Source organism: Furipterus horrens, unplaced genomic scaffold, assembly GCF_987537825.1.
Source record: "Furipterus horrens unplaced genomic scaffold, mFurHor1.1.pri manual_scaffold_7, whole genome shotgun sequence".
NCBI classification, from domain to species: Eukaryota; Metazoa; Chordata; class Mammalia; order Chiroptera; family Furipteridae; genus Furipterus; species Furipterus horrens.
Window position 1 is genome coordinate 63,761,194 of NW_028327177.1, and position 72,089 is coordinate 63,833,282.

Here is a 72,089-nt window from a genome sequence, read left to right on the forward strand (position 1 = left end):
AAGCATTCTTCAAGTTATTAGGTATGTGATAGTTATTTGAATCAGTTTTATTTAACACCACAAAAAGGACTTGGACTTTCAGCCAAGATGGAGGCATAGAAAGACATATTGTGTCTCCCTCTACAACTAAGAAAGAATACAACTACCTCAAAACTAGAAACTACCAGAAGTTCCAGAAAATCAAGCTGTATGGAAGTCCAGCAAACAAAGATATAAAGAAGAAACATTTATCCAGACAGGTAGGAGAGACAGAGAGAATGCAGTGTGGTGGCAGTAGCAGTGGAGGTGGCAGCAGCAGGCCAGCAGAAAGTGCAGCTACACGTTTTAAAAAGTCAGGAGAGACATCTGGGGAGCGTTCCCAGCTCCTCACCAGACCTGCCCGTCCACTGCCCCAGCAGTCCATGGCCCCAGCACTGGGGAAAATCAAGCCTCATTGCTTCTGACTGTGCAGACGAGTGGGGGTTCAGGTGGAGGCAGAAACTGCTGGTCTCAGCAGAGTCTGCTTGTTTGAAGGGACCTCACAGTGCTAGAACATCCACAGATCCACCCACTCTGGGAACGATGGCCTGGGCAGCAGCTAGAGGGGCTCCAGTCTGGTGCAGAAGTGGGAAAGGTGCCTGGAAAAGGGGCGAGTGCTTGGCAGGAGGCATTGTTCCCTCTCAGACCCCTCCCCCAGATAGAGTGCCACAACATGGTGAAACAGGTTGCCCTGTACTGACGAATCGCTAAGGCTCTGCTCCTTACAACATAACAGGAGTGACAGTAGAGGCAAACAAACACAGGGGCCTGTCAAAATGAGGACACAGAAAAGTATGGCCTAAAAGTGGGAATGAATCAAGGTTTCAGTGGGATAACTAAGCTATGAGGAGATAGCCAACTTAACAGATGAGGAGAGAGACTACCTAACAGATTTAGAATTTAAAACACTGGTGATAAAGATGCTCACAGGTTTGACAGATATGCTAGAATATAGCAAATGCATAAGAGAAGAAGTGAAGGCTATGCTAAGTGAAACAAAGGAAAATCCACACAATACCAGCGGTGAAGGGAAGGAAACCTGGTTTCAAACGAATGATTTGGAACATAAGGAAGAAAAAAGCAGTCAACCAAAGCAGAATGAGAAAGAATTGAAAAAAATGAGAAAAACTTCCCAAATTTTGTGAAGGAGATGGAACTACAGGTCCAGGAAGCACGGAGGGTCCAGGGCAAGCTGGACTCAGAGGGGCCCACAACAGGACGCAACATGACTGAGATGCCAAAGTTGAAAGATAAAAAGAGAGTCCTGGTGGCAGCAAGAGAGAGGCAGATAGTTGCATACAGGGGGGTGCCTATAGGACTATCAGCTGATTTCTCAGAGGACACTTTGCAGGCAGGAAACAAATGGCAAGCAGTATTCAATGTGATGTAAAGCATCCTACAACCAGGATTACTCTATCCAGCAAAGCTATCATTTGGAATGGAAGGGCAGATGAAGTGCTTCCCAGAGAAGGTGAAGCTAAAGGAGTTCATCATCTCCAAGCCATTATTATATGAAATGTCAAAGGGTTTTACTTAAGAAAAAGAAGATCAAAGCTACGAACGCTAAAATGATAACAAACTCACAACTATCAACAACTGAATCTAAAAAATAAAAACAAAATCCAACTAAGCAAACCAGAATAGGAACAAAATCATAGGTATGGGAATCATTTGGAGGGTTATCAGCTGGGAGTAGGGAAGGGGGAAATGGGGAAATGGTGCAGGGACTAAGAAGCATAATCAATTGGTACAAAATAGACAAGGGAAAGTTAGGAATAGTATAGGAAAGGGTGAAGCCAAAGAACTTATATGCATGACCCACGGACATGAACTAAGGGGGCTGGGATTGCTGGAGGGAAGGGAGGTATTGGGCAGAGGGGAGCAAAGGGGAAAAAACTGGAACTAGTGTAACAACATAATCAATAAAATATACTTTAAAAAAGTAATAAAAAAGGACTTGTTCACCAATTATTTTCCTCTTTTCTTCCTAATCCAGCTTTCCCTCTTCTTTATCTTCCTCTCTTCATCAGCATTGAATCCTCTTTATCCCTTTTTTCAACCCAGAGAATAATTTGTGTCATTCCAGACCATTCAAAAAGTGTACGTTATGAAGTAAATAGAAACAGTTCATTTTTAAATATATAAATGGAATCGCTATGGCATTTGTTTATAAACATTATAAAGTTTTTATCCCTCACTACATCAAAAAAGCCCTCTTAGGATTTAGGGTTCAATGCAAAAATGTTTTGGTGATTCATTTAACATCTTTACTAAAAGGTTTTTATTCATGATAGCGAATACAAGGAATATATTTGTGCCTGGAAATTAAAATTAAATAATATTCAATCATATTTTAAATTGTCTTATTAATATTAGACAATTAATCTTAAAGCTCATTTTTAAGATAAAATGTACTTTTATACTTTACAATTATAAAATCAACAAAATGTGTTTAGATGCAGAGACGATGTTAACTGATCACTTTTTATATGCCCCATGTACTTACATGTATTTTTTCATTAACCCCGAATATCAATACTTCTAACATCTTCATTTATAAATGAAAAAGTTGTGACCTAGAGAGATAAATAACTTGCCAAAGGAACAAAGCTTAAGGTGAACAAGTTTACTGCCCAAGACTGGAGGTGGAATTTGAATTTGAAATCTTATTCCAATTTTCAGTGAAACTTTCATCATACCTTCATATCTAAAGAAAAAAATATGGCCTATACTGACATTGATACCATTTTAGAGGAATGTTTCCTTGTTTTCTCATGCTGGGATGGGAGGGAAAACAAAGACTAAATGAATAATACCAACTACATGTGTGTGTGAACATGTGTGTTATGAACATAAAAATACAACTACAAAAACACACAATGCCCAATGTGTGCAAATAGTACTATTTGTGCAAATAGTAAATACATGAGAGGTCTCCACTATAATCACCACTTTCCTTTTGTTATGAATCAGCTGAGGATATTTAAAACTTACTGTATTTTAATAGAGCCACCATCTCATTCCTTCCCAGTCTCATCTCATCGCATCTCATCTCATCTATTCCCAGTCCTTCACTGTTCATATATTTTAGACTCCAAATGCTTTACTGCATTGATCACTTTTTTTCAGCATAATAACTCTTTTGTTGAATGTTGTATTTTAAATCTGAAAGGAGCTGTTTACTATTATCAGTAAAAAATTCAAATATAAAATGTCCAATCAACCAATAATTTCTCACCTGACTAATATGATTCATATACACCAATTGGTAAGAAAAATTAAAATCCTAGACTGTTTTATTCTTAAAAAGTGATCATAGTATATATTTCTCTATAATGTGCATGTGTAACACTGTTCTGTGGCATGGTCCAGGAGTGCTCCATTGATGCTGCCGAACAATGACATATGTATGTGACATCCTGCTACATAGTAAGGAGTTAGACATTCAAAAAGACTCTTTGTTCCCAATAGACAAACATAATACAAATTTTTATTAATTATTTTTGAGTATTTCTCACTTTTATTATTTCTCTAGTGGCACTTAATGTGCATTTACCAAACTGCAACATAAACATCAAAGTAGACTACTTCACTTTACCTTTTATTTAGTTATATACTGAACAACCAATATCTGAGCTCTTAGTATGGGCAAACTTCCCGAGCCAGTAAAGCACAGAGATTCAAAGCATGGAGTTGAAAGTGCACACACCAAGATTTTAGCAAATTATTTAATCTCTTTGAGCCTTCATTTTTATATGTATGAAATTAGAATAATTATAATATTGAACTTACAAGGTATATGGTAGAAAACAACTATTTTACTATCTGACAATAAGAATTTGTTTATTGTTAACATGAAGATAGTGATGATGATGATGATGATGATGATGATGAAATTATTAACTAGTGTCCTTATTAGGCCTCCAAGAATGGGTGACTAAGCCACAAGACCATGTCTGTGAACATTAGCTTTCTAAAGTTATACTGCTTTGCCTTCTCTTTCCATCTCCCATTTCCGTTTAAAGACTCCCAAGACAATGCAAATCGTGTCTATGAAGCTACCTGAACTACTTTTCTGAAATGAACTTAAACTGTGTTGTCAGCATTTGTATCATGCACACATTTCTGCAGTGAAATGTATCATACTGTATTGCAAATTTTCTCTTTATATCAGATTGTAACTTTTTTTTAAAATATTTTTTTCTTTTATTTTTTGGTTTTTCAATTACATTTGTCCCATTTTTCCCCCATTGCTCCCCCCCACCCAACCCACCCCTTCTCCCGCAATCATATCCCTCCCCGTTGTCCATGTCCATGAGTCATTTATACACGTTCCTTGACTAGACCCTTCCCTTACTTATCCCCCTTCTCTCCCTCCCCCATCATTGACTACTATTCTCTTTGTCCTATTTAGTTTGTTTGTTTGTGTTGTTCTTTAGTTTCCTGTATTAGGTGATATCATATGGTATTTTCCTTCCTTTGCCTGGCTTATTTCACTAAGCATAATTCTCTCTAGTTCCAACCATGTTGTCGCAAATGGCAGGAGTTCCTTCTTTCTCTATGCTACATAGTATTCCATTGTGTAAGTGTACCACTGTTTTTTGATCCACCCATCTACAGATGGGCACTTAGGCTGTTTCCAGTACTTAGCTATTGTAAACAGGGCTGCTATGAACATAGGGGTGCATATGTTCTTTTGAATTAGTGTTTTAGGATTTTTTTGGTATAATTGTAGCAGTGGGATCGCTGGTTCAAAAGACAGTTCCATTTTCAGTTTTTTGAGGTAATTCCACACTGTTTTCCATAGTGGCTACACTAGTCTGCATTCCCACCAACAGTGCAGTAGGGTTCCCATTTCTCCACATCCTCACCAGCACTTGCTGTTTGTTGATTTGTTGATGATGGCCATTGTGACTGGTGTAAAATGGTATCTCATTGTGGTTTTTATTTGCATCTCTCTGTTGGCCAGTAATGTTGAGCATTTTTTCATGTGTCTATGGACCTTCTGTATGTCCTCTTCGGAGAAATGTTTGTTCAGGTCCTTTGCCCATTTTTTTAATTGGGTTGCTTGTTTTCTTGATGTTGAGTTATACAGGCTCTTTATATATTTTGGAGATCAGTCCCCTGTCTGTGATATCATTGGCAAATATGTTTTCCCATATGGTTGGTTTCCTTTTCATCTTGCTGATGTATTTTTTGCTAAGCAGAAACTCTTTAGTTTGGTGTAGTCCCATTTGTTTATTTTTTCCTTTATTTCTCTTGCCTTAGGAGATGTATCCATGAAGATATTGTTACGTGGGATATCTGAAATTTCCCTGCCTATGTTTTCCTCTAGGACTTTTACGGTGTCACGGTTTACATTTAAGCCTTTGATCCACCTTGAGTTTATTCTTGTGTGTGGTGTAAGTTGGTGGTCTAGTTTCATTTTTTTGCACGTCCCTGTCCAGTTCTCTCAGCACCATTTGTTAAAGAGGCTCTTCTAACTCCATTTTATGTTCCTTCCTCCTTTATCAAATATTAGTTGACCATAGAGGCCTGGGTTTATTTCTGGGCTCTCTATTCTGTTCCACTGATCTATATGTCTGTTCTTATGCCAGTACCAGACTGTTTTGATCACAGTGGCTTTGTAGTATTGTTTGATGTCTGGTATTGTGATTCCTCCAGCTGTGTTCTTCTGTCTCAAGATTGCTTTTGCTATTTTGGGTCTTTTTTGGTTCCATATGTATTTATGGAGTATTTGTTCTAGGTCAGTGAAATATGTCATTGGTATTTTAATAGGGATTACATTGAATCTGTAAATTGCTTTGGGTAGTATGGCCATTTTGATGATGTTGATTCTTCCCATCCAAGAACATGGTATTTGCTTTCATTTATTTGTATCTTCATTGATTTCTTTCTTCAATGCTGCGTAATTTTCAGTGTACAGGTCTTTTATCTCTTTGGTTAAGTTTATTCCTAGGTACTTTATTTTTCTTGTTGCTATAGTAAATGGTATTTTCTTTTTTGTCTCTGTCTCCGATATCTTATTGTTGGTGTACAGAAATGCCTTAGATTTCTGTATATTTATTTTGTACCCTGCTGTTTTGCCAAATTCACTTATTATATCGAGTAGTCTTTTAGTGGAGTTTATAGGGTTTTCTATGTATACTATCAGGTCATCTGTATATAATGAGAGTTTTATTTCTTCTTTCACAATTTGGATGCCTTTTATTTTTTTTTCTTGTCTGATTGCTGTGGCTAGGACTTCCAACACTATGTTGAATAGGAGTGGAGAGAGTGGACAACCTTGTCTACTTCCTGATTTCAGGGGGAATGCTTTCAGTTTTAGTTTATTGAGTATGATGTTGGATTCAGACTTCTCAATATAGCCTTAATTATGTTAAGGTATGCTCCCTCTATTCCCATTTTGCTGAGTGTTTTCATCATAAATGGGTTTTGTACTTTATCAAGTGCTTTATCTGCATCTATAGATATGATCGTGTGATTTTTGTCTTTCATTTTGTTTAAGTGATGTATTACATTTACTGATTTGTGAATGTTAAACCACCCTTGCATCCCTGGGATGAATCCCATTTGATTGTGGTGTATGATCTTTTTGATGTATTGCTGGATCCTGTTTGCCAATATTTTATTGAGGATTTTAACATCTATGTTCATCAGTGATATTGGCCTGTAGTTTTCTTTCTTTGTTGTGTCTTGACCTGGTCTTGGGATTAGGGTAAAACTGGCTTCATAGAAATAGTTTGGGATTTTTCCCTGTTCTTGGATTTTTTGGAATAGTTTGAGGAGGGTAGGAGTTAGTTCTTCCCTAAATATTTTGTAAAATTCACCTGTGAAGCCATCCCGTCCAGAGCTTTTGTGTGCAGGGAGATTTTTGATTACCATTTCAATTTCTTTCTTTGTTATTGGTCTGCTGAGACTTTCTACTTCTTCTTGATTCAGTTTTGGAAGGTTAATTGTTTCTAGAATTTTGTCCATTTCTTCTAGGTTGTCAAATTTCTTGCCATACAGTTGTTTGTAGTAATTTCTTATAATCCTTTGTATTTCTGTGGTATCAGTCATGCTTTCTCCTCTTTCATTTCTGATTTTTTTTATTTTGGTCTTCTCTCTTTTTTTCTTGATGAGCCTGGCTAGAGGCTTGTCGATTTCGTTTATTTTTTCAAAGAACCAGCCCCTAGTTTTGTTGATCTTTTGAATTGTTTGTTTTGTCTCTATGTCATTTAATTCTGCTCTGATATTTATGATTTCTTTTCTTCTTCTTGTCCTAAGCTTTGTTTTTTTTTTTTTTTTTTTATAGTTCTTGTAGCTTTAGGATTAGATTTTTTATTTGAGCTTCTTCTATCCTTTTCAGATATGCCTGTATTGCTATGACCTTCCCTCTTAGGACTGCTTTTGCTGTGTCCCATAGGTTTTGGGCTGTTGTGTGTTCATTGTCATTAGTTTCTAGAAATTTCTTCATTTGTTCTTTGATGTCATTGTTAACCCATTCATTATTTAATAGCATGTTATTCATTCTCCATGAGTTTGGGTTTCTTTGATTTTTTTCTATGAGGTTGATGTTTAGTTTCAAGGCATGTGGTATGAAAAGATGCTTGATATAATTTCAATTTTCTTGAATTTGTTGAGGCTTGTTTTGTGTCCTATTATGTGGTCTATCTTTGAAAATGTCCCATGTGCCTTTGAAAAGAATGTATATTTTGCTTCTTTGAGGTGAAATATTCTATATATATCAGTTAATTCCATGTGGTTTAGTGTGCTGTTCGATACCTGCATATCCTTGGTGTTTCTTTGCTTCGATGATCTGTCTGTTGTTGATAATGGTTGTTGAAGTCCCCTACCATGAGTGTATTGTTGTTAATATCCTTCTTGTGGTCTTTTAGTATTTTCTTTATGAAGTTGGGTGCTCCTACGTTGGGTGCATATATGTTTATCAATGTCATATCTTCTTGATGGATTGTTCCTTTAAGTATTATGAAATGTCCTTCTTTGTCTCTTTTTATTGCCCTTGCTTTGAAATCCATTTTTTCTGATATGAGGACTGCTACCCAGCTTTTTTTTTCAGGTCCGTTTGCTTGGAATATTTTTTTTATATTCCTTTACTTTCAGTCTGTGTAAATCTTTTATTTTGAGGTGTGTTTCTTGTAGAAAGAAAATATGTGGGTCCTGTTTTCTTATCCATTTTGTTACCCTATGTTTTTTAATTGGAGCATTTAATCCATTTACATTTCAGGTTACTATTGACATGTATTTATTCATTTCCTTTTGTACCTCTGTTCCTCTACTCTTTTTTTTTCTTTTTCTCTTCCACTTTTTTAGAACACACCCTTTAGCATCTCTTGCAATGCTGGTTTTGTGGAGATGTATTCTTTTAGTCTTCCTTTGTCTGAGAAACTTTATTTCACCTTCTATTTTGAATGAGAGCCTTGCTGGGTAGAGTATTCTTGGTTGTAGGCCTTCGTTTTTCATTGCTTGAAGTAATTTTGACCATTCCCTTCTGGCTTGTAGTGTTTCTGTTGATAAATCAGTCGATAGCTATATCGGAGCTCCCTTGTATGTTATTTTCTGTTTTTCTCTTGCTGCTTTTAGGATTCTCTCTTTGTCTTGGAATGTTGCCATTTTAACTATGATATGCCTTGGAGTGTGTTTTTTGGGATTCCTCTTTATTTGAACTTTCTGTGCTCCCTGGACTTGCATTACTTTTTCTTTCTTCAGGTTGGGAAAATTTTCTGTCACTATTTTTCCTATCGGTTTCTCTATTCCTTATTCTTCTGATACCTCTTTAATTTCAGTGACTCTGATATTGTTCTTCATTATGCTATCCTGTAATTCCCTTACCTCTTCTTCATACTTTTGCAATCTTTTTTCATTTTGCTGTATCGTCTGAGAATTTTTTTCTACATTATCTTCTAACTCACTAATCCGATCCTCTGCTTCGTTTAGTCTGCTTTTGACTGATTCTACTGTGTTTTTCAGTTCAGAGATTGCATTCTTCATTTCTTCCTGGTTCTTGTTGATAGTTTCTATGTCTCTTTTTATGCTGCTGTAGTTCTCTGCAAGTTCCTTGTAATTTTCTTGGAGCTGTTGGTAACTTCCTTGGAGGTTGTCATAGTTGTTTTTAAGGTTGTCAAGTATATTGAGCTTCTTCACCACCACTGTTTTGAATTCCGTGTCTGACATTTGGGCTATGTCTATTCCATCTACCTCTCTTTCTGGGGATTCCTCTTTTTTTTTTTTTTTCATTTAGAGGTTGTTTCTGCGTCTTACCATGTTGGATTCTTCTTGTTTATGTTTGTTTTTTGGGTTTGTCTGCTTTGATTTCCCACCTTTGTGGTATGAGATTCTTTATAGGAGATCTGGGGGTTTCAGTGGTGCAGTCTCTTTGATCTCCTGAGCCTGATGTTCTTGGGGTACCCTTTACGTTGTTTGTTTATGCTTTCTAGTTATATTTCAGACGCTCTTTGTTAGGATCTTCCTTCTGGCTAGTTGATTGAGAGTCACTCTATCCACTTTGTCTTGAGTTCTTTTGTGGAGATGTCAGTTCAGCCTTTGTGTGTCGTCTTGTTTTTCTGTGTCCACAGCTGATCTAATGATGCGGGTCAGATGTTCCTGTTCCTTGCAGCAGTGGTCTACCCACACACGGCGCGTTTCTTTGGTGCCTGTTGGAGCTAGCTGAGGTGCCCTTGCACGCACGCCTATGAGCAAGTAAAGCAGCCCAAGATCTTGCCTCAGGCCTGCCACTTGGCGCTCCAGGAGTTGGTCTCTTGCCTCTTAGGGTGCGGCCCCAGACTCTTGGGTACAGTGGAAGTGAGTGATTAGCGCCTATTGAACATGGGCCAAGGTGCTCTTGCTTTCACGTGCGGAGCACCCACGAGGCCTTCTGAGAACTAGCCGCAGTCCTGCCACGCTGCGCTCTGGGAGTTGGTCTCTCACTTCTTAGGGCAGGGTCCCGGACACGTGCTCAGTAGAAATATGTGTCTGTGAGTCGCTGCTGCCCACTGTTCCTGCGCCGCAGCCGCCCACTGTTCCCACAGCCTCCTGGGTGGGCACAAGCAGAGCCTGAGCAAGTGCTGTGTGCTCTGGCCTGGCGCCCACTGGAGCTGGCCAGGGGCAACTGTGCACAGCCTTCTGTGTGTCCAGTGGGCCCTCTCTGTGCCCGTTGGGGCACTCATCTTATGTCTGTTGGGGTGTGTCCGAGGGGCACCTGGATGTGCAGCCCTGCGCACCTGGGCCAGTAAATGAGGGCACTTCCCTATGCGTGCCCGCGTGACCCAAGGAGAGGGTTGGGGAGTGGGCGAGCGCACTTCTGTGCCTGAGCTCCTCAAGAATGTTCTATCACCCCCAAACGTTTCCCCCCTCTGCGCAGTTCACAAGAGAAAAATACAAAGAAAAATTTATGTTTTCACTTGCACAGCAGCACGCTGTTTCCCATCTTCCAGCGCCAATGCCATCTGGTCATGTCCCATCTCTGCCAGCAGGCAGAGATCCGCTTTCCTCCTGACTCCCCTCTGGGGAAGCCTGTAGTTGCCAAAAAGCCTTTGTGTCCTTCCAGCCGCAGCTCAGGCAGCCACCCCCATCAGGAATCCTGTTTCATCCCTTTTTCTTCCACTATCCTCACTAAACAGGTCGTTCCCAGATGGCTTTTCTTTAATCCAGCAGTGCCAAGGCTTGACTCCTGCCGGTGTCCAGCTGATCACTGAGATGTTCTCTCTGCAATTAGTCCAAACTACAGCCGGGTCTCAGGAGCCTGAGAGTGCAGCCTCCCCTCACTCCTCCACCATCTTCCTCTCCCAGATTGTAACTCTTGAGGAAAGAAACTGGATTTTATACCCTCAACCTAAAAGAGTTCCACTTAAATAGTAAGGGCTCAGTAGTTGTTGTTGTTGCTTAATGAAGTCATAAATAAAAGAAGGAATAATTATTATTAGATACTCTTTTGCTCCCTAAAAACCAAGTTATAAATGCTTAGGTAAGCACATTGAAGTTATTTTTTTGCTAGTATGTTAAAAAAAAAAACAAAACTCTTAAAGATAGGCCAGCCTCACTGATATGTACACAGTCTTAAAATTGGAGTTTCTCATAACTTGTATAATTTCATAGGACGCAAGTGAAGATTGACCAAAAGCTGGCTTTCCTTTACTTATATTCATGTAAACTTAAACTAATTTAATAAAAGCCACATCTTCCTTCTCAGTTAACTTATAAACATTAAAGGTTTTATTATTAAATAATGGTGAGGTTAGCTTTCATTCATATTCTGTATCTCATATTTAAAAAGAATATCAAATTTTTAATTTCTCTTTGACTACCATTTTCTTTCCAATGTTAAAGTGTGGTCCCTAGCATAATCCCAAGCTTTGAAACTAAGAGAAAAGGGTTAAATACCCAGTAATTTCAACCTCTTTTAGTCAGTCTCAACATTTCTTAAAAAAAAAAAAAGCCCATTGACCATAACACCTTCATTTTCAGTCTTCTTTTCCCCCACTAAAAAAAACTCCATGCTAACAGTTCCAGAACAATCCACGAGGGGGCAACCATGCCTCACATATACAATTAAGGGAAACAGCAGTAATAAACTGTTATACTGAAGAAAAAAATGCAAGAGGAGTCAATAATGTGATATGGCCCATATTAGAACAAAAAGAAAATAGTGCCACATAACTCTTTGAAGATAAGACGTTTGTTTAATTTTTGCTTTTTATTCCTATTTCAATGCCAAGGAATTACATGTGAAAGATAGACAAGTGTAACAGTCAGACAAATATCCCTTTAGAGATAAGCATTGCACTTAAAAACATACTTAAGGTCTGATATACTTATTATTCTACCAACTTTAAAAAAAATTTAAATAGTTTTTTAAAATGCATTTCTGAAAGGCTTTATCAAAAATGCCTACCTCTTGGCAGAGTGGCGGAGACTTGCTGGTGGGGAGACAGAGAAATATGGCATGGCACAGGTTGTCCTGGAGCTGATGGACTGGCAGCAGAAGCATGATGTGCGCGAACTCCTGAGCCATGTGGCATACCCCCGGGACTAGGCAGACCCCAACTTCCAGCTCTGCCTGAACTTTGCCTGGTCCAACTTCAGAATTCATCATTTTATGGATGTCAACAACCACAAAGTAGGGAATACAGGGCCAAGATGGAGGCCTAGACTGACATGTTCCATCTCCCTCCACAGCTAAGAAGGACTACAACTACTGCAAAACCAGAAATAACCAAAAGTTCCAGAAAATAAAGCTACATGGAAGTCCAATGTATGAAGTTATGAAGTGGTGCTCATCCGGACAGGTAGAAGGGGCAAAGCCAGGGCAGAGAGATCAAACTGTGCTGGCAGCGACAGCTGTGGCAATGGCGGTGGGACTGCAGTAAGCACAGACACCCGTATTTAAGGGGAAGTGCCTGGGAGCACCCCTAGCTGCAGACCAATCCCATCAGCTTGCAATCCCAATGCCGGGAAAGGCAGACCCCCATTGCCTCAGACTGTGAGGCCCAGAGGGCATGGGGATGGAGGAGGAGGAGGAGGAGGCTCCCTGTCTCTCAGCGGAGAGGGAATAGCAGGAATCCATCTTGAACCCCCGCCCCCAAACAAAGTGCCACAGTGTGGTGAGAAGGGTCGACTGGTAGTGACAAGGGCACAGTGCTCTGTCCCCTATAACATAGGAGGTGTGACAGCCCCGCCCAAGAAGGAAAGGTAAACAAAAACTCATGATGGCAGCAATCATGACTGAAATATCAATCACGCAGCTAACCAAAAAGCAAATACATGAATTAACCAATGAACAAATAGAAAATCTTTCTGAGGCTCAGTTCAGAGCTATAGTCATGAGGCAACTTACAGAATTGAAAAAAGATATTGAACAAGATGGGGAAGGAATGAAGGCTAGTCCTGCTTAAATGAATGAAAACCCATACGAGTACAGAATTGAAAAAAGATATTGAACAAGATGGGGAAGGAATGAAGGCTAGTCCTGCTTAAATGAATGAAAACCCATACGAGACAAGTGCTGAGGGTAGGAAAACCAGGGATCAAATCAACAAATCAGAACATAGGGAAGGAACAAACAGTCAATCAGTGCAGAAAGAGGAAACAAAAAGTGAGGAATATGAGAAGCTCTGAAATCTCTGGGACAACTATAAGTGAGCGAACATCCGAATTATAGGATTGCCAGAGAGTGAAGAAAAATAACTAGAAATTGAAAAATTATGTGAAAAAATAATGAAGCAGAACTTCCCTAAGTTGGGGGAGGAAATGGACTTACAGGTCCAGGATGCACAGAGAGTTCCATATAATGTGGACCAAGGGAGAACCACACCAAGACACATTATAAGCAAAATGTCAATAATTAAAGATAAAGAGAGAATCTTAAAAGCAGAAAGAGAGAAAAAGAATTATGTCGAAAGGGGTCCCACTTAGACTATCAGCTGATTTCTCAAAGGAAACTCTGCAGGCAAGAAAGGACTGGAAAGAAATATTCAAAGTAATAAAAAGCAAAAAGTTCAGCCACCATACAGCAAAGCTGTCATTCAGAATAGAAGGGCAGATAAAGTGTTTCCAGGGCAAAGTAAAACTGAAGGAGTTCATTAGATCCAAACCACTGTTATATGAGATGTTAAAGGGACTTGTTTAGAAGAAGGAGGAACAAAACTATGAACATTAAAATGAAAACTGTATCACAACAACCAACAACAGAAGCTAGGGAATAGAAACAAAGGCAAACTAAGTAGGCAATGAGAGTAGAAAAAGAATTATAGGTATGGGGGACATATTGGGGGAGATTAGCAGGGAGGGGAAAGGGGGAAAAAGGAGGGATATGATGCAGGAAATAAGAAGCATAGTAGGGTGGAGTGGAGTAGACAGGAAGACGTTGCGAAGAGCTATATGCACAACCAATGGGCATGGACTAAGGGTGGGGGACACTGCTGGGTCGGGGCATCATTGGGTGGAGGGGAGCAGAGGAAAAAGGAATTGGGACAACTGTAAGAGCATAATCAATAAAACATATTTAAAAAAATGCCTACCTCATCTCAGATGCTATCATTGACTTAAGAGTCAAAATTACATGTAGGAATTCAGCTGAAGGAAACATGGAGAATATCTGTGTAGAAGAGGGACTATGGGGATTCTAGTGTGCGTGCTCTTAACATACCATTGTGAGTCAGAATTTTCTCATAAATGGATACAACACATAGTTAAAAACAAGTATAATGTTTAAGGTCTAATTCCTCAGTTCCCTGCTTACCCTTATTAAAATCCATGGTCCATCATGAAAATATCTCTTCTGTATAAATTCTCCTTTTCTGTTCCCATATCCAATTCTAATTAATGTCCCATTGCTTTGCCCTCTTTGCTGGAGTAAAACTACTCAAAAGGTAACTCTACATAATGTTTTCACTTTATTTTCTCCCATTTCTCTCCACTGCACAGAAACAATTCTTTTCAAGGTTTTTAGTTATCTCTATGGTGTCAAATCCTACTCTAAATTATCAGTTTTCATCTTAATTTATTGGAAGCATAGAACTAATAATCATTCCCTTTTCCTTCTAACACCTTTTTACTTGGCTTCTGACACAGTTCCTTTCATCTCCCTATTTACTTCTTCATGTACCCTCTGCCAGATCCTCTAGACACTGGAGTGATCCATGGCTCAGTCCTCCGACATCATCTATTGTCTGCCTACATTTACTTCCAAAGTGATTTCACCTGATCTAAAGACCATACATACCATGGTGATTCACAAATTTCATCTAGAGCTATGGCATCTCTCTCTCCTGAATTTCAGAATGGCACATCAGTCGTCTGCTTCACAGCTCTGCTAAGATCAGACAGATATTACAAGCTTAGCATGTCCAAAAACAAACCCATAATGACCTAAAGCTCTCTTTTGACCAATGCCTAAATGTCCCTAAATGATTTACATCCCTCGACCTTTCTAATCTCATCTTCTAATAATTTTCCCCTTTGATCACTTCACTACAAACAAACCTTCCAGTCGCTGTAACACATAAAGTATAAATAAGCCCACCTATATAGAATATGCCAAACCTCTTTCTCAATGTATTCATATGGCTTTCACATTTCTGCTCATACATCCCTTGACCACCCTATATAATTGCCCTCAGCCTGCATTGTGTCACTGCTCCTTCACTGCCCTTTCCACCAAATGGCATACTATAGTTCATATTATGGTCATCTCCTTCCACTGGAACATAAGAGTTATGAGGAAGAGATTTAAATGTTCACTCCTATATCTTCAGTGCCTAGAATACTTCACAAATATATGCTGAATTAATGAATATCAACCACAGTTCATTGAAATTTACTTTTTAATAAAATGTAAATGTCCTTTGTTTTATTACCATAAGTTATATTTGAGGAACTGAATATCCTATTTCATTAAAAAATGAAGAATTATAAAGGTACAATATTTATAAATACTATTTAATAATATATTTATTACAATAAGAAAGTTTTCATTCAAATATATTTTCTGCAGAAAATATTAGTTTCATCAGACTCTTTAAAAGACTTGAGGTTAAAAAATACATAAATCACATTGCCTAAGTAGATTGTTTTACTTCATGACTCCATAATGATGATTAAAAAGTTTATCTGAGAATCACCTACACCACATTATTGAATGTATCATATGCTTGTACTAAGCATTTCAGTTAAGTGAAAATACATTTCACAATGAATAGAGTTCCAATTATAGAATAGTATCTATATTACATTAATATGATATTATATACCAACTCCTTATCAAGCAAGATGAATTTTCAGCAATGCCTGCAGAAAGTTTTTATTCTTTTGTAGTTACTTCCCCTTCTTTCATTGTCCTATTCTGCTATATCTGCTGATACTATTCAATACCTAATACCAATCTTTATATGAGTGAGTGTTTTCTTGTATCAGTGCTTTCATATTAATGCAGAAAAGACTTAGTCTATCTATAATTATTTGAATGCAACTCTATTTCTACTATCACAGCTTTGCTATTCCTGAATTACATTTGTATATATTTACATGATATATTTTCTGACCTCAGTGAAAGAGTAGATATTTTTCATAAAATTGTAAGATTTCTTTAGAGCATAATGAATCAGCCCAAGCCCACCAGCCACCACACACAGACACACACACACCTGCAGACATGTGCTATTATTATAGAAACTCTTATTCTTTCATATAAGTCAAAATTATATAAAACAATATTGACTGTTGTATACTAAGTGCTCAACTCTTTTCTAGTGAAACAAGTTCTCAATTTTAAGAAGACCTACATGGAGTAATGAAAACAGGGAACCTGGCAGTGTGGGTAACAGATGCTGGAGCCAGATCACCTTGTCAACTCCTCTTCATAATAAGTCTGAGAAGCTAATCTCTGCTGAATTATTAATGACCACTAATGAGATACTCAATATTTGGTTACCCCTCATGATAGTGCATTTGCATTTAAATGAGTTTCTTCAGGAATGGACTCCTTAACCCAGAGTGGTTCTAATGCAGCGACAGCTTCAGGCACACAGGGCCTCTGGCTCTGGCTTCACATGGCCCCTTGCTGAGACTCATGAAATCATTAGGCCATTTGATCCTTAATTCCAGAATATCAAAAGGAAGCATTATAGACCTCGGAGTCATGGTACAAAGATTAGTTCTTTTAAAGGATTGTGCAGTGAAAAGTTATAGAGTAAAAAAATAAATATTTTTTTCACCTCATGCTAGCATCTATTGATTTTATTATCTGGTTTATTGGTATATGCCAAGTCCCAAGAAGAGAGATTCAAACCCTCTGTGTTGACATAATGAGGCCGGAGAAAATGTAGAAAATCCTGAGACACTGCAGCTATTAGCACCCTGATTTCCAAGAATAACCTTGTGACACCTGATAATAATTAGCATTGTGGTTTACTCCCTTGATTTCCACAATCAAGGAGATAGTGGAAAATCACATGTGTAGAAGCTTAAATAAAAACCCTGTAAAGTCTGTAGCCATTCAATAGAAGAAAGCCATTTCCTCGCCAGAGATTAAAATATCTGTGTGGTCAGTCCAATTCTTTGTTCATGACCCCCAAGAGCCTGGACCCCATCTCCAAATTGCCAGTGGCTTGGCAAGGCATCCAGGTCTTCTGTGGAAATGCTGGAGTGGTAAGACAACACCTCCTACCCTCCCCAGTGGTTGGAGGAGACTTTCATTCTCTATGTATCCTTTACACCTTGGAACACCACAACTCCTTGAAGAGAGTTTGACAGTTTTTGTACTGGCATGCATCGAGCTGTTAAGAGCCAAAAGGGCACCCGCTGCTTAAAAGACCCGCAGGTGAGGATTTCCTGGTCATGGATCGAGGTTAGAGACTAGCTCCCCACCAGGCACAAGGCAATGTCCATGCAATAAGGCACACTGTAAAACATAACATAGTCCATTCCCCAATGCTTTCTATTCAGGACTATTGTAACTCTGAAAGAATTGCTGGGTGTACCTCCCTTCTTTGCTATGTATTCTTCTACCATCAGCCTCATTCACAAGCCAACCACATTCTTTCTCAGACTTGCTTCATCCTCTGAATTTTGGGTCTATTTTCCCCCCTTTCCATTGTGTCTTCTCTGCCAACTACATTTGCTTAAAGTAAGTCAAGGTTTGTGAGCCCTTTAAAATCCTTTTGGAGGTCTTCCCAGCCCACATTAGATTTCTAAAATAGATAAATTTGAAAACTCCTACCTTCTCTGCACTCATGAGTTGCAGAGGTGAGCTGATCAGTTTTCCCTTTGGTACTTTAACAGGAGTTTTTATTTGGGACTTGGAAAATGTTGCAAATGACTGATATGGTCTCCTCCCTACAACTCCTTGCAGGAGTTTAACTTACCCAGATTCTTTGTGAGACAGGCCATGTCCAATTTAACCAAACCCTTCAAATTAGATACCAGGAAAGAGGGTACAATTAGTCTATGGCAATTCAAGTTTCTTTTCTGCTTGCCAGCATACTCAAGCCTTTTTATCACCAGAGACATCTGGTAGCTTAGAACAATAGGATAACAGGGGACACTCTGTAACCCACTAGAGAACTCCTTAGTCAAACAAAGGGGGACCCCTCTATGGAGTCAGGGAGTTCCACTCTCATCCACAGGTGTACCATGGACAAGATGGATAATACACCCTCTATCTCCTCAGGATCCCTATTGGGATGCATTCTCAGAAATTGGGAAAAATTTGACTCTGAAAATCTCAAGGAAAAAGCTAATTTTCCTTTGTAATATGGCTTGGCTTTGGTATAAACTAGGAGATGAGGAAGTTTGGCCTGAAAATAGGAGCAAAGATCACACCACCATACTCTAATTAGACCTGTTTAGTAAAAGATTAGGCAAATGGTCAGAAGTTCCCTATGTTCAAGTCTTCATGGCATTGTACCACAGTCCAACCCTTTGTTCTGGGCCAAGGGAGCCAGCCCCTGTAGAGGTCAACAATGACATTCTAGATGACCTTCTAAGTTCTGAAGCCTTTACCCCCACCTTATTTGATATGTCCTGGAGAGACCTTTATATAATCCTGACCCCTGGTTGCTCCCCAGATGAAAAGCAATGAATTTGGGAAGAGGCCTAAAAACATGCAGACCAATTACATGCTCAAAACCCTGATGATATAGGACCTGCAGCTCAGGCAGTCCCAGGCCAGGACCCCAAATACAATGGAAGTGAACAGAAATAAAAACACTATGATATAGTGCTTATTGACTGGAATGAAAAAGTGTATCAAAAAGCCAGTGAACTATGATAAAATCAGAGCTGTAACATGGGGAGAAAAAGAGAACCAAGCTTTATTCCGCAACTGACTGGCAGAGGCATTATGGAAGTATACTAATCTATACCGATCCTCTCCAGAGGGCCAAAAATTAATACAACACTTTATCAGCCAGTCAGCCCCTGATATTTGTAGAAAGCTTCAGAAATTACAAATGGACCCACAAACTCATATGGCCCAGCTGCATTCTTAGTCTTTAACAATCATAACTTGGAAGAAAAGAAAGAGCAGAACTAGAGTGAAAAAAAACAATGATGAAAAGTAGGCCAAACTAATAGTGCTAGCTGTCAGCAGCAATGTTGGCAATGTCCAGCCACCTCAAGGTAACCCAGGAAAGCTACAAAATTCCAAAGGCAAAAGGTCAAATACACTAGTCCCTCTCTATATCATGGTTCACTTATCATGGCCTCACTGTATCACGGGATTTTTTAAAATATCAGATTTAGTTATGTATCACAGATTTTTTGCTATATCGCAGAATTTTGCGGTACTGTATATGTATGTTTTTAAGTTACGTAGGTTTAAGTGTGTAGAATAAATGTAAGGTTCCTACTTCATGGGGGGGGGGTCTAGAATGTAATAACCCACTATAAGTGAGGGAATACTGTATGCTTTAAGTGCAAATACCCTGGACACTGGGTATAGACCACCTCCAGGGCCATGACTCATGTGCAAAGGTACAAACCCTGATCCCTGGCACTGAAGGGTATACTGCCCCCATTCTCAGAGTGAAAAAAGGTCATCACCCAAGGAAATAGCAGCAGGAAGTAGATACAAAAAATTGACCATCCTCCCTCAGCAAGCCCCAAAATGAATTTTTTAGAATTATGTCTCTCAGGGGCAAGTTGAGGCAGGAGATAGAATACAGAATCCTGAGACACTACAGTTATCATCAGTTGGCATCCTGATTTCTAAGAATCACCTGTGACACCTGATGATAATTAACATTGTGGTTTCTTCCCCATGTGGGCAATCAAGGAGGACTGTGGGATATCACATGTGTAGAAATTTAAGTAAAAACCCTACAAAAGCCAGTATCCACTCAATAGAAGAGAACCATTCCCTAGCCAGAGATGGCCTGCTCCCATGTCTTGGGAAGTGTACTTTCCTTAATAAATTACCACTTGCTTTGTTTTAAAATATCTGTGTAGTCACTCTAATTCTTTGTCTATGACCACCAAGAGCTGGACCCCATCTCAATCTTCAGCAATAAGCCATTTCTCATTTCTCTATATTTTTCTTTTTAGTTGCCCTATGCCTTTTGTCATGATATGATATCTGATGCAGACACTATATGAAGTCTGTCCAGAAGGTATTCAGCCATGTAATATTAAAAATACAGACATTTATTGAAGAAGATACAAGATACAAGAAACATTGTATATAAGACAATGTCACCTCTGTCCTCTTTGAAGTAGACACCTTGAGACCTCACATCTTCTCCTAGTGATCCTTCCACTGTTCAAAACACTCTGAAAAATCCTTTGTTGGAATTGCCATCAGCTGCCCTGTCATATTTTCCTGAATCTCACTGATGGTCTGAAATATCTCCCATTTCAAAGATGATTTTAGTTTTGGAAAAAGCCAGAAGTCATAGGGCAAAAAATCTGGGCTGGAGGGGCACTGAGTCACATGGAAGATTTTGATGTTTTGCAAAAAATCTCTGCATAAGATGTCATACAACATCAGGTGTGTTGTCATGATGAAACTACCAATCACCAGTTGTTCATAGCTGCAGCTGTTTTTTGTCATATTGCATCTCTCAGCTGATGAAGAACATTGAGATACGACTCCTTATTCTTGGCCTGGAGGAGCATACTCATGAGGGACAACACATTTCCAATAACAAACACAGTTAACACGGCCTTTATCTTGCTGTGACTTTGCAACACTTTCTCCAGGCAGAGAGAACTAGGACACTTCCAATGGAATGACAGAGCCCCAAAGCATAGTCATAGAGCCATGATTCATCTCTGATTATGACCTTCTTGAGGAAATTTGGTTCATTGGTTGCAGTTTGAATCAAGTCATTAGCAACTGAAGCACATTGTTTCTTCTGCTTTGGTAGCAGAAGCCATGAAGTGAATTTTGCATGACACATTTCATGCCAAGATCCTGTATCACAGACTTGGACACAGTAGTTTTTGAAGTCCCCAGATCAACTTCTAGTTCTTGCACTGTCAGTCACCAATCTTTGTTTATTGCAGCTCATACATGTTCAACATCTCAGGTGTTCCACTTGTTGTAGGCCTTTCACAATGTGGATCACTTTCAACAGATTCTCAATCAACTTTGAAGCATTTGTGCCACATTTTTATTTGTGCTACACTCATAGCATCATCCCCCAAAGCCTTCTGAATCATCTGAATAGTTTCTGCAGAGGAATGTTCAAGCTTAACACAAAATTTGATGCAGATTCATTGCTCTACTCACTGTCATTTTTCCTTACATTTTATTGATTATGCTATTGTAGTTGTACTGCTTTCTCCCCCTTAGCCCCATCCACCCAGCAGCCCAACTCCCTCAGGCAACTCCCCCACCATTGTTCATGCCCATAGGTCATGATATAAGTACTTTGGCTAGTCTATTTCTCATTCTGTACTTTACATCCCCATGGCTATTCTGTAACTACCTATTTGTAATTCTTAATCCCCTCACCTCTTCCTCCACAATCCCCTGACATCTGGCAACCATCAAAGTGCTCTCCATATCTGTGATTCTGTCTCTGTCTTCTTGTTTGCTTAGTTTTTGCTTTAGATTCAATTGTTGATAGATGTGTATTTTTGTCATTTTATTATCCATAATTTTTATCTTATTTTTCTTAAATTAGTCCCTTTAACATTTTCTATAATAATGGCTTGGTAATAATGGACTCCTTTAGTATTTTTTTTTTGTTTGTCTGTTTGTTTGTTTTGTCTGGGATGCTCTTTATCTGCCTTTTGATTCTAAATGATAGCTTTGCTATGTAAAGTAATCTTGGCTGTAGGTCCCTGCTTTTCATGATTTTGAATATTTCTTGTCAATCCCTTCTACCCTCTACAGTTTCTTTTGAGAAATCAGCTGACAGTCTTATGGTAACTCCCCTGTAGCTAACTAACTGCTTAACTCTTGCTGCTTTTAAGATTCCCTCTTTATCTTTAAACTTTGGCATTTTAATTTTGATGTGTCATGGAGTGGGCCTCTTTGTAGCCATCTTGTTTGTGACTCTCCGTGCTTCCTGGACTTGCAGGTCTATTTTCTTCATTAAATTAGGGAAGATATCTTTCATTGCTTTTTCAAATCAATTTTCATTTCTTGCACTTTCTCTTCTCTTTCTGGCACCACTATGATAGAAATGTTGAACCTCTTGAAGTTGTCCCAAAGGCTGCTAAAACTATCCTCATTTTTATGGATTCTTTCTTCTTGTTGTCCTGATGGGTTGTTTTTTGCTTCCTTGTGTTTCAAATCATTGATTTGATTATAAGCTTCATTCACTCTATGCTGTTTCTCTGTAAATCATTCTTTATTTTATTTAGTGTATCCTTTGTTTCAGACTGGATCTTTTTCACGCTGCTCCTCACTAAGTTCCTTGAACATCCTCATAAGAAGTGTTTTGAACTCTGCATCTGATAGACTGCTTATCTCCATTTTATTTAGTTCTTTTTCTGGAGTTTTGTTCTGTTCTTTCATTTGGGCCATATTCTTCGTCTTTTCATTTTGGCAGCCTGCCTGTGTTTGTCTCTATGTATTAGGTAGAGCTGCTATGACTCTTTGTCTTGGTAGCATGGCCTAATGTAGTAGGTGTCCTGTGGGGTCCAGTGGCACAACCTCCCCTATCACCCAGGCTGAATACTCCAAGTGCAACTTTAATATGGGCTGAGTACACCATCCTGTAGTTGAGCCTTGGTTGCTTTTTGTATATCAATGGGAGAGATTTACCCAGGCCAGTCATCTACAAGGATTGGCTGTGACCGTTTACCACCAACATCCACCCTCAGTGGAGGATCAGTTGTGCAGGGGCAGGGTGGTAGTGCTCCAACACGGTCTGTAGCTATCAACTGAGTGTGCTGGCTCTAGGGTTTCTCAGGTGGTGGAGAACAAAGTCAGCCACTTCCTGTGTTTTTACCTAGGCCACCCTACCTGAGCTATAAAACAATCTGAGATGGCTGTTACTTGTGCTAGGCTTAGATTCCCATGTGAAGCCAAGCTATGAATCTAAGTGGGCTGCTGCTTGTGACAGGCCCAGGGATCACTGAGGCCAATGCTGCTGCTTGTTTGGTAGGATTTAGGAAGTTTTTAAGCATGAGCCAAGGCCAGCCACTCATATGGAAAGCAGCTTGCATGGGCCCATAAGTTGGGTGGTTTGGATTCTCTGAGGTTCTCCAGGGTGGGTCAGATAGAGTTAGCCAGGTTGATGGAGTCTCAGATATGGCACCAGCTTACCGGCTGCTTGGCTTTGTGGAGGGAGGTTTAGAAAATGAACAGTGGCCTCTGCTCACCTTGATGCCAGATGCTTCAGTTTCTCCAACAATGCCACTGGTACCTTTCAAGCTGCTACTTCAATGCTGGAGCTCAGAGGAAGTGAGTCTGAGTAGGTGATTCCATGTGTGGATTCTTTAAGAGGAACTGCTTGGGGTTCCATCAGTTTCTTCTATTGACTCAATCCCTGCTCCACCCATTTCTTTTATTGGCTAAGCCCACTGGTTTTTGCAGTCAGAAGTTGTGGGGACTTATCTTCTTGTCACTGGAACCCTGGGAGAGGGACCTGGTGTGTGGGGTAGGACTTCTCACTCCTAAGATATCCCTCCCAAGTTTTGATCCACAAACATGGCTGTGGGACCAGCCCATTCTGCATCTGCACCTCTCTTACCAATCTGAATGGATGTAGTTTCTTTAATGCTGTAGTTGCCATACTTCAATTACACTTGATTTCTGATGGTTCTCAGTGATGGTTGTTCTATATTTTAGTTGTAATTTTGATGTGGTTGTGCAAAGAGGCAAGCATGTCTGCCTACACCACCATCTTAATTGGAAGTCATGAACTATCTCACTCAGTCAGCCAAACAATACACATGCTCACCTAATGGTGTCTACCACCCCTACTGTGTACAGTGAAGTCATCATTGTTCATGCATGCACATTCCAGTCTACTCTTCTTGGCTGCCAGAATACATTGATGTCACACAAATCATTTTCATTATATTAACAATGGCTGAGGTTTTTTCAGGGCAGATTTTATATTTTCTCAGAGATACTAAGATGTTAATTCCCACCATTTAACTTCCCTCATTTTGTCTTTTTCTTAGCACCATCACCAACTCTCTTCCATGAGCAAAAAGCCCCTGGCATGAATAGTTTGATAAATGGAGAAGCCTAAGTTACTGTGAGAAACTGTCTATACCTCCAGTAAGTCTGGATTCACAGAATGAAAACTGCACCAGGAGAGATATTAAGATATATCTTGGACTGTCCCAAGTCATCACACTTAATCCTGACTGCCTTGGACTAATTGAAGAAAAATCTAAAACATCTACTTTCACTCTTCAAGATAAGTATTTTTAAAGCCATTGTCCTTATTTAACTAATGAGACAAATTTAGTCTGGGAATGGAAGGATTCCAATCCCAATATATTCAACTGAAAAGCACTGAACTCAGAGTCATTTCAGTTCTCTGGATCCTTTTACTTTCTCATCCTGCCTTCCCTTAATTTTATATGAACTTTTTCCTCCAACACCTGATCCCTAGAAAATCATTCAGCTAAATTATAAATTGTTAACCATAAGGTTTAGATTGTTCTCTCTTCAAAGGTACTTAGAACTTTAAAAGGAAATGAAAGCCTGCCCAGGTGAACAAGAATAATACTTATAAGGCATGAGCACCCCCTAATGTCAGTAGAGCAATTTCACATCATCTCTTTTTTTTATTTTTTTATTTTTTTAATGTGTTTTATTGATTATAAAACATCACATCATCTCTTTATAATCTCACAATGGTTGGGATCTCAACCTTTCTATTATGTGTCCCTTTGAAATCTGGGGTAGTCTATGTAACTTTTCTTAAAATAGCACTTTTAAATTTATAAGATATAATGTAAAGAATTTCAAAGAAAACTAATTACCAATTTAAAATGCAGTTTTTACAATATTTTATAAACCAGATTTGTGACATAGAAAAGTATGGAATGAAATGAATAAAGGAATATTTAAACTAATTAAATAACAAGATGTAACAGTGGCTCTACTAACTACTATACTTAAAAATCACAAGTTTGAGGGACTGGGCTAACAATTTTGATACTGCTATACACATGCACTAGAATCAAACAATTAAGTAAATGAATGATTTATGGTGGGAGCCACATTTTCTCACTATTGGAGAAGGAATTTACAGATAAGCAAGGGGAGGAAGCTAAAATGACCCATGTATTAATGGCTTAGATTTGGAGAAATCAGTATGCACTCATTTAACTCAATATAAACAGTTACATATCAAAACATTTATAGATGTGTGTACATGTATGGGTTAGTATATAGTATTCCCTCACTTATCGTGGGTATTATGTTCTAGACACCCACCCCCCATGATAGGTGAAAATCCTCAAAGTAGGAACATTACATTTATTTTAGTATTTATGTATATTTTAAGGCTTTATAAACCCTTCCCAAACACTTATAAACCATTCCCAGTCCCTTATTAACCTTTCCCACTCCCTTATTAACCTTTTTCGTCGGCAGCCGTCTGTCTCGAGAGACGATGGTGTAGCTTCTTAAGAGTCTATCTGCACCGCCGAGAATGGCTGTGCAGTCCAACTCAGGAGTGACACGGTATCTGTCTCCTCCCGTGTTAAATCGACATCTTGCGATGACGCTGGAGTGTCCTCTCCAGTAAAGCTGAAGCTACAGAGCCTGGGCAGGGTGATATGGAGGGTCTGCTGTTGCCCATGCCCGTCCGTCTCGAGAGACGATGGTGTAGCTTCTTAAGAGTCTATCTGCACCGCCGAGAGTGGCTGTGCAGTCCGACTCGGGAGTGACACGGTATCTGTCTCCTCCCGTGTTGAATCGACATCTTGCGATGACGCTGGAGTGTCCTCTCCAGTGAAGCTGAAGCTACAGAGCCTGGGCAGGGTGATATGGAGGGTCTGCTGTTGCCCATGCAACCTTTTTCACACTTTTATAAACACTACTTATGTTCCTAAACATATTTTACCCTCTTAAACCTATGTAACTTTAACAACATATGTATACAGTACCTCAAAATCCCACGATACAGTGAAAAATCCACGATAAATAATTAAATATAATATTTTTAAAAGTCCCGTGATAGAGCGAGGCTGTGATAAGTGAACCGCGATATAGAGAGGGACTACTGTGCATGTATATTTCTTTTGTTCTCAGTTAAGAGAGCCTAAACAAATGATACCCCATTAGCAATCAGTACACCTAGAACCCAGATCTCAGTTTCCATTCAGATTTTTCAATAAAAGGAGTCAGGGCTTCTTGAAAAAATGACTGATTTTAGGGCCGGGGCAGAAAAGAATACAAGATAAACCTAGAGTGTCAAAGGGAAGTATGGCAAAGGACCATAGGAGCCAACAGAAACAGCTCCCAATGGCTGATGCTGGAATGATTAGAACAATAAAACAAAATAGTGTTGGATTAAAATCCAAAGCATAAAATAAATATCCATGAATCTATACTAATATAAGTAAATAATTAAATTAATTACTGTGAGTAGTACCAGAGTTTACAATAATGGGGAATGTTACCAAATACTTGGCCAGTACCCCTCAAAACTGTCAAGGTTTTCAAAAACAAGAAAAGTCAGAGAAACTGTCACAGCCAGGAGTAACCTAAAAGGCATGACAAATGTGATGGGGTGTCTTAGATGGGAGCCTGGAACAGAATTAAGAACATTATGTAAAATGCAAGAAAATCTGAATAAAGCACAAACTTTAGTTAACATCAATGTATTATTAACAATACTAGTTCACTAGTTGTAACAAAGATACCATACTAATGTAAGATGTTAATAACAGAGGAAAGTGGGAATGGGATATATGGAAATTCTGTACTATCTCAATTTTTCTGTATTAAATTCTAAAACCATTCTAAAAATATAGTTGATTTAATAAAATAAAAAAAGTAACAATGGTTTTATTTGGACATCAGAGTAATGGTATTTGGAGGTATGTATAATCACAGCAATAGAAAATAATCTGTGACTTACATTAGTGACAAAGTCACAAATCTCACATATTTCTTAGATATAAATTAGGAACGCCCTGAGCAATGTTGATATTAATCTCCTAATTTTATGAAAGCAGGGCTCAGACAGATGAATGAGGTTGTTTTAGCTTTCAAAAAACATACATTTTAGGGCCAAGAATTCTTATTGAGTTTTGTTGGAACTCTTTTGGCTACACTATCTCCCAATTTGGGGATTGTTAGCACTTCATTGGGCAAAGATGCTTCCCTGGGCCTGTGCAGTGAGTCCCTGTTCAGGGCGCTGGTCAATCCATGTTGTAAATCTGAACCTGGTGACTTCCAATTTCAAAAGCAAAGGAAGTTGAATGTGAGACCCACTCACACAGAACCCTAGGATCAAGAACCCTCTCTACCCACACTGGCTCACTGTGAGGACAGCAAATCCTTGGCCTTGCCCCCACCCCTCTGGTCAGAAGAGGGAGGTGGGGATTAGGGAGAGCCGGGGCTGAGTGGGGTTGGGGGTGTGGGGACAGAACAGAGCCAAGGCCTGTTAATAGGTGATGACTATTTAAAGAGAGAAGAAGGGGGCTTATATGCTTGTATGCTCATCTTGTTCCCAAGGCCAATTCTAGTAAATCCTTTGGGAAAGAAAGAGATTAAGCCATCTGTTAATGCGGATTTTGCTTTTTGGTTTCCAAATGTTACAGCTGTTAGCAGAGTAGCCAGCTCAAGTGGTTGGGGTCGGGGGAGGAAATGGAGGTAGATCAGAGGGAGCACCTGTTCTCTAAGTGCCCCACTAAACAGCAACAAATTCTGGGGCGACCCCTCTCTATTTCATGGAGTGCTTCTTCTGGTCAGTCCTGCTTGTCCATGGCTTTGGGAGTTTCGCATCCACGATGTAAGAGAGAGGGCACGAGGTCTCAACTCTGACGATTGAGAACGCTTTGGCCGTGCATGTAGTAGGAGAGTGGTGAGTGCCACCAGGGGCTTAGAAAAATGGATGACCAATTTAAAACATTCCAGGGCATTTGAATGTTTAGTTTAAAAGACCGTCCCAGTCTAGAATTCAGCGAAATGAGCAAACAATACTGTTAAGGAATATGAACGGGGTGGGAAACCCACAGGAGGAATGGATCTCTCCATGCAGCCCGAGTGACAGGGGCGCGCTCAGAGGAAAGGCGCTTTGCAGAAAAGTCATTCAGACTCCTCTCTCTCTCGGGACAGAATCCAGCGACGCTTCCTCCGTAAGAGCATTAATAGAAAACAAACCTGAAACCCGGAGGGGTAGCAGTCGTGGGCCTTAGTTCCCAGGCTCCCTTCCCTGCGACCAGGAGAGGTCCCTCTCCCCCCGCGGCTGGCGCGAATGTGGCGATCCCGCGCGGGGCAGGGATGACTTCATGCGGTGGGACTGGGCAGAGGAGCAGCTGCTGCAGCCGGTAGGTGGGGTGAGGGCCACGGTGACCGAGTACACGCCGGAGGAGGCTCTGCGGCCAGGCTGCGGGCTCCGGAGACGTGCGCGGACTGGATCCAGAGAAGGTAAGCAGCCCGACTATTATTAGCCTTGGCCAAGCGTCGCGGTAGTTTCCGCTCGGCTAATAATGGGGTTTGTGATACAGAGCAGGCAGCTGTCTCTGCGGCACTCTTCATGGAAAAAGGAGCAACAACGGGAATTGCTATGTTAATCAGTCCAGTGCCTGAGATTGGAGAAGCCTTGGCACTACTGCTGGGCAAAGAGAGCCACCAGCCTCTGAGTGCTCAAAGATAATTGCCGGTGACGGTGTCAGACTCCTTAGACAGGGAAGGGGGTTCCAGATGTACAATAATTGGAGTTGTACTTTCACCTTTCTACCTTCAGCCTTCACTTGGGTCTTTTCCGGCTTGGGAGCAGCAGGTGCTTGTCAGCCAGTGTGGGAAAACAATCAGAACTCTTTCTCTTCTTATACCTCCCTCTAGCCTCTCCCTCCTAGGTATCAGAATGAGTCTGTAAAGATTTCAATGTGGAGCACCCACTTCAATTTGAAACCCATAGGCAGTCTCACATTAGTGGAGAAACTTCTCTCATCTGCGGTTCAGCTTGGTCGAGTAGCATTTGTCTCTCTTCTTCCTTCATTTACCATCTTCTCTGTCAGTCATTCCATTGATTTGGGAGGGGGTGGATATTGTACCCATTCACAGGTCAACCCTTGTCAGGTCTTATCCACCACCTCTATTCCATGCCTGATTTTGTCCAGAAAGGACAGTGCCCTACCCTAGTTTGAGTGTTCTCCCTTTATACTGTTACCTGTGCTCCTCCCCCAAATACATGTCATCAGAATGTCTGCTTTTAGCCCAGTACCAACATGATTTGCAGTAACTCCCTTCAGTGTGGTCATGGAACTACCAGAAAGGTTTCAAGAACAGCAGAATCTGTGTGTGTGTCGGTGTGTGTGTGGGGGGGGGGGTGTAAAAGGAGGCCATATTTACATGCTGGCCCCCTGTGCACAGGCATAAGTGGGAATAGAAATGTGAATGTTATCGTTATTCTTGAAGCCTTCTTTTGTCCAGCTCGGTTGTGAGACATCTAGCTGGGTGGTGTTTGGGCAAGTACTCCCCTCCCCAAAACAAGCAATGTGTTTGTCCTAGGATTCCCCAGTAACCTCAAAAGAGTTTCTAGAGAGTCTTCTCCACAGGCACTTAGAAAGTCATTGGAGCTGGCCAGCCTAAGGCCCAGGTTATTTGAGCCTCAAGTTAACCTCCCATTGAGGGATGCTGGCCACTTGTCCTAGGATTTCCCCACAAAGCCCTGCTGCTGAGCCCAAGTGCCTATTCTGGTTGCCACCTAGGAATGCACGTTTAAATAATATGCTGTGAAATGTTTAAGATGGCTGTGATGGGGATTCAAATGTGCCACTTCACCAACAGAATGGTTGCAACGAACCAGATTGTGGGGTGTCTGTGTGCCAATATTCTATTTAAAAGATCTGTTATCTCTAAATTTGAAGTTAGGGAGACATACTGACTCAACAGCCATGTAACTTCATTTTAGCAAATTAAAACAGGAGATCAGTGAAAAAGAGGAGCAGGATTTATAGCTACAAATTTACCTTTGCTTATCTTTCTTTTTAAATGTTACATTTAGACAAAGATACTAATTCTAAAAAGTCATGTTAATTCTATTATATATTATTATTGTTTTCTAAATACACATTCTCTTTTTATAAAATACACTTTGGAAATATTTGAGTTGGTTTCTTTGTCTCTACCTTCAGTTTATGAGGCAGAGGGAGTGGAGGGCGTGAGGAAATCCCATGCCAAGCGGTCCCTCCAGAGCTGTTCTCTGAGATCTTGAACATCTCAGGACCCATTTTATTTTGAGCTGGTTGTTGTTGTTATGCGTTGAATGTGATTTGGATTTGACATATAAAATTTTCAGGATTCTAGAATTTTTATTTAGGCACATACATCAACTAGAAAGGGAACAAAGAACAAGAAAAGCAAAACCCTTTATTCTATCACCTTTCTTTCCTAATCTTAAAATATTTAACTATATAAATAATTATTCCAAATATTAAGTGGTAAAAAATATTAATAAAATAATTCATTTTGAATAAATTATACCAACGTATATGAAATACAGATTAGTGCTATTGATCTTAAATACAACAAATTTCTGTAATTTTAAGAGGCATACTTCTGGTGAAGAATAGTGCATGAGAATATTTTAATGATGATTAGAAAATGAAAGTGTCTATTATTTTGTTTCCAAAGAAACTGAGACCTTAAGCAAAAAATGGGTCAGGATTAGTGGACTGGTGCTTCCTAAGCTGGCATTGTCCCTGGTGATTTTACAGGTGAGATGAATCCACTAAGTTATGGAATGGAGAAGTTATGTATTGGAGAAGCCTTTTCAGGAAGAAAGAAAATAAGTTAGAAAATTTAATTTTTTAGTTCAGTGTAACTAAAAAAGATAATTAAATTTAAAGAATTACTGAATTTGGACTTTGTTCTATTTAAACAATTTCTGAGGAAAGTTTCTAAATTCAGAGCCCTAAAAAGAAACCTATGAATGATTTCATGACTAAAACCAATTTGTAACTTTATTTCCTTTTATTTAATCATCTCTGACTCCAAAAAACTCTGACTCCAAAAAACCTCCGCTGCCTTGCGGCATACCTCTTCAGGGGAAAGGCTAAGGGAGTAAACCCCGACAGAAAATCCGGAGCCGGAGTCCCTAAGGCGGTTTGACGTTATAGTCAACACCGGCAACTCCTGCGGCGCACCTGAAGCCAAGCTGTATTGACTCCGTCTTTCCCTTGGATCCTTCAGCTGCGAAGAGAGGGGGGGTCTGCTGCATGGGCAACAGCAGACCCTCCATATTACCCTGCCCAGGCTCTGTAGCTTCAGCGTCATCGCAAGATGTCGATTCAACACGGGAGGAGACAGATACTACCATGTCACTCCCGAGTCGGACTGCACAGCCATTCTCGGCGGTGCAGATAGACTCTTAAGAAGCTACACCATCGTCTCTCGAGACGGACGGCTGCCGACGACGAATCATCTCCCAGGGAAAAGAGAAATTTATTGCCTGCTGTTCAAAAATGGAGAAAATGAAAATAAGATGCTGTGCGCTATTCGATACTAAAGTGTAAAAGGGTCTCAGTTCATTTAGTACCTAATGTTGCTTTCATAATGAGGTAAAATATTCAGCCTGGTGACAGTCAATGTTATCAGTAACTTGGTACAGATTTTGGAGTCAAAGTTCCCTGTCATAACAAAGCCATTCTCTGGTGCTGCATGACCATCATAAGCTAAAATCAAATGGTCTTATCTTGAGATTTTGAAAAATGGGGAAGAAAATAAAAGTAGGAATATTAAGGATGAAGAAGAAATGCCATTTCTATTCAACCAATACCTCTACTGAAAATGGGTAGAAAAAGTACAATTTTGAAAGCTGTCAAGTAACCTCTTTATTTCCAGATTTCTGTAACACTTCATGCTGTTAACTCTGCCCACATTTTTAAGTTCTCTTTTATGTTACTTTTTAAATACTTGTGTTTAAAGGTTGCTAATGTCATATGTATCAGGCACTGTGATACCTCTTTATCTAGTCTCTCACCAATCCCTTATAGGTCTCCCAAGACCAGTCTAAAACAAGTGGTCATTTTATTTCCAATTTGTGCCCCATGAGGTCTTCCTGTAGTCTTAGTTTGTTTCTCTCACTCACCCTGCTGCAGGTTGAAGCCTTACTCATATCATATACCACTTCTTCCCTGAAGTTTTCCCCATATCCACCTTCCTTGTTTTCTCCATTATTTAAATTCCTATGGCACTTTCTGTCTTTATCTATCCTTTTGTGTGAACATGCTTATCTCTTCTGAAATAACCTTGGAGATCAGGATTGACAACTTTCTATTGCCTACAACATATAGTACAGTGCCTAGCTATATATATGCATAGTAGCTACCTAGCAATTTGATTTTAGTAAAGAAGTTGATTATCATTTTTCATAGCTACCTACTTTGTCCAGTGGTCAAGCTAGGCTCTGAATATATGTGCAAGTCCCAGTTTCACTGTTTAAATTCCTTATATAATAAAATAAGAAAATACATTCACATAGTTACATTCAAAAAAAATTATTGTAAGCTTGCATGCTTTAAATGAAAATTGGCTCATGCATATTAAAAAGCATGGCAAGCTTAACAACAACACCAAAAATCTTTAAAGAAGATATCGTCCTGCCTTCAATATGCTTACATTCTGTTGAAATAGAGTAAGCAGGGAAGGCACCATATATATGAGTCCTCCTCTAGTTCAGTGCACTCTGTGAGGGACTTTCATCTATGCTATCTGATTTCTTCCTTCCACTGTATAATCACTTTACATGGAGGAGAATGAGATTTAGAGTTGTCACCTAAATGCTAGAGATTCTGTCCGCATCACACATTGCTCTTTGAAGTATAACAGTGTACAGGAAAATATTATGAAAACATAAGGTCAGAGTCAGCTTAGATATTTAAAATTATTTTGTGATTAATGTTTCTAACCATTTGGGTCTTAACACCCCTTTGCTAACTCAGAATGGGCTCTGCTTCCACTCCCCCAGCACTTACACGAACACACATACATATAATTCTTCGTACATTGCAGGTGTGTGAGGAACCAATAAAGTCCTCTTTAGCAAATGGTCTGAGCACATCTACTCCATGTTTACTTTGATAACCCCTATGTCTTTTGTTAGCCTAGACATTTCTGGTACAGGAAATGAGACTTTCATTCTATTGTCCTTCCTACATTAGGACCAAAAGGAAAGTTCTTCACTGACACTGACTCAAAGGCAGCTAAGATACCAGGAAGCAAGTGCCAATGTTCTCACTGGGGAACAGTGAGTCAATGCACTTCAATTCATGGAAAAGGAATCTCAGAAAGAGCTCTGACTGTTACACATTCCAAGTGATTTATTTAGGGTTTTCCTACCAAAACCATTTTTACAGAAGAGAAACAGTTCTCAGACATAAAGTGACTACACTGCCAAATATGCCAAAGAACATTGCCAGCAGCTGAGTGGTGTATTCTACTTGGAAATAGATTCAGTTTTCTTAGGATGGACATATGTCTGCCTCATAGTTGCTGTTTCTTTCTGGTATTGCTTTCTGTAGTAATATATTTGCTTTTGCCAAGTTAAGGGAATAATGACAAGTTAGGTGCATCCCTCCTAGGTTCTAAAACAATTGCCAGCAAAAAAACAAAACAAAACAACAACAAAAGAACCCTGAATATTCTGAGCTCATCCTTGAGGACACCAGTGCTAGTTAGCATTATTCCTGCTGATGCTGGTATTCAGAGAGACGTGACAAAAACAGCATTGATCTAGAAAAAGCAGAGATGAAGAAATGGAGACAGGAAACTCAAGAGGACAATTTAAGCTGTTGCTATCTTTGTTTCCCAAACTATGAAATAACTGTATAGAGAAGTTCTTAAAATGAGTGCAGTTTTATGGAAACTTCATCATATGCATAATATGAGGCATATTTGTAGATTTTAATAGTAGATTTTTTTTTTCAATTTTTTCATTGTGGTATAATATATGAAGTCTGTCCGGAAAAAGTCCAACTATTGTTAATATAACAAGAATGGTTTGTGCAACATTGATGTAACCTGGCAGCCAAGGAGAATGGACTGGAATGCACATGTGTGAACAATGATGACTTCACTATACTATTCAGTGGGGATGGTAGACGCCATTGAGTGACCATGTGTACTGTGTGGCCACCACATTTAAAATGACTAAGCAAGTAGAGCAACAAAGCTGCATCAGATTTTGTGTTAAGTTTGAACATTCTTCAGTGGGAACTATTCCAATAATAAAGAAGCCTGCACCCATGGGCAACTGGTAATTGGAAGCTTCATCACAACAACATGCTCGCTTATGCATCATGTTTTGTGCAGAGTTTTTTGGCCAAACATCAAATCATTCAGGTGACTCAGCCCTACTACAGCCCAGATTTGACACCCTGCAACATCTGGCTTTTCCCAAAACTAAAATCACCTCTGAAAGGGAAGAGATTTTAAACCATTGATGAGAATCAGGAAAATATGATGGAACAGTTGATGGCAATTAAAAGAATTGTGTGTGGTCACAATGTGCCTACTTTGAAGGGTACTGAGGTGTCATTGTTCTATGTACAATATTTCTTGTATATTGTATCTTCTTCAACAAATGTTTCTATTTGTCCTACTATGTGGCTGGATACTTTCTGGACAGACCTTGTACATAACATAAAATCATGCTATTTCTAAGTGTATACTCCACTTGTATTCAGTGTTCTATTTATGAAGTTGAGCAACCACCACCACTATCAATTTTCAGAACTTTCTCATCAACCCAAACAAAAAATCTTATCCAGTAAGTAGTAGCCCTTCATTCCTCCTTCTCCCCAGCCTCTAATAAATTTTATTCTACTTTCTACATCCATGAATTTGCCAATTCTAGGTGCCTCATGTAAGTGGAATCATACAGTAGTCTTCATTTTATGTCTGGACTCCTTCATTTAGCATAATCTCCTCAAGGTTCATCAATGTTGTAGCAAGTAACAGAATTTCATTCCTTTTAAGGCTGAATGATATTTAATTGTATTTGTATTATAGTAATTTATAGTTGCAAAATACTTTCAGTACATTGCCTTTCTATTATATTAATGATATCTAACATATCGTCGTCGTCGGCAGCCGTCCGTCTCGAGAGACGATGGTGTAGCTTCTTAAGAGTCTATCTGCACCGCCGAGAATGGCTGTGCAGTCCAACTCGGGAGTGACACGGTATCTGTCTCCTCCCGTGTTGAATCGACATCTTGCGATGACGCTGGAGTGTCCTCTCCAGAGAAGCTGAAGCTACAGAGCCTGGGAAGGGTGATATAGACGGTCTGCTGTTGCCCATGCAGCAGACCCCCCCTCTCTTCGCAGCTGAAGGGTCCAAGGGAAAGACGGAGTCAATACAGCTTGGCTTCAGGTGCGCCGCAGGAGTTGCCGGTGTTGACTACAACGTCAAACCGCCTTAGGGACTCCGGCTCCGGATTTTCTGTCGGGGTTTACTCGCTTAGCCTTTCCCCTGAAGAGGTATGCCGCAAGGCAGTGGAGGTTTCTTGGAGTCAGAGTTTTCCTTCTCTGATGTGCCCTGACTGGAAGATCGAACCAGCGACACCTAGCTCGCAGGCCGACGCTCAATCCACTGAGCCAAACCAGCCAGGGCCAGATATCTAACATATAACATTACCATATTACATTTTTAAATGCCTAATAATGTGCACTATGAGTGTGCCATAATTTTATTCAACTAAAACTCATTGATTAGCATTTACTAAGTTCCAAATTGTTTTATGATTTCAAGCTATGTGGTAATGGACATAGAGATACATGTCTTTATATGTACATGCTTTTTGATTTGATCAAAAAATTCTTGGAGTGATGTAGAATGGTATTGTTGGGTCAGAGATTATGCATATTTGTAATTTGAATATGTACATTGACTATAAAAATCATACATTTTTTCAACAGAGAGTATTCCTGTATTTTCTATAACCATTTCTAACTCTCTTAAAAATAATCATGTGTAATATAAGAGATTCTACTTGACATGTTTTGAGCAAGGAAACAGTCTCAATATTCTCACTTTTTTCATTTTTCATTTCAAGTCTCTCAGTCATCCATTGCATCACTTCACGGTGCATTGCAGATATCAGTAGATTTATAGCAGCAACAAGGGAAACTAGAAGCATCTATAGCTAGTTTTGATTTGTTTTGTTTTTAAGCTCCTGCAGTGAGTCATTTGTATCTAGCCTAATCTGAAATTTTTTAGTTCAAATTTATATACCTGCATTACGGTAAATCTTTTATTTTGCTGAGTTTTTTCCTTAGTTTCTCTTCAGTATATTCTTTTTAATTTATCCTGAAACAGAATAAATGAAGCCCAGTGACAGAAATGCCATATATAGGCTAAGCTATAGAATATTGCAATGTCTGAAGTATAAACAGAATTGGCAAGACTTTTAACTATCTAGCTCAGAGGAGACTGTTTATTTGCATTGTCCCACAGAAGAGAAACAAGGAGCTTGCTGGGGATTGCATCATGTTTTACACAAATTAGAAATTAACATGCTAAAGGAGTAAGCTCCCTAAAGCTGAAGGGTAATAAGAACATAAACACACCCCAGACACTCACAACAGCAGTTTAAATATGCCTTTTTCCCCCCTCTTATTATTTGTCTTTATTGCTGCTGATCAAACCCTCATTTAAAAAGCAAGCATAAAACCAATAAGCATTCTGATTTTTGCCTAAATAAGGAACAAGAAGCCCACATAAACAGTACACTGCAGTGGCTTTGAGCCTGATGGTAGAAATGTTGCTGTTTTTGTCATTTCAAAGTAGTAACAAAACAACCTGCCCCATGTTTTCTGTTGTACACTCAGAATCTGACTGAGTCAACATGGGGTCAGTAATGTCTCTCATGTCATTTCTTACACTCATTTCCATGATCTTTCATGCTTAGGTTCTTGGATCATTAAAATATAGTGAAAAACAATCAGGATGTTAATATCCTCTCTCCATTTACAAACATCATCTTGCCAGGCCTTGCAGAAATCATGTTGAATCTGAATTGTAGGTTGAATCCCATTAGGTGATAGCGTCACTGACAATAATCAGTCAGACTTACCAAATCTAAATTCAGATTTATGGACCATCAAGTGTTAAAGATTGTAAAGGATTTTAATATTTGAAATCGTGAAAAATTGAGAAAAGTGAAATTATATGTATGGGTTTTTAATTATAAGGTATACTCTCAGGAGAATAATGCATTTTTAGAAGGATTCATTCTGAAGAGGTGGGATTAACACTTTTTAAAAGAGTGACTATTCTCAAAAATAAATTGTGACAAATCAGATGTTCATCCAAGTTCATCTTTCATCTTGAGAAAGTGAGTTGTTCTTGGGGAAATTGCTGTCATCTAATGTGTGCTTTCCTGCAGTGGAAGAAGCTGAAATGAAATGAGGCTGACATTCTTAACTATTGTGACCCACCCATCTTTATTAGAATTACCTAATGATCAGCACAGAAGCTCCATTGATAAAAGTTAGTTGAAACACAGCATGATCTTATAGAAGAGAAATTTAAATTGCATTTCCTACCTCATCTCCATATTAGATAACATACAGGATGGCAAAGAAACGTACTTGGGATGTTTTATAAAAGCTGAGATTTCTAAGGAGCTTATTGGTATCATATACTGTGGTAAGCACTCAATAAATGTAAACTGTTATTTTAAAACAGCAATATATCAAGAGCATAAATATTTCTACACCATGAGTTTTGTACTTGCCTTTTTTATAGGAATTTACAAAATATTTGTTTAACCAAAAAATGAATCAATACCATTTAGTATTGAAAGCTGCTCTCCAATACAAAATAACTAGTATTCTACTTACACAAGTTCATTGTGATTATTTTCATAGGTGTGGTGGGAACTAATTATGAATGGGGCTACCCTTTCTCCTGTTTCCTGCCAAACCATACTCTCTTCCTGCTGAGGTTTTTGTAAAGAGGGAATTAGAGGAGATGAGTATTAAAGTTGGAGATATAGCTAGTAAGCAGTTCAAGCTATTCAACCAAGCACAGTCCATATGTTTCCTCCTTTCAACTGCAATGGATTTGGACTTTTAGATCATTCAAAATCAAGATACTGATTTTAATAATAAAATATTAATCAGTGGTTATCTTATCTCCATGTCTTTTTCAACCTCACTGTAAAGAATACAATCGTATTTTATGGCCAAGTAGTATTCCATTGAGTAAATGTACCATCGTTGTTTTATACACTCATCTTTCACCCTTGGTGACGCATGGGTAGACCTGCAGAATACTATGTAAAGTGAAAAAAGCCAGTCAGAGAAAGACAAGTACTGTATGATTTCACTCATATGTGTTATCTAATGAACAAACTGAACTAATAAGCAAAATAGAGACAGACTCATAGCTAGAGAGCAAGATGTCAGCTCTGGTGGCGATTGGGGGTAGATGGCAGAATTGAGCAAAAAAGAAAAAGAACTCATGGACACAGACTGCAGGAGGATGGGAGTGTGTGTGGAGGTGGAAGAGGGTATAAGGGTGATAAATGGTAATGAAAACAATAAAATAAAAAATAATATTTAAAAAAATGCAATCATAGAGAAAGAAAATTCCCAGTTGATTGAAAAATTTTTCTACATGCCTGCAGTTTTGAGATAGTAGACCTGTAACATTACCATAGGGCTTCATGAAGTCACTATTTCACCACAGATATTAAATAGGACACTTAAATGATCTCACACTAAATAGTACATTGAGTAACGGGGGGAAGGTTGGCGTCTTGGTCATCATTTAGGGAAAAAAATCACTACCTTGTTCAGAAAAAATACTTAAATGTTTACATTTCTATTTAATAAAATGTAAAATGGCATAAAATGGTAGTATCGTGTTATGAAAGCAAAGTAATTGGATTTATCTCAAAATGTCTCACTATAAAATCACTGCTTCTTTATTCAGTTTGATAATTCTTTTCTTAGAGCTCTCAAAGAGCTTTTGATCATTTTTATGATCAGTTAAAAAGCTCTAACCATTAAGTTCAAACTATGCTGATCACAAAACCTCACCTTCCCTTTCTCCCTTTAATTTTATCTACTTTTAGATGTTTTAGCTACAAGTTATATCCAAATCATGTCTTTCAGGAAGTGAATTTGGGCTTTACATTCCACCTGGTGTGACTCCCACCTGTACAACTTTCTAGTTCTGTGACTTAGAAAATGTTGCTCAACTTCTATGAGTTCTTTCTTGCTATTTAAAACAGAAGAATCACGGTGTTGTTGTGAAGATTAAAAATAACTGTCGTGCCAACGAATGCAGATTTCCTATTGCCCAGCAATTGGATGAAACATGCGAGGCAAGGTTGGAATCTCTGATGGTTACTTTATTGCCGATATTATTACGGCATTCACGCGTGCACCTCTATTGTTCACTCGCTTGGCGCTCAGAGCCCGCTGCTGCTAGGCACCCACTGGTGCTCGGTGTCGCTTCTCCATTAGCTCCCTACCCCTGCTGTCCAAACACAAACACAAACACTCCTGTGGGAGTTCCTGCCCTTTTATATTATACATAGACAAAGCCGGCCACTGGCCAAAATATGACATCAACGCTTATATAACTGCGAATGCATTGCGCAAGCGAATCTATTGTTATCTCTGGCAGCCCACGCCTGGGCATCTGGGGTGAGAAAGCCTGACTAGATTCCATGGTCCTCACAATAACATAAGAGAGAACTTGGAATATGTCCGGATCATAGTAAGTGTTAATGAATGTTTTCAATTTTTATCATTTTAGTTGTCACAGGCAATTTACAACCAGATTTCATAACCAAAATGTTTGTGAACATGATTTCCTAGATCTCTCCATGTTAGTAGAACTAAACCTTGAAATGACTCTGAACCTCTCATGGGAAGATATCTCCATGCAAGTAATGGCAGTGAGAGAAGTTGAGGCCACCACAATGCAGAGTTGTCAGGCTCTGATCTAGCACTAGCTGTGGGAATGAGACTTAACTTCTATTTTTAACTCTGCAAGTAGTTAATTGGATGACCTGGGAAAAGTCAATAGGCTATTAATTCTGCATCTTATTTTCTTTCTGATTTGTATCATATATCTAATCACTCTTTTCAATCATTATCAGAAATGATATTAAGGTTGTTGAATAAGGGTGTTGATTTCAGAAACAAGTGTCAAATAAAATGGGAATCTCCCTGATTTAAAAGAAACAGTTGACTATCTATCTATCTATCTATTTATCTAAAGTTCCTGGAGAAGCAGCATTTGTTTATAAAGAGTTGTTAATAATGACTTCCTTAACAAAAAACTGAATATCCTGCTAATTATTTGCCTTATAGCCAAATATATTTTTGAATGTGTAATTATTTAAGAACTTTCTTACTGTTAATATTATTAAGTTGTCCAACAGGAAAATTAACCCCTAACTCCAATGTACATTATATACAAAGTTCTCTTTGGTATATGATACCTTTATATTTTACTGAAGCTCAAAGATTTTATAGAGAACATGTAAACATTATTTAGGGCCTTGTTCATTACCAGGTGTTATTGAATCGATTTGATCAGTTGCAACACCTTTAGAATGAAATTAAAGAAAAAAAGAGCCTTAATTAATGTAAAAACTTTAGTACCAGCACTGCCTTGTCAGTATACAACATACTTTAACATGATGACAATTTTTGTTGGTCTTGTAAAGCACATAATTTTACTTTTTTACTTATATAGATTTTTATTATTGATATGGACTGTTTTGGCTTAAGGAAATGGGTATAAAAACTGCCTTTGTCTAAGCCATAGTTGTTCAAAATTGAAATTTTGTGATTAACAACTTCAGCTAAATTTCAAAAATTTATTTCAATTGGTATAGTCTGTTCATGTGTACCAAACTTTATTCTTTCAAGTAAACAGTATAAATCAATAGTAGAGTAAATTTGTCCTAAATTTCCAAGCCAATATTGTTAACTACTGTTTTAATACTGAATTCATTAGCTATTTACTAAGTCTTGAGGCATAGATTTGAGGCATAGTCTGACTCTAAGATGAAATATAGGAAACAATGAAAATACTTGTTTTAAATATACATATACATACATGTATACATCTATATTATAAATACATTTAAATATTTTGTATGTATTATATATTATTTTTAACAAGTTATCTGTGTGACTATATATGCATATATGCATGTATGTATATATGTCTACTTCATGGACATTTTCTTTCAGTTTTAAATATTTGATTATTCTATCATTGAAATTTCAATTAAGCAGACAAGTTCTTGGACAAGTATTTTAAAAATCCTTGTTTTCAAAATCAGGTTTTGCAAAGAAAACATATTTTTCACAGCCTGGTTATTTTTCAATAATTAAAAATACATTAAAAATTTTGGAGTGATTCTTTTTTTTATTAATTGTATTTTATTCATCATGCTATTACAGTTGTTCTAATGTTTCCCCTTTGCTCTCCTCCACCCCCAGCCCCTCAGGCAATCCCCCCACCATTGTTCATATCCATGGGTCCTGCATATAAGTTCTTTGGCTTCTCCATTTCCTATGCTGTACTTTACATCTCCGTGACTATTCTGTAACTACTTATCTATACTTCTTTTTTTAAGTATATGTTATTGATTATGTTTTTACAGTAGTCCCAATTTGTTTCCCTTTGCTCCCCTCTGCCCAGTAACCCCATTCCCTCCAGCAATCTCACCCCCCTTAGTTCATGTCCATGGGTCATGCATATAAATTATTTGGCTTCACCCTTTCCTATTTTATTCTTAACTCCCCGCTGTCTATTTTGTACCAACCAATTATGCTTCTTAATCCCTGCACCATTTTCCCATTTCTCTCCTTTCCCCCTCCCAGATGATAACCCTCCAAACGATCCCCATACCTATGATTCTGTTCCTATTCTGGTTTGCTTAGTTGGATTTTGTTTTTATTTTTTTAGATTCAGTTATTTATAGTTGTGTGATTCTTTAATATATAAATATGAATATGTATTTACCTATTTCAGATTGCTACATGTTATGTATGAAATATATATGTATATATACACACATACATACATACTTGATCTTACTGAGTTATATCTATATAAAATTCTGTGAGACAAGTGGTATAGTTCCCTTTCATCTTGGAGCATGCTCCTGATTAGATGATTATATTTTATCCATTAGAGTCCTGGCCTTCCATCAGCTTTTCTGCTTTGAGGAATACATTTTACAATACATAAGAAATATCCTTCTATATTTGTAATTCATGCAATAATTTTCTAGTGTATCATGAAATCCTAACTTGAACTGTTCTTATTTGAATAGAGTATTTCATAATAGTTGTGTCCCTTAGTGAATCATCACATCTATTCCTTAGCTGTTTCTCACTGTTCTTTTTTGTTTTGTTTTTATGACTTAATCTTTACTGTATTTTTTCAACTACCCTTTAGTCTCTTATACCTTTTCCCCCTACTGTTTATGTCCATGAGTCCTTTTTCCTTTTTGTTCAATACCTTCACCCTTTCACCTCCCACCAACCCACTAGCTGTCATCCTGCTCTCCATCTATTGAGCCTATCCCCATTTTCCTTGTTAGTTCAGTTTCTTCATTAGACTCCACATATGAGTAAAATAATATGGTAGTTGTCTTTCTTTAACTGGCTTATTTCACTTAGCATAATGTTCTCTAGGTCCATTCATACTGTTGCAAAGGGTAAAAAAAATTTTTTTTTGTAAGGCCAAGTAGTATTCCATTGTGTAAATGGCCCATAGTTGTTTTATCCACTCATCTACTGATGGACACTTAGGCTACTTCCATATCTTGGGGATTATAAATAATGCTGCAATGGACATAGAGGTGCTTCTGTTCTTTTGAATTTGTGTTTTGGGTTCCTACAGATACATTCACAGAAGTGGATCACTGGGTCAAGAGGCAGATTCATTTTTAATTATCTGAGGTACAGTAGTCCCTCTCTATATCATGGTTCATCTATCATTGCCTCACTGTTTCGCGGGATTTAAAAAAATATTATATTTAATTATTTATCACGGATTTTTTGCTATATCGCAGGATTTTGTGGTACTGTACACGTATGTTGTTAAAGTTACATAGTTTAAGAGTGTAGAATATGTTTAAGAACATAACTAGTGTTTATAAAAGTGTGTAAAAGGTTAATTAGGGAATGGGAAAGGTTAATAAGGGACTGGGACTGGTTTATAAGTGTGTAGGAAGGGTTTATAAAGCCTTAAAATATATATAAGTACTAAAATAAATGTAAGGTTCCAAATTCGTGGATTTTCACCTATTGCAGGGGATGGGGGGGCATCTAGAACATAATACCCGCGATAAGTGAGGGAATACTGTATCTCCATACTGCTTTCCATAGTGACTGAACCAGTCTGAACTCCCCCTAACAGGGAAGAGGATTCCTCTTTCTCCGCATTCTTGCCAGCATGTGTTATTTGTTGATCTTTTGATGGTAGCCATTCTGGCAGGTGTGAGATGGTATCTCACTGTGGTTTTAATGTGCATTCCTCTGATGATTAGTGATATTGAGCATCATTTCATATGTCTAATGGCCATCTGAATGTCTTCTTTGGAGAACTGTCTATTCCTGCCCTTTGCCCATTTTTTAATTGAGTTGTTTGCTTTTCTGGTGTTGAGATTTGTAAATTTTTGCATAAATTTTGGATATTAACCATTTATAAAATGTATCAGCCAATATGTTCTCCCATTCTGTGGGTTGTCTTTTATTTTGTTGATGATTTCCTTTGCTGTGCAAAAACTTTTTAGTTGGATGTAGTCTTATTTGTTTATTTAGTTATTGTTTGTTTTCTTTGCCTGGGGAGATATACCCTATAAAACATTGCTACGATCAATGTCCAAGATTTTGCTGCCTATGTTTTCTTCTACAATTTTTATGATTTCATGTCTAACATTTAAGTATTTGATTCATTTTGAATTTACTTTTGTGTGTGGAGTAAGAATGTGGTCTAGTTTCATTTTCCTGCAGGTATCTGTGCAATTTTCCCTAAACCATTTATTGAATAAACTACCTTGAGCCATTGTATGTACTTGCTTCCTCTGTTGAATATTAATTGCCTATAAAGGTGTGGGTTTATTTTTAGGCTCTCTATTCTGTTCCATTGATCTGTGTGTCTGTTTTTCTGCCAGTACCATGCTGCTTTGATTACTATGGCCTTGTAATTTGATATTAGGTAGCATGATTCCTCCAAACTTGTTCTACTTTTCAGGATTGCTGTTGCTATGCAGATATTTTGTGGTTGCATATAAATTTTGGAAATATTTATTCTAGTTCTGTAAAATAGGTAATTGGAATCTTGACAGGAAATGTGTTGTATATATAGATTGCTTTGGGTGGTATGGATGTTTTAATGATCTTAATTCTTCCTATCCATGAACACAGTATGTGCTTTCACTTATTTGTATATTCTTCAAATTCTTTCTTCAGTGTCTTATAGTTTTCCATGTAAAGGGTTTTTACATCCTTGGGTAGGTTTATTCCTAAGTATTTTATTCTTTTTGAAGCTATTGTGAATGGGATTTTTTCTTAATATCTATTTCTGTTAGTTTGTTAATGACATATAAAAATGCAACTGGGACTTCTGGCCAAGATGGAGGCTTAGACTGACATGCTCTGTCTTCCTCCACAACTAAGTAGGAATACAACTATCTCAAAACCAAAGATAACCAGAAATTCCAGAAAATAAAACTACATGGAAACCCAATGTATGAAGTTATAAACCAGCGGTGCTTGTCTGGACAGGTAGGAGGGGCAAAATCGGAATCGGGATGGAAAGGTTGGGCTGTGCTGTCCGCAGTAGCAGCGGGGATAGTGGCAGGACTGCGAGAAATGCAAGGGGAGCAATCCCCGCTGCAGTTGAGACCAGGCAGCTCACAATTCCAATGCTGGGGAAGGCAGACCCCCCATTGCCTTGGACAGTGAGGCCATGGGGAAGGAGCCTCCGGGTCTCTCAGTGGAAAGTAACAGCAGGAATTCATCTTGGAACCCCGCCCCCACACAAAGTGCCACAGAGTGGTGAAAAAGGTCACCGGTTGCCAGGTAATGACGAGTGCATGGGGCACTGCCCCCTACAGCCTGCCCAGGAAACAAAGGTAAACAGAAAACTGACAGGATGAAACAGACCATGATTGAAATCCTGGTGATGCAGCTCACCAGGCAGCAGATGGGGGACCTAACTGATGAGCAAATAAGAAATCTTTCTGAGGCTCAGTTCAGACCTATAGTCATAAGGTGGCTTACAGAATTAGCAAAAGGTTTGGAACAAGATGGGGAAGGAATAAAAGCTAGTCACACTGAAACGAACAAAAACACATACGAGACAAGTGGTGAGGAAAAGAAAACCAGAGATCAAGTTAACAAATCGGAACAAAGGGAAGGAACCAGTGTAGAAAGAGGGAAAAAAAGGGAGGAACATGAGAAGAGGCTCAGAAACCTGTGGGACAGCTATAAACAAATGAACATTTGAATTATAAGATTGCCAGAGGTGAAGAAGGAGAACTAGAAACTGAAAAATTATGTGAAAAAATAATGAAGCAGAGCTTCCCTAACTTGGGGAAGGAAATAGACTTACAGGTCCAGGAAGCAAGAGAGTTCCAGAAAAACTGGACCCAGGGAGAACCACTCTAAGACATATTATAATCAAATTGTCAAAAATTAAAGATAAAGAGAGAATCTTAAAAGCATCAAGAGAGAAGAGAAGAATCATGTATAAAGGGGTCCCAATTAGACTATCAGCTGATATCTCAAAGGAGACCCTGCAGGCAAGAAGGGACTGGCAAGAAATACTCAAAGTAATGAAAAGCAGAAACCTACAGCCACAAATACTCTATCCAGCAAAACTGTCATTCAGAATAGAAAGTCAGAGAAAGTGCTTCCAGGACAGAGTAAAACTGAAGGAGTTCATTAGATCCAAACCGCTATTATATGAGATATTAAAGGGACTGGTTTAGAAGAAGGAGGATCAAAATTATGAACATTAAAATGAAAACTGCATCACAACAACCAACAACAGAAGCTAGGGAATAGAAACAAAGGCAAACTAAGTAGGCAATGAGAGTGGAAAAAGAATTATAGGTATGGGGAACATATTGGGGGGAAGTCAGCAGGGAGGGGGAAGGGGGAAAGAGAGGGAGATGGTACAGGAATTAAGAAGCATAGTTGGAGGGAATGGAGTAGACAGGAAGATGTTGAGAAGAACTATATGCACAACCAATGGATGTGGACTACAGGAGGGGGGCAACTGGAGGGAGGGGTGTCACGGGGTGAAGGGGAGCAGAGGGAAAAGAAATTGGGACAACTGTAACAGTATAATCAATAAAACATGTTTAAAAAATAAAAAGTAAAAATGCAACTGATTTCTGGATATTGATTTTGTATCCTGATACTTTGATGAATTCAGTTATCAGTTCTAGTAGTTTCTTGGTAGAATCTTTAGGGTTTTCTACGTACAATATCATGCTCTCTGCAAATAATGAGAGTTTTACTTCTTTTCAATTTGGATGCCATTTATTTTTTCTTCTTTTCTGATCACTGTGACTAGGACTTCCAGTCCTATGCTGAATAAGAGAGGTGAAAGCATACACCCCTATCTTGTTCCAGATCTTAAGAATACTTGTGTTTTTACCCATTGAGTATGATGCTGGCGGTGGGTTTGTCATTTATGGCCTTTATTATGTATAGGTATATTACCTCTAAGTCAACTTTGCTGAGAGTTTTTTTTTATCATAAATGGGTTCTGGATTTTATCAAATGCTTTTTCTAAATCATTGATATGATCATGGGGTTCTTATCTTTCATTTTGTTTATGTGGTGAATCACATTTATTGATTTGCAAGTGTTGTACCAACCTTGCATTCCCAGAATAAATCCCAGTTGATTATGATGGTGTATGATCTTTTTATGCATTGCTGTATTTGGTTTGCTAATATTTTTTTGACATTTTAGCATCTGTGTTCACCAGGGATATTTTTTTTCTTAGTAGTGTCTTTATCTGGTTTTGGAATTAGGATATTGCTAGCCTCATAAAATGAGTTTGGGAGCCTTACCACCTCTTGAATTTTATGAAATAGTTTCTGAAGGAGAGTTGTTAGTTCTTTTTGGAAGTTTGTTAAAGTTTACCTGTGAAGCCATGGGTCTAGAACTTCTGTTCATTGGGAGTTTTTTTATTACCTCTTCAATTTCACTAGGTGTAATATGTTTACTTAGGTTCTCTGATTTTTCCTGATTTAGTTTTGGAAGATCACATGTTTCTAGGAATTTATCCATTTCATCCAAGTTGTCCAGTTTGTTGGCATATAGTTGTTTATAATATTTTCTTACAATCCTTGGTATTTTTTTGGTGTCAGTTGTTATTTCTCCTCTTTCATTTATGATTTTATTTATTTGGGTCTTTCTTTTTTTTCTTGTTGAGTGTAGTTAAAGGTTTGTCAATCCTGTTTATCTTTTCAAAGAACCAGCTCTAGAATTCATTGATCTTTTGTATCAATTTTTAAAACTCTATTTCATGTATTTTTGGTCTGATCCTTATTATGTCTTTCCTTCTGCTCACTTTGGGCTTAGTTCATTGTTCTTTTTCAAGTTCCTTTAAGTGTAAAGTTAGATTGTTTATTTGAGCTCTTTCTTTTCTTTTTTTTCTCTTTCTTTCTTTCTTTCTTTCTTTCTTTCTTTCTTTCTTTCTTTCTTTCTTTCTTTCTTTCTCTCTTTTTTGAGAGAGAGAGAGGTTTATACTGCCTATCCTCTTAGAATTGCTTTCCAAGTGTCCCACATATTTTGGATTGTGTCCTGATTTTCATTTGTTTCAAGGTATCTTTTGATTTCTTCCTTGATTTCATTGTTGAGCCATTTAATGTAATAACATGTTATTTTGCTTCCATGTATTTGCATGTTTTTCAGTGTTCTTCTTGTCATTGATTTCTAGTTTCATAACATTTTGATCAGAAAAGATGTGCGATATGATTTCAGTCTTCTGAAATTTATTGAGACTTGTTTCACGCCCTAACATGTATTCTATCCTAGAAAACATTCCATGTGCATTTGAACAGTGTGTATATTCTGCTGCTTTGGGGTGAAATGCACTAAAGATGTCAATTAAAACCATTTGATCTAGTCTGTTGTTTAAGGCTGCTGTCTCCTTGTTGATTTTCTGTCTGGAAGATCTATCTTTTGAAGTCAATGGGTATTACAATCACCATTATGACTGTGTTTCTGTCACTCTCTTCCTTTATGTCCATTAAAATTTGCTTCACATATTTAGGTGCTCCTATGTTGTGTGCATAAGTGTTTACTAGTGTTATATCCTCCTGTTGGATAGTTCCCTTTATTGTTATGTAATGTCCTTCTTTATCTCTTACTATAGCATTGGTTTTAAAGTCTATTTTTTCAGATATAAATACAGCAACCCCAACGTTTTTTCCCTTTCTATTTGCATGAAATGTCTTTTTTTTTTCATCCCTTTACTTTTAGTCTGTGTGTATCTTTTGATCTGAGTTAGGTCTCTTGGAGGCAGTACATATATGGCTCTTGTTTTCTTATCCATTCCACTACCCTATGTCTTTTGGTTGGAACATTTAAGCCATTTACATTTAAAGTGATTATTGATAGACACATAATGCCATTTTATTGTTAGACTATTTTCCTGTTTTATTTAGTCTTTTTTTGTTTTTTGTTTTTGGTTCTTCTTCAAGCAAGCCCTTTAGTATTTGTTGTACTATTGGTTTGGCATTAACAAACTACTTTAGAGTGAGCAGCTGGACACTGGCAGGAGTCGAGCCTTGGCACTGCTGGATTAGAGAAAAACTATCTGGGAACAACCAGTTTAGTGAGGATAGCGGAGGAAAAAGGTATGAGACAGGATTCCTGACTGGGGTGGCTGCCCGAGCTGCGGCTGAAGTACACAAAGGCTTTTTGGACACAACAGGCTTCCCCAGAGAGGAGTCGGGAAGAGAGTGGATCTCTGCTCACTGGCAGAGACAGGACTCAACCAGGTGGCATTGGTGCTGAAGGACAGGAGACAGCGTACTACTGTGCAAGTGAGAATGTAATTTTCTTTTATATTTTTCTCTTGTGGACTGCGGAGAGGGGTGGAAAGTTTGAGGGTGGTAGGATATTCTTTAGGAGCGCAGGCACAGAGGCGGGCTCGTCCACTTTCCAACCCTCTCCTTGGGTCACTAGAGTGCGCATAGGGAAGTGCCCTCATTCACTGGCCCAGGTGCGCAGGGCCAAGAGTCCATATATGCACCCAACATAGGAGCACCCAAATACATAAAGGATATACTAGAAAACCACTAGAAGGATATTAACAACAACATACTCATGGTAAGGGACTTCAACACACCATTATCAACAATAGACAGATCATCGAAGCAAAGAAACACCAAGGATATACAGGCATTGAACAACACACTAAACCACATGGACTTAACTGATATATATAGAACTTTTCATCCCAAAGAAGCAAAATATACATTCTTTTCAAATGCACATGGGACATTTTCAAAGATAGAGAACATAGTAGGACACAAAACAAGCCTCAACAAATTCAAGAAAATTGAAATCATATCAAGCATCTTTTCAGACCACAAAATCAACCTCAGAGAAAAAAATCAAACACACCCAAACTCATGGAGAATGAATGAATAATATGCTATTAAATAATGAATGGGTTAACAATGACATCAAAGAACAAATCAAAAAATTTCTGGAAACTAATGATAATGAACATACAACAGCCCCAAACCTATGGGACACAGCAAAAGCAGTCCTAAGAGGGAAGTTCATAGTCGTCGTCGTTGTCGTCGGCAGCCGTCCGTCTCGAGAGACGATGGCGTAGCTTCTTGAGAGTCTATCTGCACCACCGAGAATGGCTGTGCAGTCCGACTCGGGAGTGACAATCCCTGCCACACTTGTTACAGGTGAAGGCAGATGGCCATTGTTGCTGCTGTTGATGCTGCTTCCGCCTCGATCTTTTCTGGACCGCCTCCTCGTTGCGCGCAGCCTCTGCAGGTGACGTACCTTGCCTGACCGCAAGCCTCCAGGCTAGGCGGTCGTCTGCTTGAACTTCCCATGTGTTGAGATTGATGGAGCATTGTGTCATGTCCTTTTTGCAGATGTCTTTGAACCGCAATTCTGGGCGCCCTGTCATCCTCTGGCCTTCTGCTAGCTCGCCGTAGAGGAGGTCTTTGGGAATACGGCCTGCATCCATTCTTTTGACATGGCCGAGCCACCTGAGGCATCTCTCGCTGAGAACTGCATGCAAACTGCTCATATTGGCTCGCTTCAGCACCTCGGTGTTGGGGACCTTATCCTGCCAGGCGACATGCAGGACGCGTCGCAGGCACCTCATGTGGAAGCTGTTGAGTTTCCTTTCGTGCCTTGCGTAGGTGGTCCACGTCTCGCTGCCATAGAGGAGAGTGCTGAGTACGCAGGCTTCGTAGATGCGCAGTCTGGTTTTCTCAGTGAGGCTGGAATTGTTCCACGCTCGCCGGTTCAGTCTGGCCATAACTGTGGCTGCCCTGGCGATTCTCCGGTTGACCTCCAAGTCGACTGACAGAGAGCTCGAGATGGTGGACCCGAGGTAAGTGAAGTCGTTGACAACCTCCAGGGTGTACCCGTCGATGGTGATGCATGGGGGAGTCCCTGTGCCTTGAGCCATAACATTCGTCTTCGTCAGGCTGATGGCTAGTCCGAACTCCTTGCATGCGTGGGAAAGGCAAGTGACTAGCTGCTGGAGTCCCTCTTCGGAGTGTGATTTCAAAGCTGCGTCGTCGGCGAAGAGCATCTCACGGATGAGCACCTCTTTGACTTTGTTCTTGGCTCGTAGACGGGCCAGGTTGTAGAGCTTGCCATCGGATCTGGTGTGAATGAAGACACCCTCGCTGCAGTCCTTAAAGGCGTATTGGAGGAGCATGGAGAAGAAGATTCCGAACAGCGTAGGCGCGAGGACGCAGCCCTGCTTTACTCCGCTGCTGACTGGGAAGGCCTCAGAGGTTGCGCCGTTGTAGGACACCGTGCTGTGCATGTTGTCGTGAAAGGATGTGACCACAGCAAGCAGATGTGGTGGACAGCCAATCTTCCGTAGCAAGCTGAAGAGACCGCTTCGACTGACCAGATCAAACGCCTTCGTGAGGTCGATAAAGGCGAGGTAGAGTGGTTTATGCTGCTCGTGACACTTCTCCTGCAGCTGGCGTAGGGAGAAGATCATGTCCACTGTTGAACGGCCAGCTCTGAAGCCACACTGGGACTCTGGGTAGACGCGGGAAGCAAGGGTCTGCAGGCGGGCAAGAGCGACCCGGGCGAATACTTTGCCGACGACGCTGAGGAGAGAGATGCCCCGGTAGTTGTTGCAGTCGCTGCGATCTCCTTTGTTCTTGTACATGGTGATAATGTTGGCGTCTCTCATATCCTGGGGGATGTAACCCTCCTTCCAGCAGAGACAGAGTAGATGGTGGAGCGGCTGTAGCAGGACTGGTTTCCCGCTCTTTAGGATTTCTGGAGGGATTCCGTCGCTTCCTGGTGCTTTCCCGCGAGCGAGGCAGTCGATGGCTTTGCTGAGCTCTGCCGCAGTAGGTGGGGTGTCTAGCTCCTCCATGACTGGTAGGTCTGGGATGGCGTTAAGAGCAGTGTCTGTTACGGTGTTCTTCGTTGCGTACAGCTCGAGGTAGTGCTCGGTCCACCGCCGCATTTGCTGTTCCTGGTCAGTGATGACCTCACCTGTCTTGGACTTAAGGGGGGCGATCTTGGAGGGGATTGGGCCTGTTGCCTTCTTGATACCCTCATACATTCCTCGTGCGTTGCCTATATCGGCGGCTTCTTGAATGCTTCTGCACAGGTTTAGCCAATAGGTGTTGGCACAGTGGCGGGCGGTCTTCTGGACTTTGTTCCTGGCAGCCCGTAGAGCTTGAAGTGTACTGGGAGTGGGCGTGGTCTTGTAAGCCAGTAGGGCCTTCCTCTTAGCCTCGATCACGGGTTCCATTTCTTCCCAGTGAGCCTCGTACCAGTCAGCGTTCTTCCGCTCTTTCTTCCCGTAAGCAATAATGGCGGAGTTGTATATGGCGTCGCGGAGACGTGGCCAATTGGATTCGATAATGTCGTCTGCCGCCACTCCCTCGCCGAGTGCATCTTCCATCTTGTTGATGAATTGCTGGGTCTTAACTGGGTTGCTGGCACAACTGGTGTTGATGCGTGGGCGACCCTTCATCTTGGAGTGGTGCAACCTCTTCGGCATTATGCGCACCTTGCTTACCACGAGGGCATGGTCCGTGTCGCAGTCTGCACTGTGGTAGCTGCGGGTGAGGAGGGTGCTGTCAATATCCGTTCTTCTGGTGATGACGAGGTCAAGCTGGTGCCAGTGGCGGGAGCGGGGGTGCCTCCATGACACCTGATGTATCTCTTTGCACTTGAAGAATGTGTTTGTCACGCACAGGCCGTGGTGACACGAAAGCTCAAGCAGTCGCTGACCATTCTCATTGATCTTTCCTCTCCCAAAGTTTCCAAAGCAGGTGGGCCAGGCCATGTGGTCAGCTCCTACTCTTGCGTTGAAATCTCCAAGGAGATAGAGAGCGTTACTTCTGGGGATCTTGGATAACGCTTCGTCCAGTGCATGGTAGAACTGTTCTTTCTCTTCGATGGTGGCGCAGAGGGTTGGGGCGTACGCGCTAAGAATGCTGACTGGGCCGAAAGTTGTTGACAATCGGAGGGTAAGTAATCTCTCTGTGCCTCCTGTGGGTGGCTCTATGGAGTTAACAAGCGTGTTCTTCACAGCGAACCCAACACCGTACTGTCTTGGTTGGTCCGGAGACTTCCCTTGCCAGTAGAAGGTGTAGTTGGTTTCTCTGATAGTTCTGTTGTTGGCCAACCGGGTCTCCTGTAGAGCCGCAATGTCGATGTTTAGTCGTGCCAGTTCCCTATCGATGAAACCGGGTCTCCTGTAGAGCCGCAATGTCGATGTTTAGTCGTGCCAGTTCCCTATCGATGACAGCAGTTTTCCTGGCACCCTTGATCCATGGAAGGTCTGCAGTAAGTCCGGGGCACATGGTCCTGATGTTCCAGCTAGCGAGGCGAAGAGCCAGAGGCTTCTTTCTTGTTGTTTGCTTGGAATTAACTGGTGCGGGTGTTTTGTGGCCCACTTTTCGAGAGGCGCCTCTCTGATCCCCACGCACCCAGTGGGGCAGGCGAGCCATGGCGAGACGGCACCTAATTGGCTGGGGCTGCCCAGCTTGAGGCGGGCGGTAGCTGTCCAGTGAGGTGCGATGACCTCTCCCACCATCAGAGGAGACCCCTGGCGCTCGTTTCCTTCGCCAATCGGATGAGCTTATAACCGGTATCTGTCTCCACCCGTGTTGAGTCGACATCTTGCGATGACGCTGGAGTGTCCTCTCCCGTGAAACTGAAGCTACAGAGCCTGGGCAGGGTGATATGGAGGGTCTGCTGTTGCCCATGCAGCAGACCCCCCCTCTCTTCGCAGCTGAAGGGTCCAAGGGAAAGACAAAGTCAATATAGCTTGGCTTCAGGTGCGCCGCAGGAGTTGCCGGTGTTGACTACAATGTCAAACTGCCTTAGGGACTCCGGCTCCGGATTTTCTGTCGGGGTTTACTCCCTTAGCCTTTCCCCTGAAGAGGTATGCCGCAAGGCAGCGGAGGTTCATAGTAATACAGGCATATCTGAAAAGGATAGAAGAAGCTCAAATAAAAAATCTAACCCTAAAACTACAAGAACTAGAACAACAACAACAAACAAAGCCTAGGGCAAGAAGAAGGAAGGAAATCATCAAGATCAGAGCAGAATTAAATGACATAGAGACTAAACAAACAATTCAAAACATCAATGAAACTATGAGATGGTTCTTTGAAAAAATAAAATTGACAATCCTCTAGCAAGGCTCATCAAGAAAAAAAAGAGAGAAGACCCAAATAAACAAAGTCAGAAATGAAAGAGGAGAAATCACGATTGATACCACAGAAATACAAACAATTGTAAGAAATTACTACAAACAACTGTATGGCAAGAAATTTGACAACCTAGAAGAAATGGACAAATTTCTAGAAACACATAACCTTCCAAAACTGAATCAAGAAGAAGTGGAAAGTCTTAACAGACCAATAACAAAGAAAGAAATTGAAACGGTAATCAAAAATCTCCCTGCACACAAAAGGCCTGGACCGAATGGCTTCACAGGTGAATTTTACAAAACATTTGGGGAAGAACTAACTCCTACCCTCCTCAAACTATTCCAAAAAATCCAAGAAGAGAAAAAAATTCCAAACTCTTTCTATGAGGTCAGTATTACCCTAATCCCAAAACAAGGTCAAGAGACAAAAAAAAAAAAAAAAAAATTACAGGCCAATATCACTGATGAATATAGATGCTAAAATCCTCAATAAAATATTGGCAAACAGGATCCAGCAATACATCAAAAAGATCATACACCACGATCAAGTGGGATTCATCCCAGGGATGCAAGGATCGTTTAATATTCACAAATCAATAAATATAATACATCACTTAAACAAAATGAAAGACAAAAATCACATGATCATATCAATAGATGCAGTAAAAGCATTTGATAAAGTACAACATCCATTTATGATGAAAACACTCAGCAAAATGGGAATAGAGGGAGCATACCTTAACATAATTAAAGCTATATATGAGAAGCCTGAAGCCAATACCATACTCAATGGACAAAAACTGAAAGCAATCAGACAAGAAAAAGAAATAAAAGGCATCCAAATTGGGAAATAAGAAATAAAACTATCATTATATGCAGATGACATGATAGTATACCTATAAAACCCTGTAAACTCCACGAAAAGTCTACTCGATATAGTAAGTAAATTTGGCAAAATAGCAGGGTACAAAATAAATATACAGAAATCTAAGGCATTTCTGTACACCAACAATAAAATATCAGAGACAGAGACAAAAAAGAAAATACCATTTACTATAGCAGCAAGAAAAATAAAGTACCTAGGAATAAACTTAACCAAAGAGGTAAAAGACCTGTACTCTGAAAATTATGTAACATTAAAGAAAGAAATTAAGGACGATGCAAACAAATGGAAGCAATACCATGTTCTTGGATGGGAAGAATCAACATCATCAAAATGGCCATACTACCCAAAGCAATTTACAGATTCAATGCAATCCCTATTAAAATACCAATGACATATTTCACTGACCTAGAACAAATACTCCAAAAATTCATATGGAACCAAAAAAGACCCCAAAGAGCAAAAGCAATCTTGAGACAGAAGAACACCGCAGGAGGAATCACAACACCAGATATCAAACAATACTACAAAGCCACTGTGATCAAAACAGTCTGGTACTAGCATAAAAACAGACATATAGCTCAGTGGAACAGAATAGAGAGTCCAGAAATAAACCCAGGCCTCTATGGTCAACTAATATTTGATAAAGGAGGAAGGAACATAAAATGGAGTGAGAAGAGCCTCTTTAACAAATGGTTCTGGGAGAACTGGACAGGGACATGCAAAAAGATGAAACTAGACCACCAACTTACACTACACACGAAAATAAACTTAAGATGGATCAAAGACTTAAATGTAAGCTGTGACACCATAAAAGTCCTAGAGGAAAACACAGGCAGGAAAATTTCAGATATCTCATGTAACAATATCTTCACGGATACATCTCCTAAGGCAAGAAAAATAAAGGAAAAAATAAACAAATGGGACTACATCAAACTAAAGAGTTTCTGCTCAGCAAAAAAAAAAACATCAGCAAGATGAAAAGGAAACCAACCGTATGGGAAAACATATTTGCCAATGACATCACAGACAGGGGACTGATCTCCAAAGTATCGTCGTCGTCGTTGGCAGCCGTCCGTCTCGAGAGACGATGGTGTAGCTTCTTAAGAGTCTATCTGCCCCGCCGAGAATGGCTGTGCAGTCCGACTCGGGAGTGACACGGTATCTGTCTCCTCCCGTGTTGAATCGACATCTTGCGATGACGCTGGAGTGTCCTCTCCAGTGAAGCTGAAGCTACAGAGCCTGGGCAGGGTGATATGGAGGGTCTGCTGTTGCCCATGCAGCAGACCCCCCCTCTCTTCGCAGCTGAAGGATCCAAGGGAAAGACGGAGTCAATACAGCTTGGCTTCAGGTGCGCCGCAGGAGTTGCCGGTGTTGACTACAACGTCAAACCGCCTTAGGGACTCCGGCTCCGGATTTTCTGTCGGGGTTTACTCCCTTAGCCTTTCCCCTGAAGAGGTATGCCGCAAGGCAGCGGAGGTTTTTTGGAATCAGAGTTTTCCTTCTCTGATGTGCCCTGACTGGAAGATCGAACCAGCGACACTTAGCTCGCAGGCCGACGCTCAATCCACTGAGCCAAACCAGCCATCTCCAAAGTATATAAAGAGCTTATATGACTCAACATCAAGAAAACAGACAACCCAATTAAAAAATGGGCAAAGGACCTGAACAAACACTTCTCTGAAGAGGACATACAGAAGGTCCATAGACACATGAAAAAATGCTCAACATCACTAGCCATCAGGGAGATGCAAATAAAAACCACAATGAGATACCACATCACACCAGTCAGAATGGCCATCATCAGCAAATCAACAAACAGCAAGTGCTAGCGAGGATGTGGAGAAATGGGAACTCTACTGCACTGTTGGTGGGAATGCAGACTGGTGCAGTTACTATGGAAAACAGTATAAAATTACCTCAAAAAACTAAAAACGGAGCTGCCTTTTGAACCAGCGATTCCACTGTTAGGGACTATACCTGAAAGATCCTAAAACCCTAATTCAAAAGAACTTATGCACCCCTATGTTCATAGCAGCACTGTTTACAATAGCTAAGTGATTGAAACAACCTAAATGCCCATCTGTAGATGAGTGGATCAAAAAACAGTGGTACATTTACACAATGGAATACTATGTAGCAGAAAGAAAGAAGGAACTCCTGCCTTTTGCGACAACATGGATGGAACTAGAGAGAATTATGCTTAGTGAAATAAGCCAGGCAAAGAAAGAAAAATACCATGTGATATCACCTAATACAGGAAATAAAGAACAGCAGAAACAAACGAACTAAAGAGGACAAAGAGCAGAATAGCAGTCAATAGGGGGGAGGGGGGAGGGAGAGAAGGGGGATAAGTAAGGGAAGAGTCTAGTCAAAGAATGTGTATAAATGACTCATGGACATGGACAACGGGGAGGGATATGATTATGGGAGAAGGGGTAAGCTGGATAGGGGAGGGAAATGGGGGAAATATGGGGCAACTGTAATTGAAAAACCAAAAATTAAAAAAAAAATACTACTTTAGCTCTTTCTTGTCTAGGATGTTCTTTATTTCTCCTTTGATTTTAAGTAATAGCCTCACTGGGCAAAGGAGCCTTGTCTGCAAGTCCTTGCTTTTCATCACCTTGAATATATCATGTCACTCCCCTCTGGCCTGAAAGTTTCTGTTGAGAAATCAGATGGCAGTCTAATTGGTGCTCCTTTGTATGTACCCACCTGCTCTTCTCTTGTGACTTTTAGGATTATTTCTTTGTCGTTAAGTCTTGTTATTTTAATTATGATGTATTTTAGTGTAGGCTTCTTTGGGTCTAACTTGTTTGGACTTTCTGATCACTTTTTCTGTTGGAGAATGAATAAGGAAAGGGAAAGGAAACTGCACTAAGGATGATTACAGCTCTTTTTTAACACTTATTATTTTTAAAATTGCACTCTCGCTTTTGCCAGTGTGGCTCAGATGGTTGGAGCACTCTCCTGTGCACCAAAATGTTGCTGGTTCAATTCTCTGTCAGGGCTCATACCTAGGTTGCAGGTTCAATTCCCAATTACGACACGCATGGGAGGCAACCAATCAATGTTTCTCTCTTACGTTGATGCTTCTCTCTCTCTTGCTTTTCCACTTTCTTTAAAATCAATAAACACATTTTAAAAAATGCTCTCTCATAGTAAAACTAGAAATGTGAGAGTGACAGTTATATTACATAGCTCCCAGTTAGGACATAGACCCAATATACTGTAAATTTTTCAAGTAAGAAAACCAAACTTGGTCTGGCATTTATCAGACTTCAACACCAGTCTATCCCAGGTTAGTGTATTATTAACTAGATTTTTAAAAATAGCCATTTGTTTATTAATGACATCTATTTTTGGTTCTGTTTTGTTCTAATTTAGTTTCATAATACCCTTATACAGAGGCTGATATTATCAAATGCCAGGAGTTGGATTGTTGGGATTACTCCTGCTTTATATCTGTTTAACAGTAGTGCTATGATTATAAATGCTTAAAGACAAGACATTTCAATTAGAAAACACTATAAGCACAATAAAAGTGGTGTTTTGAAAAGTAATTCTGGAATACATTTCTTTTAATGTTAAAGATGTATATAACTTTATAGAGGTGTGTATGTTTGGATGCTTTATAAATAAAAGTAATATGAGTATGCATGTATTAATTTATAATATCAGAAATTCCCTCCAAGTCCTTTCTGAAACACAAATATTTATGCCATTTCTTTGTTTTCTCATTTTATTAATTTATTGAAGTATTATATATGTAACATCTCATATAAACCATGCATCAATCATAATACTGGTTTAGGAATTTTATTTTGATATGTAAATATACCAATCTGTTGAAATTGCTACAACTTTAGGTTCAAAATTAACTTGATGGTTATTGATTGGTATTATTATTCTGATTTCTAATAATTGCTATCTCAAATAAATGCATTATAAAGATAAAAATATTCCTGGTTTAGAATTTCTACCCTATTAATCACAAGTAAGATTTCTCTTGGATATCAATATAATGATATAATTCAGAGCAGAGCCTATGAAATGACTTGCAAATTGGCAGGCAACCTTTAATGGTAAGACATACCTGATATTCCACTTTTGCAAATTCATTATACCATACAAATGTGATCTCATTAATTGGCAGAATACTATCAATGATTATCAAATGTGATCTTATTAATTGGCAGATGACTATCATTATCCATAAAATGTTATTACAAATTATTAACAGAATATTGAGTAGCAAACAATTCTATAGTATTTGACCTGATTTTTATTTAAACTCAAGTGTAATTTATTTTCCTATGGTGCTTTTATATCAACAACCTCACTTAAGTATAAGGAAGTTTTCTAGATCTTCTGTGTCAGCTTTCAAGTGGAACAGTCTTTAAAATTTAAAATAAAATTGTACATGGCCTTTAATTAAATATAAATATTGGAATTGTCCATGAAACATTTGAAATGATTAGACACAAAAACATGGATATCCTTTATAGCATATGAATTTCTAATATGTTTATTAAGGTTGTCTATGCTGTACTTTATTCATTTACATAATAACTCACAGGTAGTCTTCACTGTTAAATATATTAAGATGCTTAGAGTAAGAAACAATATGGAAACTGATAATTAAAATGGAACTAGAGAGAATTATGCTTAGTGAAATAAGCCAGGCAAAGAAAGCAAAATACCATATGATATCACCTAATACAGGAAACTAAAGAGCAACACAAACAAACGAACTAAATAGGACAAAGAGTAGAATAGTAGTCAGTAGGGGGAGCGGGGAGGGAGAGAATGGGGATAAGTAAGGGAAGGGTCTAGTCAAGCAACGTGTATAAATGACTCATGGACATGGACAACAGGGAGGGATATGATTGTGGGAGAAGGGATGGGCTGGGTGGGGGGAGCATTGGGTGAAAAATGGGACAACTGTAATTGAAAAACCAAAAAATAAAAGAAATTTAAAAAAAATCAAATCTTTTAACCATAAAAAAAAAAGTCCTATTTGTGAAATGTTAACTGAAAGGAGAAGAATGTTAAATAACAAATAAAGTATTCACCACTTGGTTTCAAATATCACATACATAAAGGAAAAAACCTAAAGAATATTTAAAAACCAATGATCAATGGTTGACTCAAGAAGTAGAGTCAGGTGGCCTTTATTTCTTCTTGATCTCATTCTTATTTCCAAATTTCTTGTAATATGTATGTTTTACTTTGAGAAATCTTTAAGAAGAAATGTGCCGGTTCAAATGTGCTCTTTAACATGTAAACAGTGCTGACCATTGTTAAAAATTCAATTTTTATGTCAATATCTGGAATATCAAGGCTGCTTATAAAAATACTGTTTATTAGAGGAAAGGGAGCTTTTTAAACCCTGAAAAAACAATGATAAATTTTATTTTTAATGCACTACATAATTTTCAAAGCAATTTTCTATCCATCAATCACTTCATTGGACAATCCTAACTTTGAAGCTGGTACAGCAAAGATTACCTTCATTATGCAGAGGAGGAAGTTTAACTTCATGAAGTTTAGCAATCTGCCTACCTCAGCAGTGCACAGAGTTATTAAGTAGCAGGGCAGAATCCAAACCTGTTTCCTGCTCTGGCCAATCCAGTGCTTTCCTCTATGCTGCAGGAACTGGACAGGTCTAAGAGTAAGCACAATAATGGAAATAGGCCTGGCTCTGCCTCTAGTCACAAATTTACTTATCATCTTTCCTCACTGGAACCTGAACCAGGAAAATCTATATTAATTATTTTCTTCAACCAAAAAGAGATGGAAACATTAGACAAGGTTCTAGGTTTAAAAATAAAGTCTAGATTGTCTGTTTTTTCACCATATTCCAGTTTGCATATCTAGTGTCTATCAACTTCTTCGGAGAACCATGCCTCCTACCTAAAGGGCTGCATTGTGTAATAAACAAACATTGACAATACTGATGGCTTACCTAAGTTAAGTAATATGCCAATCTAATTTTGCATTGACATAATGCTGAAATTCATGAGATCATATCATTTTACTTATACACACACACACACACAGATTTACAAGTCTAACTTAAGTAATGAATTTGCTCCAAACAAGAATAGTGTTCATATAATTCGCAGTGTAATTAGAATACCTGCCCATGTAATCAATCATTTAAAAAGGTTATAGTTAAAATTCACAGAAAATCCTCTCATGTACCACACTGGATAATTTAAATGCATTTCTACAAAGTTTCTGTTAAGTATAAAGTTATTTTAAATAAGATGTTTGCGAGATCTGCCTTAGTACTTTTATGCTTCTGAAATATTAGCACTATAACCTGCTTTTTAAAATAGTCTGATGTCTACCAAGCCCTGGCTGGTTTGGCTCAGTGGATTGAGTGTCGGCCTGCGAGCTAAGTGTCGCTGGTTCGATCTTCCAGTCAGGGCACATCAGAGAAGGAAAACTCTGACTCCAAAAAACCTCCGCTGCCTTGCGGCATACCTCTTCAGGGGAAAGGCTAAGGGAGTAAACCCCGACAGAAAATCCGGAGCCGGAGTCCCTAAGGCGGTTTGACATTGTAGTCAATACCGGCAACTCCTGCGGCGCACCTGAAGCCAAGCTGTATTGACTCCGTCTTTCCCTTGGATTCTTCAGCTGCGAAGAGAGGGGGGGTCTGCTGCATGGGCAACAGCAGACCCTCCATATCACCCTGCCCAGGCTCTGTAGCTTCAGCTTCACTGGAGAGGACACTCCAGCGTCATCACAAGATGTCGATTCAACATGGGAGGAGACAGATACTGTGTCACTCCCGAGTCGGACTGCACAACCATTCTCGGCGGTGCAGATAGACTCTTAAGAAGCTACACCATCGTCTCTCGAGACGGACGGCTGCCGACCGACCGATGTCTACCAAGTACTCTTTCACCTCCTATAAGAAAGCAAGAAAAAGGGACTTCCGGCCAAGATGGAGGCTTAGACGGACACGCTAGGTCTCCCTCTACAACTAGAGAGGAATACAACTACTTCAAAACAAAGGATAACTAGAAATTCCAGAAAATAAAACTACACGGAAGTCCAACATATGAAGTTATAAACCAGAGGTGCCATTTGGGCAGGTAAGAGGGCCGGAGCGGTGGGCGGCGAGGAATCCCGGCTGCGCAAGCCCCTGGCGGTGCGCGACTCCGGCGCTGGGGAGAGCGGCCGCCGCATCGCCTTGAACAGTGAGGCCCAGGGGGACGGGAGGACGGATCCTGGTCTCCTAGCTGAATAACTGTGAATCCATCTTGGAGCCCCGCCCCCAAAGAAAGCACCACAGGGCTGCGAAATAGGTCGCGGACAGGCAGGCGCCGATCGCTGATTTGTGACGCCAAACGGCGCCGGTCGATGGGTCATTACGAGTACACAGGCACTGCCCCGGACAGCCGGCCCAAGAAAACAAAACGCATCTGTCAAAATGAGGCAGACAACTATAGAGATCCCGGTGACACAACTCACCAGACAGCAGATAGAGAACCTGACAGATGAACAGATAAGAAACCTGTCAGAGGCTCAGTTCTGGGCCATTGTTATCAGGTGGCTTACAGAATTCACAAAAGAGCAGGAAAAAGATAAGAAAGAAGCGAAAAAATTTCATAACGAAAGGAACAAAACCGCATACGAGATAGAAGGTGAGAAAAAATCCAGAGTTCATTTCAACAAACTGGAATATGGAGAAGGAACAAGCAGTCAACCAATGCAGCGAGAGGAAATGGGAAGCAACAATGAGAGGATCAGAAACCTCTGGGACAGCTATAAAAGACCCAACATAAGAATCATTGGTTTGCCAGAGAATGAGGAAGATGAACTAGAACTTGAAAAATTGAGTGAAAATATAATAAAGGAGAACTTCCCAGACTTGGGGAAGGGAATAGACTTGCAGGTCCAGGAAGCAAGGAGAGTTCCCAAGAGACTGGACCCAGGGAGAACCACTCCAAGACACATTATAATCAAAATGTCAAAAATTAAAGATAAAGAGAGAATCTTAAAAGCAGCAAGAGAGAAGAAAAGAATTATGTACAAAGGGGTCCCAATTAGACTATCAGCTGACTTCTCAAGGGAGACCCTACAGGCAAGAAGGGACTGGCAAGAAATATTCAAAGTAATGAAAATCCAAAACCTACAACCACGAATACTCTATCCAGCGAAATTGTCATTCAGAATAGAAGGACAGAGAAAGTGTTTCCAGGACAAAATAAAACTGAAAGAGTTCATTAGATCCAAACCACTGTTATATGAGATGTTAAAGGGACTGGTTTAAAAAAACAGAAGCTAGGGAGATGAAACAAAGGCAAACTAAATAGGCAACGAGAGTGGAAAAGGAACTGTGGGTACGGGAAGCATATTGGGGGGAGGTCAACAGGGAGGGGGAATGGGGAAAGGGAGGGAGATGATATAGGAATTGGGGATCAAGGTAGGAGGGAATGGAATAGACGGAGAGAGGTTGGGAGGAACTGTATGCACAACTAATGGACATAATCTAAAAGGGGGGGACAACTGGAGGGAGGGGGGCCACCGGGTGGAGGGGAGCAGAGGGAAGGGAAATTGGCACAAATGTAATATTTTAATCAATAAATCACTTTAAATCTGAAAAAAAAAAGAAAGCAAGAAAAAGAAAGTATTTGTTTTTAATTTTAGTAAAAGTTTTTTGATTTAAGAATTAGTCATTTTCTGCCATTTGAATTTCAAGTATGCAGTATATACATGAGATTCTTTCTGTATTACTCTTCTGCAGTTTTCACATATATCACCATTAATTTCACTTTCACTTGGGATTAGCAAAACCAAAAATTTTATTTTCTACTATGTCTTAGTTCCACCTTCATTATAAATATTCAGTGGCTTCTCAAAAAAAAAAAAATGGCTTTGGGCTGTTTGATAACAGATAATGCCAGAAAATGGTGATTCAGGTTTTTGATTAAAAAATAAAATGAGAAACTAATGGAATAATTACTATAGAATTTTTTCCAGTTAGCCAATCAGCTATTTATAGCATTGAATGTTAGAGTTTTAGAGTATGGATTCATATACTAAACATTTTACATATTCAGAGAAGTAAAAAAATAATATGAACTGTGCTTATTCTGTGCCAAATGCTGTTCTAGAAGCAAATGGATCCCCCCTCAAAACAACCCTAAGAGGTGGGCACTACTATTACCTATTTTACAGATGGGCAAGCTGAGCACAGAATGACTGAGTAAATTGCCCATGGCCACACAGCTGGTAAAGCGCAGGCATAGTATTTAAAACCAGGTTGGTTGTTATTGTGAGAGTTCACATTCCCCACCCCTATAATGAAAAGAATGGTCTGAATTCCTAGTGTTTATTATATGCCCATTTACTTGCTTTGTGGAAAGAAAAGAAGGTAAGGAGAGAGAAAGGAGGAGAGAGGAAGGGAGAGAAAGAGAAAAAAGAGGGAAAGAGGAAAGCAGAAGAGATCAGAATTCTGCCACCTTGTTGACACTGCTGTGCACTATAACTTATAATGAAGTTCAATTTAGGGACTTCTAGAGATTTCAATAGAATGAATAACTTTGAATTTCCACAAGTGAAGTCTCTGGAAATATTATCAGGTGGAGACAGTAAATGAATTTCTGTTGAATTATATCATAATTGAAATGCTGTGGCACACTCATATTTGGAACAATAACAATTCTGGTAATTTTCACAATACTTCTACCTTTTCTTAAAATTATTATCAGATATTTTTCACCCTCTCTCCTTATTTAATTTTAGTACCTACTTAAAAAAAAAACCCTGCACATGTTAGTAAGGTTTTAAGTTAGATTTCAATCATTGTAAAATTTAGTCTGTAGCAGGAGGGAAGTATCACTTCCCACCCAACGCACACCTTTGTCCATTTCCATCAGAACTACTCCAGCAAGAAAGGAGGAATTATTCTGACTAGTTAGATTTACTTGAACATTCACTGAACCACATTTTACTATTACCTAGGGTCACTGTATGTTTAAAGGTACACAGCAGCAGTACCCACATTCTTTCTAGCCCATTGCCTGACCTTATCAGAGCAGATAAGGGGAGTGAAGGTCCTGTAAACCTGAACCTCAGTATCCTCTCTCTTACATTCCAGGAACCTAGGTAGTCTTTAATCCATCAAAAACAATGGGCTTTTCCATCTTTCACTGTTTTCATGCAAATTAGTCAAACTCCAAAATCCTGAATGCTCCCCTACCAACTTCTCCTTTCACTACATTCTCAGAAAATGGAAACATGCCCCAAATAATCTACCCCAGGTCTGAAATCAGGGTTATCAGATGTGTTCTGTATCTTAACAGGAAATTTGTACTTATAGTTAGCATTTACTCTGGATTATTCACACATTCTCATGCAATTATAACTTATTTTTGTCTTCATTTAAAACCCATAATTAAATGTATTCTGGCCCAGATGATTTTCAAAAATCAAGTTTTATTATAGAAAGTACAAAAATTTTCTTTGGGATTTTCTTTGATGAGCATCATTACCTATCATTGAGATGCAATAATAGAAGTCAGTAAGTAATTCATCAAGTACAATCCTATGGGAACCAAAAATAAATATTTTTTCCTTCAGTCATTAACTTTCAACAATTGTAGGCAAGATGGTTAAACTTTGCCAGAAAGTCACCAATAAACATCAGTGATGATAGGTGTGGGCTAGTTACTACTATGGGTTGAAAAAATTAGTAAGTTGCATTTTGACTACCTGTCAAGCATTTTGACATCTTGGAATAGAAAGGGTTGTTTAAATATAAAGACCTTTTCCTGATAAATTTCTGTGAGTCATCCCTATGAGTAAATGACCTATCAAGTCATAGGACGGAGTATAGGACAACTGCCATGACATGAGATTGCTAAAGAGGCCTTGAAGTAACTACTGTTTTTCAGTCTGTGCTTGTTTCCAGTCATTAATAAATCTCCACAGTAGAATTCCAATATAAAAAACTACTTGAATTTACTTTCTAGAATAATTTGCTGAACATTCTCCCTCATTTTTATTCTCTCTCTCTCTCTCTCTCTCTCTTTCTCTCTCTCTCTCTCTCTCTCTCTCTCTCTCTCTCTCTCTCTCTCTCTCGAGCAATGAGTCTCAAGCTTTAGTGTGAATCACACGGCTTGTTAAAATGATAATTGGAAGTCACCTGGAAATCTGCCTGCTTAACAAGTTCCTAGGAAATATTTTTGCTGCTGGTACACACTTGATGAACTACTTACTACTCAAGTGAAAAGATCTGGGAATTTGAAAAGTGGAATGAGAGAGCTATGGAAAGCTGAAGCCAGCCCCTCTCTGATCTTGCTCCTAGAGCTACCCAAGCTATTAGAAAAATAATCACTGCTGCCCCAGGGAGACCACTGAACACAAGATGAAAGCACTTCCCTTCAATTCCCCCATGCCTCACACTCAGGGGAGAGCCAGACCCAGGGATGGAGATGTTCATCTCTACCTAAAGATTGCTGAGTTGAACAAGCATGGAGAAAGTGTGAGAACAGAGCAGCAAACTTGGTGAGCTGAACTCAATCCCTGCTAGATGGAGCTGAGGCAGGGTCTTGGTTTTTTCATTGCTAGTTTTTCACTACACAAGCCTGCAATAATCATTGGCACATATGTGCCACTTGGTAAATATTTCTAGAATGAAAGAAAGAAATGTGATATATCCTTACAGTTGGTTATCCACTGCAAACTTTGGCATCTTATACTCTAGTCATCCTTAACTATTGGCAGGTCTTGAGAACCACCACTGCTCATTATGCCTCTGCCTAGAATGCTCATTATTAAAAATATTTTGTTGTCTTTCACATTCTGATGTTTTCATCAGAACACGAATCAATTATACTGTTCTCTAAAGTATTTCATGATATATTTCACTTAACCTACTCTTCGTGGCATTCTGTCTACTGTTCACAGTTTCTGGCATCAAAAGCACAGAGGTGGAGTGCCTGGCACATGGCAACTACCCATAAATGTTGAATAAGTGGACACCAATCCACTTTATTTTTTTCTCATCATGATAAGCTATTATTCATTGCTCTACACTTCTAAGATTGCCCTGGGAGATCTAAGAGTAATAAGGAGTACTCCTAAACTCGTTAGTTCTCATAACTAACCTGAATAACTCTCAAAGAAGAGATGAGAGGCATTCAAATTCATGAAGTATAGTGAGTAACAGAGATGTGTTTTCCCACACTGCCATGAAGGAACCTCTGCCATAGGAAGCTCTTCATACTAATGAAAGTGGATAGCATCTCTCAAAATATGGTAGTAAATCAGGATAAAGTTCTTCAGAAATCCTGTTTCTGGATTTTGCCTTATCTGGTGTCTTTTCATGTGTACTGAGATAATACATAATTTTACTGGATAATTAGTCTAGAACTACAGGAGAAAGATGCTTATTCCAATGTTGTTGGTACAACAAAATACCACCAGCTTGGTAGCTCACAATTCTGGAAGCTTGGAAGTCCAAGAACAAGGTTCCAGCATGGTTGCCTTCTGTTGAAGGCCCACTTTGGGGTTCATAAGCTCGCACCTTCTTTCTGTGTCCTCCCATGGTAGAAAGTTAAGGAACCTCTATGGAGCCTCTTTATAAGGCTCTGATTCTATTTATGAGGTTTCTACCCCTGTGTCTTAAGCACTTACTAAAGGTTTCATCTACTAATACTGTAGGGGCACCAAATAGTCCCTGTAAAAAGTTTCAATATGTAAGTACGTAAGGGCTTTAAATGTTCTTTGTAAGAAGTAGCAAGGACTTGCTAAAAGGCCTTGGAAAAAGGAATGTAAGAAGGAGTGTTATAGCCATTAGTGATTTACAAGCTAAAAGGACTTCAGCCTCTATCACCTCCCATTTGCTTGCTTGTGTCTGGTTTATAACATTTGTGAAGGTTGTTCTTTGCAGAATGTCTAGCCCTTTGAAAATAAGTTGCTTCACAGGGAGTTCGTCCCTGGCTGAAGAGCTATGCTGCCGTCGAAGATAACCTTTAGCCTTGCGAATTTCTGTTCCTGTTACTGCCAAGACATTCCTGCAGTCCAGCCCAGCCCCCTTTTCCTAAGGCTGTTTCCCGCCAAAGAAGAAACAAAGAGACTGCACCAGTACAAAAACCCAGCGTTTAGACTCCATTGTAGGTTGGAGCATGTTAGAGACTGCTCAGGGTCTGCCCAACTCCTGGCCATTATTAAAAATCCTTTGCTTAACTTTATACACCGCTTCAGAGTGTTCAATCTCGCCTATGTAGCCATAACATTTTGGAGGCCCCAGCAAGATGCCTCTGTAAAGCGGTGCCGCCTTTGGTGAGCCCCCGGGGATTCGTGTGGTCCCGTGTGTCTAGCTGACGTGTGGCAGGACAGCGGCCGCAAGCTCCAGTTGGGAGCAATTCCTTGCACCTTCAGGAGACACTCGGGAGCTGCTAGAAGCCCTGACAGCCCAGTTTAGAGTAAGCAAAGGACAGAGGACAGCCTCAGCGACAGGTGAGTGGCAACCCATTTGGGCAGCGGACTTGGGCCCAAATGAGACTTGGTCTCTTTTGTCCTCTGGACGCAGAGGTACATATTCCCGAACAGGGAATTTGTTGAAGCCGGCTTGGCTAGCTTCATTTGGATTGTATAGAGCTCTTTTGATTTTGGGGTTCTGCTGCCTGTAGCTGACGCTATTCGTCTAATCTCAGAAGCCTAGGCAGGGTTTGGGTGGGATTATTTAACCTCTGAGTGAATGTGTGAGTGAATGTTAAGGTTAAAGTAAAAAAGTTATTTCCTCCTTTTTGTGTGCCTCCACAAACTTCGGTCTATGGAGTCTGAGTGGGCTCTAGCCTAGCAGAAAGGAGAGGCCAAGCGGGCATTTGTTTGGCTTCCTTTGGGAGCTCCCAGCCCGTGTTTGTCTGCGCCGTGAGGGGGGAATTGCTCCTGTGCCTTGTGTTCCAGCTCCTAATTGTAATCCAAATTAAGTGCATGTTTGTAGCAGTCACCTTAGCCAACATAAGGGGATGCCAGTCTAAGCCTGCACCCTCAGTTCTTGACTGTGTGCTCCAGAATTTCCCCAAGTTCCGGGGACAAAATCCCTTCATAAACTCTGGCACCCTGGAAACATTCTGTAGGTCAGAGTGGCCTGCTTTTGGGGTCGGATAACCACCCCCCTTGGGAGTACTTTAAATCTAAATATTATAAGTGTAAAATGGTGTCTCTCGCGAAGCAAAAATGCAACAAGCAGAAGGGAGAGTGTTACTGGGGGAAGTAGCAAGGCAGGAGGGAGCTGTGCCTTGAAAGAGTGGCTCCTGCTCTGCACTTCTAAGGGAAAAGTTATTTTTTAAGAAGAAAAAAAAGGTATTATCTTGCAGATGGCTAGTCAAGGCCAAACAAACGTGGGTTAGTTTAACATATTCTGTAATCTGGGAAGGCCCCTGGTTCCCAGCTCAAATCGCTATCTCTCAAACAGCTGCAGGCGAGGGAGAGGGGGGTGGGGAACAGGAAAACCAAGGCTATCAATATGGGCAGTGTCACAGAAAAAAAAGCCTAGGATCCTCTGTGCTGTGTCCTGCTGCCTTGTAGCCCCGGCCAGAGGGATGAGGCTCCTTAAAAATTTCCCCAGAGAACTTGCTTGCAGCATTTCTTTCCACCCCAGGTAACTTCTAGCAATTCAGTTTGCATCTGAATACTCCCTGCTAGAACTGCAAGGAGGGGTAATGTTAAATTAGCTAGCAAAGCGGCAATCTATAATCCCCTTGCTACAGGTTACAGAAAGAGCAGAATGTCTGTCTCTCCAACATGGAGGAAAAAAAAAAGTGACAGTTTTAAAACTCAGGCCACTCTTCTTCAAACTGGTGCAAGCTGCTTGGGTGCCAATCAGCAACACCTCTAAAGCTGTAACTAAAGGGCCTTCAGTCTCCTCACTGCTTCAGCAGGGGGAATGTGCCTGTATCTTAAGGAAAAGTGTTGTTACACATGAATAAAACTAATGTTCATTCTAGACATCCTCTTCAATAGGAAAGAAAGAGGAATAATCAGGTGGGCTGCTATAAGAATATAAAAAATGCAAGCATCCTTCTGGTCAGGGAATTGTCCTGGCCAAACAAAAGGTTCCCAATAAAATCCTAAATAGAATAGTAATAGGTCAAATAAAACAATTGAAAAACTTCTCAGGAAAGCTCAAAAGTGTATGTTAGAAAAAAAAGAAGAAGCAGGAACTTCAAAAAGCTGCAGGATATCTCTGCAAATCTAGGGAAATTTTAGCTGCCAAATACTGAGTTTGGGTAGAATCCTTCACCGTGTGGCAAAAAAACAAGAATTAGAAGCATGTTATGGTTAAATCTGAATGGGTAAATATATGGAAAGTTTGTGAATGTTGCAGAAGGTCTGTGGAAAGTCATAAAAATGTATGGAAAGGTTGTGAAAGTTTTTAAACCTGGGGAAAGGAAACCTCAACTACTTGTGGTCTAATTGTATGGTTACTGTACCTCTGTATTGGCATTTAGCCATTGGAGACCTATGAAGGGTCATTTAGAATTCCCTGTGTTGGAATTGGCATTCGCCATTGGTAACCTAGGAAAGGTCTAGAATTCTCTGTATTGGTATTAGCCATATAATCTGAAAGGAAAATTGAGGTTTCCCAGAGAAAGTTAAAAAAGAAAAAGAAAAAAAAACTTCACATGTAGGAAAGTGAACAAAAGAAAGTATAAGGCCATGGAAATGCAGTTTTAGTAAATATTAGAAGGACAAGGATTTTCCTTCACACTGTATATTTTTCTCCCTACCTGATCCCTCCAGAATTTGGCAATTTAAAGAAGTAAGTAATGACATTAGGTTTCTTTGCATAAAACTAAAAAGACCAGTTGTTAATAAAGGTATTGTTAAACAAGACTTTGACTGGAATAATATGCCTGAAGGAGGCATGCTTAGGCTCTGGTTGTTACCAGGAAGCCCTAAGGAACTGGATTTAACTTTTGAAGCTAAGAAAAGCCCATGAGAAAAAGGCCTGACACCTTGGTTGGTTGTGCAGTTCATGGCAATCTTTCCAGGGAAGGAACGAAGGTTGCTTTCCTGAAAAATGGCTAGAAGGAACCTCAAGGTACAATGGAAAATCCAAAGAACTTGGAAAAAGCAGGTGTTTACAGGCAAGGCTGAATGGCAAGTGTGTGGCTCAGCTTCTGTGCCCTAATGGGCAGACTAACAGTCAGCATGAAGGTTCCTTGTATAAGTTCCAGCAAAGCAGACTTAAAAATCATGTGTGACCAATCACCGCTCTTGTTTATGCAAATAAACAGGCTAAATTAAAATTGGACTTGATACAGTCCCTTTAATAACAAGAAGCGTAATCTTAAGGAGAAAAATCATGACTCAAGGAAAATGACAATGCTCAGTGGTAGACTAAACTAGTGCAGCTAACTATAAAGTTTATTTTCATTTGAAAGTTAAAACAGGTCTATGACATTATCAAAGATGCTTAATTTACAGGTAAGAAGAATGTCAAGTGCCTTGCAACTGAATGTCTTCCCAATAAGACAGTCTCTCCGATTTGGAGACTGGTTTGTGAATTGTGTTGTGTGAATTAACATGTGTGTTCTTTCTGTTTTCATAGGGCATAAGCCTATGATTTCATTACCTGAGTAATTGTCTGTACTTATAGGCCTCACTTAAGAAGCCCATCTGCAGTGCCGCCTCCTAAGACTCAACGGTTTGGCTGAACTAAGTGGTTGGGTTGGTAAAGTATGGGGTAGTCTGTGAGCTTCACTTTAAAAACTTATTTCTCTTATCTATCCTAATGACTTGGACAAAAAGGGCCTAAAGGTCTGAGAGGGGGGAAAACCTAAAATATTTTCCTCAGCCCTAGCTAAGTATAGTGAGCAAAAGAATTTTGGACAGGTGTGACATGCCCTGCACACCTTCCTCCAAAGAAGCCATTTCTTTTCCTAATGTGGGACATTGAAAAATTAATCTCTGCCTTTTGTCATCTAGTGGTTGTTTGTTAAATTATGCCTTTTAACCCTGTTGCCAAATCTGTTGCCTCCAGAATATTACAAGGATGCCAACTTGTCCAACAGTGCCAGCCCTTGGAAACCAAGCATACCGCTGCCCGGGGACAGCCAACTGACCTGGACTATGCAAAATCCTTCCCCATAAGGGAGGACCGCACTCCCCTCCACCCCCACTCTTATTAGAAATTCCTAGACCCAAGGGTA